This window comes from Equus quagga, chromosome 8 (genome assembly GCF_021613505.1).
Source record: "Equus quagga isolate Etosha38 chromosome 8, UCLA_HA_Equagga_1.0, whole genome shotgun sequence".
Lineage (NCBI taxonomy): Eukaryota > Metazoa > Chordata > Mammalia > Perissodactyla > Equidae > Equus > Equus quagga.
Genome location: NC_060274.1, coordinates 127,615,536 through 127,679,938, shown reverse-complemented (window position 1 = coordinate 127,679,938; position 64,403 = coordinate 127,615,536). Strand labels below are relative to the sequence as shown.

At 41.0% G+C, this 64,403-nt stretch overlaps 1 protein-coding gene across 3 annotated transcripts; it reads left to right on the top strand.

Moving 5' to 3' along the window:
* The first annotated feature begins 4,512 nt into the window (after positions 1-4,512).
* On the top strand, positions 4,513-37,748 carry XRCC2 (X-ray repair cross complementing 2). 3 transcript variants are annotated; one of them, XM_046669936.1, is made up of 4 exons: positions 4,513-4,656; positions 26,037-26,120; positions 26,651-26,732; positions 36,758-37,748. In XM_046669936.1, exons 1-4 carry the CDS (start codon positions 4,618-4,620, stop codon positions 37,486-37,488), a joined length of 936 nt encoding a protein of 311 aa, XP_046525892.1. In that variant the 5' UTR covers positions 4,513-4,617; the 3' UTR covers positions 37,489-37,748. The 3 variants fall into 3 exon arrangements, 2 of the variants coding, with proteins under 2 accessions (XP_046525892.1, XP_046525893.1); XM_046669937.1 differs by lacking the exon at positions 26,037-26,120; XR_006889794.1 differs by lacking the exons at positions 26,037-26,120; positions 26,651-26,732 and having other exon boundaries at positions 4,524-4,656; positions 36,758-36,891.
* The last annotated feature ends 26,655 nt before the right edge of the window (positions 37,749-64,403 follow it).

Below are 64,403 nucleotides of genomic sequence, written 5' to 3'. Positions count from 1 at the left end.
CAAGCAGTCCTTGGCTGTGGCTCTGGTTTTGCTTGTTTCTCTAGATTCTTTTAAACTTAATAAATGCGTAGTTTTGTTAGATATTGCTAAATTCCCCTCTGAAAAGACTGTACGTGTTTGCATTTCTATCAGCAATTTATGAGCACCTCAAAGATTCTTTTAAAAGAGAAGTGATACCTCTAGAGCATTAAAACTGAAGTAATTTCAAAACCACGTTGTGCACGATGGCCCCCACAAACAGGTGTGCACTTAATGGAGTAAACTAGCTTAGCTGACATGTCATCTTCATTAGGAACAGTGTGAGGACCAAGAAACTCATTTAGTGCAGAGCAGCTATTCAGTCGTAAAGACTTCTCAAATATTGATTTCCTTGCGTGTGAGGAAAGGCTTACTTTGTACAGAAGTGAGTGGAATGGAAAAGGGGGGTGACCTAGATATATGGCTCCGCATGCATGCGTACCCTCATTATGGAGGGTATACTGAGACAGTGGCTGCCTCCCTCACACGCAGTCCTGCGTCTCCCCCTAACTACTCTGATTTTGTTGTTGTTGTTATCGTTTACTGTTATCCAGACCTTTCCACAGAGCCTTTATACTTTGAAGGAATATACCTCCACCCCTGGATCTGGGGGTGGGGCTTGTGGCTCAGGCCTCAGCTAACCAGCCCAGTCTTATTCCCTGACTGTGTTAGTGTTTCAGGTGTGGACACACAGCCCTATAAGGGCCAAGAGAACAGGAATCTGACAAGAAAAAGAAAAAAAAAGAAACCTAGATATTTATTGGCCTAGTTGAGCCCCTCAATTAAACTAACCTTGAAATCTGTCTTATCTCTGGACTTCCAACTGCATGACCCCCCAATAAATCCCATTTATTATTTAAATCAATAAGAGTTGGGTGTTCTGTGACTTGCAACCAAAAACATTCTAATTTACACAGTGAGCAACTTCAGTATTACCAATGAGAAATATCTCATAAGCACATGCTATTCCATAGGCTTTTTAAAGAATAAATGGGGGGCTAGCCTGGTGGCACATCGGTTAAATGCCCACATTCTTCTGCTTCTCAGTGGCCCGGGGTTTGCCGGTTCAAATCCCGGGGGCAGACATGGCACCACTTGTCAAGCCATGCTGTGGTAGGCGTCCCAGGTATAAAGTAGAGGAAGATGGGCATGGATGTGAGCTCAGGGCCAGTCTTCCTCAGCAAAAAGAGGAGGATTGGCAGCAGTTAGCTCAGGGCTAATCTTCCTCAAAAAAAACAAAACAAACAAAAAAACCCAAAAAGAATAAATGGGTGAAAAATATGTATCTTTGCATGAAACTTTTTCATTCCACAAAACAGTTTATTTTTGATATTAGTGGCCAATTCTACTAGTCCCAAATTCTTGCCTCTTAGAACCCCAAATTGGACATTACTGTTACCAGACATAAATTTCTAGTTCCTCAAATCCTAAAAGTTTAGATCCAAACCTTTATCGAGAAAGCTTAAGAAGGCATAAAAAGTTTTCAGGTCAGAATGAAAGACATTCTTCTATTTTGGCTGCACTTTGCCACCATTTCGAAATACAGTTTTCCTGCAATTACAATACAACCCTATTCCTGCTTCTCTGAGCTTCTGCTTTGCTCACTCAAAGCCTTTCATTTATCCTGTTACAGATTGTCTGGTGTGGGTTGTTAAGAACTGTAAAGAACCTGAGCTTTTATGCTTCCTGCAAGCTGAGTTGGCCTACAGCAATTTCATGGACGCTGACAGAGGACACAAAAGTGCAAGTCAGAGACAAAGGACTTTATTACTCACAGCAACAGGAGCAGCCAGAATATCAGGACCTTCTTGTACTGGTTACCGGAACTCCAGTAACCGCAGGGAATGCAAAGAGGGTAAGGTACACCTACACACGGAGTGGATTGCAGTACAGGAGAGGAAACTTCAGCTTGGGGAACCCACTTCTATTATAGTGGGCAGTAAGCATGACTTAGCTCCTGAGGGAGACACTATATCTATCTTCCACAGCTGCTCACTATACAAATGTCTTTGACATCTTCTAGAATTAAAAAAAAGATAGACTTTACATTTCTAAGAGAGGAAATCCAGGACCCCAGTTCCAAACGGGTTATAGCTCAAGTCATCACTCATCAATACCATCAGAATTGGGTTAAGATTTATCGACTTGCCTGGGGGAGCAAATAAGTTGGCACATCTTCTAAAGGATACATTTTAAATATTTGTCTATTTTTAGAGATCAGGTTCCTGCTTCTATGAACGGGAGGGGGTGAGAAGAAGGTGGAGTGGGTGAATGTTGGTGGTGGGAATGCACCAGCTTGCTCACCTCACCTTCGATCCCTGTCCACTAAACCTACACATGGGCACCAGCTGTCACTCAAGCATGTCTTTGCTGGTGTCTCTTTCACCCTCTTCGCAAGTGCCTTTTCTTCCTAACCACATACAGTGTTCTCCTTGAAAAGAGTTGCAATAAAAATAGTTTTTTCCATCTCATATTCTCGTGATCTTTTAGTACATGGAGAGGTTTTAGCACCCTTTATAGGGTGCCACTCTCGACAACTGCTAGACAGGCTCGTCTCTTAACCTGGCCATCGTGGTGAACAGGAGCTATATACTGACTATTGGCTGTACCCTTGGCACTATGTTAAGTGATGATCTAAGAAAGACTGGGAGGTAGGAAGGAAATCAATATTTTCTGCTAGGTGCTGTGCTAGCTGTTTTAAGTACATTATGTCATTTAGTCATCATAATACCATGATAACTAAGGTCCAGAGTGGTAATTAATGTGCATCGTGGTAATAAGTGACAGAAACAGGTTCAAAATTCTAGGTGTATGATATTAAAATCCATGGCGAGTTCAGAAAATTCATCTCGGAATTCAAGAAAACTGTAACTCAGGGAGAAAAGCTCTGTGCAATTAAAGAATAGTACTAACATCTGTTGAGTATTAAACGTGATTATTGACATTAAGTGCTAGAGGAAACTTCCTCTAGTTAAAATAATTACTGCCATACTCTATAATCTTAGGGGACTTCAGTTCTATCACCCACTGCTCCGTGTACTAGAAGGGACCACGAATGGTTTTGTGAGAAAGGTTTTAGCAGAGCCTGTAGCTGGGTAACACACGTTTAGGTACTTGACTTGGGTGCTCTCTTTAATTTTCACAAGAGGAATTAACTCGTCTTGGATTTCTACCACCTTGCTTTCTACTTCAAAGAAAAAGCATAAGCCCTCAGACTAGAACTTCCTCAACCTCTTTGAGGCCTCCCACCCCCAAATTTATCTGCATCTGCCCCCATTCTTGTCTCATCTCTGTTCACAGTGGAAGAGACGCCCTCCCCCATCTAAAGGTGACCTCTACCCTCTTCCTCTCCAGGTCCGACTCCATCACATATTTCTCTCAGATCGTGTCTTTACCCATTAAGGCCCTATGGCTCTTTCCTATCAGCATAAAACATGCCCCAGACTTTGCCTTCTTAAAAGACTCTTCCTTGATCCTACATATTTTTTCTAGGTACCGTTATTTCCTTCCTTCACAGCCAAGTTTCTTTGAAGAGCTGCATGTATTTATGGTCTTTGCTTCCTACTTCCCATTAATGTGTCAACCCATTACAATGTGGTCAATGAAGTAATGTGGGCCAAAACTGTGCCTCAGTTTCTTCATCTGTAAAAATGGGGGTAATAACAGTTCCCCCCTCATAGGACTGTAAAGATTAAATGGATTATTATATGTAAGGCACTTAGGACAGTGCCTGGCCCATACTAAGCACTAAAAGTGTTAACTATCATTACTATTATTATAATAATTACTTCTTAATTGCACAGCTGCAACTGTAAGGATAAGAAAAAAGAGAACCTGGAGACAGCCAACCTCACAGTTTTGCCCAATTAAACAACAGATAGAGCTGTCGGAAAGTGAGTTTTTAAAAAACACATTCCAGTAAATGACTTAATGGGTTGTAAACTCCACTCAGGCATGTCTCTTATCCTTTGTTGTGTGCCCAGAACTTGGCACAGGGTCTGGCATGTAGTAAATTCTCAGTATCCATCTATCTTGCTGTCATCTATGGATCTATCTATCTCAATGGATGGACACTTCATAACCAACAGTAAGAGAATTCTTCTACCGCCGAAAAGAAATTGATAAGTCTGCAGGCTCGGTAAAATTCTTTTAAATTTAGTGTACTTTTTTCCTTTCTTCAGAATTAACCATGCACAGCAGCTAAAGACTTTTAACCCAAGAACGTACAAAAAGGCCTGCTTGCTCAGTAAATGTTTTGTTAATAGTTAAAAAAAAAAAAGAAGTAGGTACATGCTGCCACTTTTACCTAATAAAAATAAATGCAAGTTTATGAGAGAGAAGAAAATAAAATCCCCAGCCGTCTCCCGGTCTCCTAGGAGACGGGGTCTGACGTCACCTGAGCGGGAGGGGGCTGGGGTGGGCGCGCACGCCCTACTGCGCATGCCCGCCGCCTCCCGGCCGAGGGCGGACGCAGTGCGCACGCTCGCGCCCGGGTCAGCGGGTCAGCGCGTCTGAGTGGCTGTGGGGTCGGCGCCGCCCGCGGTTAACGGCGCTGGTGGCGGGAAGCTTGAGTTCCTGGTGCGCCGAGCCGCCGCGGCGATGTGTAGTGCGTTCCATAGGGCTGAGTCTGGGACGGAGGTGAGAGCCGCCGGGGTGGGAGCGAGGGAGATGAGGGGAGGCGGGGCGCCCCGCCATGGGGCAGACGCCCTGCGCCCGGGGCCGTTCCCGCTGACCCGGGGCCCTCCGAGGTGGGCGGCCTAACGCGCGCTCTCCGAGCGCAGACGGAGAACGTTGTTCCCGTAGGTGCAGGACCTGCCGCGAGCACAGGCGGGGCCGAAATGCTGGCGTTGTGGTCCCGCCTGTCGCAAGCTCGCTGCCGTTAGAGGTGGTAAGCCGTGTCAGAGAAGCTGGGAACGGGGAGGGCTCGCCCCCTGGAGCGCTTGTGGACGCTTTTTAGGACGGGGGTCTTTGAGTAGGTTGCCTCCCCTTCTCCCGCTAGTCCACACGTCGCTGCCTGTGGCATCAAGCCCTCGATCCCACTTTACCATTCCGGCCTAAATACCTCCAGAGCCACACAGGCCGTTTCATGTCCTGTAAGAGTTTATTTGGGAACTGAACCAACAGGTCACTAGTTAAGGAATAGGAGTAAGAAACAACTTCTGCCGTTAAAGAACGAGGAAGGGAGGCTGACTTAAAACTTAGAATAGTGTATGTAATAAATCATGCTCTCCAATAGAGGGACAGGCGTCCTGGAAAACTAACTGGGAGGAGACGATGACCGAACTGAAGTTTTTAAGGGCCGTTTGCCGTTGGTTTGGCAAGGAGGGGATGGCACTCAAAGCAGAGAGAGAGCCTGGCAAATAAATTCTGCGTTTAGTGGAGAGCATGGCTCATTTAGGGGAGCTGCAAGAAGTTGTGTACAGTTGGAACAAAGCTAGTGGGAGAACGGGGTGGAGAAGTTAGCCCTGAGAAATAGGCCGGGGTGGGTTATGAAGGGTCTTTCATGCAGGTGAGGAGAGAAGCAATACTCCAGGAGTCAGCAGACTGTTCCTGTAAAGATCCACATAGTCAGTTTTGAGGCTTTGCAGGCCGTTTGGTCTCTGTTGCAACTCCGTACTCAACTGCAGTCCTGGTGTGAAGGCAGCCATAGATATGTAAACAAACGAGCGTGGGTGTGTTCCAGTAAAGCTTTCATTTTTCAAGCTTTTGGATTTGGCCCGCTGGCCATAGTTTGCCAAGCCCTGCTCCTTAAAGGTAGAGCCACTGCTTGGTACAAGAACTACTTCAGTTACAACATTACTTATTTAAATGATCATTTGAAACCCACCTTCAACTTGGATGACTTTTGCAGTTAGAACAAGCCTAGCATCCAAAAAATGGGATCCCAGCACAATCAAATCGTTGAACAAAGATTTTAGCATCAGGGCCAGCCTGGTGGCGTAGTGGTTAAGTTCGCCTGCTTTGGTGGCCTCGGGCCTTGTGGGTTCTGATCCTGGATGTGGACGTGGTACTGCTTGGCGAGGCCATGCTGTGGCAGGTATCCCACATATAAAGTAGAGGAATATGGGCATGGATGTTAGCTCGAGGCCAGGCTTCCTCAGCAAAAAGGATTGCAGCAGATGTTTGCTCAGGGCTAATCTTCCTGAAGAAAAAAAAAAAAGATTTTAGCATCATCCTTTGCCTGCCATGCCTGTCTGGAGATCCTAAGCCAGATTGCCTCGCTCAGGTTACTTCAGAGTGCAGTGGGTGGAGGGGGAAGAGTAGCGAGCTGGGCAACTGGTGCTTCTTTATCCTTTTCCTTTTTGTTCAAAACCGGCTAAGCAAGCCTCTCTGCCCTTAAGTGCTGGGCACTGTATGACCATTGCTTAATTTGTTTGGATGGTGTTTTCTTTGTTCACACATTAGTCTACTTTGTGGGTTCTACTTCGAGGTATTGTGTTGAGGAGGATACCTGAAGTCACAAGCTATCCCCGGAAACTGAAATAAGCTGCTTTAAAATTGTAATTCACTAGAATTCCCACCATATAAAATAGCTGAGCTTTCCCACGTCTTGTGAGTGGGGAGAAGTCATTTTATACAGGTTCTTCCGAGAAAACCAAGTTGCAAAGAATATTGTAACAGATTGAAGGGCTGCAGTTTGTGGTAGGTGAGAGCAAGGGGAAACTTGTATAGTAAGCCCTTGGTTTAGAGAAGACAAGCATTTGAATACAATTGACGAGAGGATAATCTGATTTTTACCTTGGTTTTGCACAGTAGCAATGGCATTTTTACTTTTATATCCCTCTGAAGATTAGAAAAGATTGAAGTGATTTTTTTTTTTAAAGGTTTGATTTTTTTTTTTTCCTTTTTCTCCCCGTTACCCCCCAGTACATAGTTGTATATCTTAGTTGTGGGTCCTTCTAGTTGTGGCATGTGGCACGCCGCCTCAGCGTGCCCTGACGAGTGGTGCCGTGTCCGCGCCCAGGATCCAAACCTGTGAAACCCTGGGCTGCGGAAGTAGAGTTCTCGAACTTAACCACTCAGCCACGGGGCGGCCCCTAGATTCAAGTGATTTTGGCAATATTTTGGTATCATCCACAAAATGGCTTCGTTTGCATATAGTTGTTAAATACTAGTTTATTATACTTTTTCTCAAAAATGCTGGTATGCCTTGAGTTTTAAAATAATGAATGGATAAAAAATAGAAAGTGTCTTGTTCAGTTTGGGTTGCCAGGTAGAACATACTGTTTGCTTTTTTCTTTAATTAATTAGTCCTATTTATTATTAAAGTAGTACATGCTGGTGATCGAAAATTCCAGAAGTGCTGAAGTAAAAAGTAGGAACCCCTCCCCCATTATCATTTCCCAAGGTGAATTTTTTTTGTACGTTCTTCCAGAAGTTCTCTAATGTCATAATTTTGGAGGCTGAGATGGAGAATGCTGGGTGAGAAGTTTGAAGACCTTGGTTCTAGTCTTGGCTCTGCCAAGAACAAGCTTTGTGATTTTGGATAAGTTCTTACAACGTGGCTTCTACCTTTGTAAAAGGAGGGTGTAGACTCTGATTTCTCAGTTTCCCTTCAGCTCTGCCTCTAGGAGGGGGTCTGAGAGACTCCTTTCACTAAGCTCTGTAGTCGCTGCATAGTCAACACTTGATAAGTATTTATAGATAATGATGACTGGTTTTCTTTTCTTTGAAGAAAAGAGTAGAGTGGCCTTTTTGCCAGAGGCTAATATTAAATGAGACAAATATTTAATATTTATTGAATAATAATATTTTGGTTTTGTGTAATCGCAGACTTTTAGAACAACACTTATCCCCTCCATCTTTGCTTCGCTTCTTACCCAGAATGGAATCAGCGCTCCATCATTACCATTCCTCCATTATAGATACCATCAGCTTCCTTGCCTCTTCACACCTCTGACCTGCTCTCCTAATCGTGCTTCAGCCAGCTGTCTGCTTTTGCTGTCTCTACCCACTCGGCTGAATATTGCTGGGGAAAATCACCACTAGGCTGACGTTTCATTTTAAATTTCTAACCATCAACCTTGGATGGACTCCCAGGCCAACTAGATCTGCCTAGTAATTAGTTCCCTTTCTCACTGCAAAACATCTGTCATCAAATCCGACCTTACTCCTAAGCTCCATACACGTTTGTTCCATTATCTCCTTGACATATCCACATGGATGTTTACTAGGCATCTCAAACTTAACATGCTCATTGTTGGTTGAATCCCAGATCCGGGGAAAATATAAGAAAGAGTATGTATTAAAGAAGCGTATTGTATTTATCAATCTTAAGTTTATGAGTGTGATAATTGTAGTAATGTATTTGTGCAGGAGGATACCTTTTTTCTTAGGAGATATAAAATATTTGAGAGGAAGTGGCTCAGCAAAAGAAAAATTTGGCCAAGTGTTAGCAATAGATGAATCTAGGCAAAGGTTTACTGGTGTTCACTCACTATTCTCTTTTGTTTGCATTTACCACATTTTATTTATCCATTCATCAGTTGGGGGACATTTGGGTTGTTTCCTCTAGTCTATTGCTTTAAAAAAATTTTTTTTAATTACTATTTCATTAAGGTCATATTGGCTTATAACATTGTGTAAATTTCAGATGTGTGTTATTAAATTTCAGTTTCTGTATAGACTGCGTGTTCTCCACCAATAGTCTAGTTTTTATCCATCGCTATACATACTCCTTTACCCCTTTTGGCCTCCTCCCACCCCCTTCTCTGGTAGCCACTAATCTGTTCTCTGTGTGTTTATCTTCCACATATGAGTGAAATCATACAGTATTTGTCTCTCTCAGTCTGACTTACTTCGCTTAGCATAATACCCTCAAGGGCCATCCATTTTATTGGAAATAGTGCGATTTTGTCTTTTTTATGGCTGAGTAATATTCCATTGTGTGTATATACCACATGTTCTTTATCCACTCATCTGTTGATGGGCAATTGGCTTCCTTCCACGTCTTGACTATTATGAATATGAAACTGAAGTCTTGATTTACCACCACACGTGCACACCCATACCCCAACCTTCCTCCCAGGTCTTCCCTATCTTGTTAAATGGCGACTTTGTTCTACTTGTTCCCAAGCCAAAAACCTTGGAGTCATTCTTGAATCCTCTTTTTCTCTCCTGTCAACCCACATTCAATTCATTAGCAAATTCTGTCTGCTGTGCCCTCAGTATATATCAGGAATTTGCCCACATTTCACTGTCTTTATCGCAGCCATTCTTGTTCCTAGTTGCTGTCACCTCCTTTATTGCAATAGCCTCCTAACCGATCTCTGCTCCCACCCTTTCCATGCATATTTACCCTGGTGTATGTTCCACATGGTATCCAGGCTGATCCATTTCAAACATAAGGAGAGGGGCCAGCCCAGTGGCTAGTGCTTAAGTTCACATGTTCTGCTTTGGCAGCTTGGGGTTCGCTGGTTCAGATCCCAGGTACGGACCTACACACGACTTAGCAAGCCATGCTGTGGCAGGTGTCCCACATATAAAGTAGAGGAAGATGGGCACAGATGTTAGCCCAGAGCCAGGCTTCCTCAGCAAAAAGAGGATTGGCAGCAGATGTTAGCTCAGGGCTAATCTTCAATAAATAAATAAATAAATAAGGAGACCATACTGCTGAAAGCTTTCCAGAGGCTCTTGTATCATTTATAATAAAATCTAGAGTTCTTATTTCCTGCAATGATGCATGATTTGCACTTCTACATGATTTGCCCTTCAGCCCCACCCATACTCTGGTCTCCTCTCCTACTCTCCCTCACTTACTCTTCTTCAGTCTCACAGACTTTTGTATTTCCTGTACACTCTGCCTGCATTGCTGTGCCCTCAGAAATTCACAGGGCTCACTTCCTCGCTTGCTGCAGGTTTCTGCTCACAGGTCAACTTGGAAGCTTTTCCTGATCACCCAGTCTAAGGCAGTCCTTCCTACTGTTAATTCTCTCCTTTAGTCTGTTTATTCTTCTTCTTAACACTTATCACACCTGACATTTTATATTGTTTATGTGTTGTCTTCCTCCCCGCCTCCCACTCTGCCATTTAAGGGGTCAAGAGAGCAGACTTTGTTGTCTTTTGGGTTTTCTCCTTTAGTCCCAGTGCCTAGAACAAGATTTAGCCCACAGTAGGCACTCATTAATTGTTTAGTGGATGAATTTCATACCTTCCTCCTCTTTTCTCCTCTCTTTCCACTTTGCCTCATATGTCATTGAGAAAAGAAATTGTTTTTCTGCTTTTTCTCTCCAAGTCCCCCCAGTATATAGTTGTATATTTTAGTTGTGGGTCCTTCTAGTTGTGGCACGTGGGACGCTGCCTCAACATGGCCTGATGAGTGGTGCCATGTCCACGCCCAGGATCTGAACTGGTGAAACCCTGGGCCACTGAAGCAGAGAGCACGGGCTTAACTACTTGGCCACGGGGCCAGCCCCAAGAAATATGACAAGAACTCCCTCATTTTTTCCTGTTGTCTTTCTGTTATGGTTTCTAGTTTGTTTCCATTATTGTCAGAGATCATACTCTGATTTCAGTTCTTTTAAATGTGTTGAGGTTTGTTTTATGGCCCAGGATGTGATCTTTTTTTTTTGGTAAAGATTTTATTTTTTTTTCTTTTTCTCCTCAAAGCCCCCTGGTACATAGTTGTGTATTTTTATTTATGGGTCCTTCCAGTTGTGGCATGTGGGACGCCGCCTCAGCATGGCTTGATGAGCAGTGCCATGTCTACACCCAGGAATCAAACTGGCAAAACCCTGGGCTGCTGAAGCAGAGCACATGAACTTCACCACTCAGCCACTGGGCTGGCCCCATGATCTGTCTTGATAAATGTTCCATAGGCACTTTTAAAAAATGTATATTCTGCTATTGTTGGGTGGAATGTTCCATATGTGTCAATTAGATCCTGTAGGTTGTGTTGTTCACCTCTTCTGTATCCTTATGATTTTCTGTCTAGTGTATCAGTTGCTGAGAGGTGGGTGTTAAAGTCCCAGCTATGGGTTGGATTTGTCTGTTTCTCCTTTCAGCTGTGTTAGTTTTGCTTCATGTATTTTGAGGCTCTGTTTGATGTGTACACGTTTAGAATCATATGTCTTCGTGTTGGATTGATCCTTTTATCCTTATGTAATGTCTCTTTTTGTCTCTAGTAATTTTCTTTGCTCTGAAGTCTACTTTCTTTCTTTCTTTTTTTTTTTTTTTGAGGAAGATTAGCCCTGAGCTAACTACTGCCAATCCTCCTCTTTTTGCTGGGGAAGACTGGCCCTGAGCTAACATCCATGCCCATCTTCCTCTACGTTATACGTGGGATGCCTACCACAGCATGACTTTTACCAAGTGGTGCCATGTCCGCACCCAGGATCCGAACCGGCAAACCCCAGGCCGCCAAGAAGCGGAATGTGCGCACTTAACTTCTGTGCCACTGGGCTGGCCCCTGAAGTCTACTTTCTTAAAGATTGGCACCTGAGCTAACATCTGTTGCCAATCTTTATTTTTTTTTCCTACTTCTCCTCGAAGCCCCCCAGTACATAGTTGTATATTCTAGTTGTAGGTCCTTCTAGTTGTGGCATGTGAGACGCCACCTCAGCATTGCCTGATGAGCAGTGCCATGTCCATGCCCAGGATCTGAACCGACAAAATCCCAGGCCGCCAAAGTGGAGTGCACAAACTAAACCACTCGGCTGCGGGGCCAGCCCCTGAAGTCTACTTTAATTGAATATTAATATAGCAACTCCTGCTTTTTCATTGTCTGTACTGATAATAATATATGTACTGATTTTCTCTGAATTCCCTCCTGTAAAATAGAATAAATATTTTTGCTTCTAAGGAAGGGCAACTTCTTGTGATGTGGATTCCGTCCATCCCATTCCTCTTCCTTAGGGACGTCACTCCTGCAGATATTCACACTCCTGTGGTCATTTTTCTCTCTTTTGTGCATCTTCAGTCTTTTCTACCAATCATTTCCCTCAGTACCCCAGCATAAAACACTAAAAACAAAACAAATACAAACCCTTAATCAGCCCCATTCGCTTACTCCTTAGCAGAGAAAAGAGGTGTTTGTACACTGTGCCTGTCCTTCCTTGTCTCCCATTCACTCTTTAGGCCGCTGCAGTCTGACATCTGTCTCCACTGTTCCACGAAAAGTGTTCTCGTCAAGGTTATCAGTGAACTTTATGTTGCCAAAGGCTCATTTCTAAATGCTGCTTGTACTAAAGTCTCGGAACCCAGCAGAATGTGTGCTTCCTGCAGGCAAGCTGTCAGCAGAGAGGAAGGGGCTGATCAGTGCGTGTGTAGTTCCCTCTCTCAAAATAACCTGTTGGAAAAATCTCTCCTTCCCTGGGGAAGAGAGCACGAGAGGATGCGAGAATACACCAGAAGTGTTTCTCCTCACACACGAGGGGGGAATGAGCATTCCGCCAACATTAAGCCCCTGCGGTTTAGGTTCTGTGCTTTACTGTCTTTCTGGGAGCTTGCATATACATAGTCGATTTTTCTGTCTAAATGAAATTTTGAAGCACAGTGATATAACTTCCTAATGAAATCTTAATTATGCATTTAATGGAATTACTAATTTGTTGGGTTTTATAATTTAAAATTTAGTCCTTACGAATTCTGCTAGAAATTAATGCTGCTTAAATAGTCACATATATATAGGAGTTTTTGCTTGACTTTATATATTTATCTATTTTTCCTTTCCTCTTATAGGATTATTGCTTTAAAAAGCATTATAAAAGCAGCAACTCCTCAGGGAATATACTTGGAAACAATGGAATTTAACCATATAACATTTGGGTAACAGTTGACTTTTCTGTATAATTTAGACAAAGCTTTATGGAAGAGCCAGGCCTGGCACTCCGCCCTGAAAGGCTACTGAATTTTCACAGTGGCAGAGGAGCCTAATGTCAGATGTGAAGAACTTCTCTAACTTGAGGGACTGCCATGAGAAGGGCCAGATTTTGTGTTGGCCCTAACACAGCTGCTGCAGTCTCTTGCCATTCTGCTCGTTCCAGCGTTGTAGTTACACACGTTTTTGCCTGGAGTGAATGTTCTCTGTCTATCAGTAGGAAAACTACTAAGCAGTGTACGTTTGTGAGTGGAAATCCAGCCTGTTAGAGGACAGGGGCAATATTTGGCTTAGAACGTTGGCTGCTCTAGGTAGCCTTTTGTACTTACCGGTTTGAAACTTTGCTGTTGGGTCCATCTGTAGACAGATTTACTCACAGAAATCAGGGGAAATCAGCCTTTATCCAAATGAGTCTTACGTCCATGTTTGCCTTAATATCATTCATTGCTGATGAATTTGGTTTTTAAGCACTCCTTCCTGCTCTAGTGTGAACTCTTATAACTTACTAAATCAGTGTTTAAAAACATCGATAGCATATGTATTCTACTTAACAGCTATTGAAGGTATATGATTGCCTCTAACAAAATGAACTTTTGTTAGTGAGTGTTAAGAACTTAGGGGGCTGGCCCCGTGGCCGAGTGGCTAAATTCGGCACTCCACCACCTCGACCTAGGGTTTCGCCAGTTCAGATCCTGGGCGCGGTCATGGCACCGCTCATCAGGCCACGTGGAGGCAGCGTCCCACATGCCACAACTAGAAGGACTCACAACTAAAATATACAACTATGTACTGGGGGGCTTTGGGGAGAAGGAAAAATAAAAAATAAATAAAATCTTTAAAAAAAAAAACTTTGATGATAGCCATAAGAATACTCATGGGCTTTTGTTTAGTAGAAGTTTGCATAGATTGTCCAAACATATGAAAATCTAAATAGTTTGAGGTTTTTTCTACTCTCCTTCTTTCCCCCGATTCTACCTACCTATGCTGTTTACCTTCAATTGAACAGGCAGCTGCCAAGTTCCTGCCAAATGTAAAGATTTTGGAATTGGTGGCAAGCTAGGATAGATCCCTTTCCGTTTAATCTTGAACATCGACATGCGGGAGACAGGCTGGTACTGTGTTCTTATGGATAGTAATAGCTTCATGAAAGGAAGTGACCCTGAAGAATGTGTAGAATTTTCCTTCGTTCAATAATCTAGGCCTTAGGGATTTTGATTACGAGAATAGGGAAAGGGCGTGCCAGGTAAAAAGGAAAAAAGCATTGCTCTATCAGTGCACATTCTGTATGTATCTGAGAAGACTATGTGCTAGGTCTCTCATTCAAAATTAAATACGCCTGTCACACGGATTAGAATCGACCATCCACATTTTATGCCTTCACAGCGCCCCGTGTGTATTTGTATTATAGCCCCTACAGTACTTTATTGCACTTTTTAAACCTTGTGACTCCCCCTCATTAAATTCTTAGAGGACAGGAACTTTGTCTGCTACATATGTATATCCCTAGCACCTCACTCAGTTCCTGGAACACGCTTGACTTGCCTGAAATGTTGATTAACGAATATCTGTGTGAGTATTATCTGTATACTTGGTCCAGTAAAGATGCTGCTATTGAAAACATTTGGGGCTGCTTGTTGCTGTTAGAGGGAATACTAAAAGAAATGGTTGAAAAAGGCCAGATTGGTTTGATCTTTAGCTTAGTAGATCCAAAAACTCTATTTCCTCCTTTCACTCAGATTTTATCAGACTCAGTGATACTGAGTCTACTAGTCTTTTCATCTTAAAAAGTAGAATAATAACAGAGTTAATGTAACAATTAAAAGAAATAATGTATATAAGTTATGTACTGCTGATACCACAGTAGGCACAAATAGTAGCTACTTTTATGATCATAAAATCTAGCAGGGGCCGGCCCTGTGGCCAAGTGATTAAGTTCGCATGCTCTGCTTCAGCGGCCCAGGGTTTCGCCAGTTCGGATCCTGGGCGCAGACTTGGCACCGCTCGTCAAGCCATGCTGAGGCGACATCCCACGTGGCGCAACTAGAAGGACCCACAATTAGAATATACGACTATGTACTAGGGGGCTTTGGGGAGAAGAGGGGAAAAAAAAGAAAATTGGCAACAGATGTTAGCTCAGGTGCCAGTCTTTAAAGAAAAAATCTAGTGGGTACTGATTTACAAGCCAAATGCCAAATCTGTTAATTTACAGTATTAGTGAAGCTGTCAAATAGACTAAAATTATGTTGCCCACTGTGTCTTCTTTCCCAGTTAGGAAATTCAGTCTCAGAAAGGTTGCTTAGAGAATCAAGAGAAACAGTTGAATTATCTCAATGGTTACCATCACCAAACTCTGATTGCCTCATATGTGAATCTTCACTAAAACGATGAAATGGTCATGTCAAGCAGAAGTTATTTGGGTTCCCTTTACCCTGAACACTTAAACTCTTCTTTGCCCTTCTGAAACTCCAGATTGACTGTTCCTTGCTTCTCTCAGCTCATTCCTCAAATCTAGAAACATCATTTATTTTAATTTCTATAAGAGTCAATCACATTTGTCAGATTTTTAGGGTATTTTCTACTTGGGTTGTGAAGAGATCTTGTCCCATAAAGTGACTTCTGTAAGATGTTGATATTATCCGTGATTTTGTAAGGTTACGTCCAAGGGTAAATCTATTTCCAAGTTCTGGGTGGTACTTTCAATCGCTCTGTACTCAGTACACTCTGCTTCTGGCCTTACGAAACATTATTTTGAATATTCTCAATGTGGGAAGTTTTTGTCCATTGAAAAAGAATTTGATTTTTTTTTTATTAAGATTATGATAGATTACAACCTTGTGAGATTTCAGTTGTACATTATTGTTAGTCATGTTGTGGGTACACCACTTCCCCCTTTGTGCCCTCCCCCACCCCCCCTTTTCCCTAGTAACCACCGATCAGTTCTCCTTGTCTATATGTTAACTTCCACCTATAAGTGGAATCATATAGAGTTCGTCTTTCTTTGTCTGGCTTATTTCGCTTAACGTAATACCCTCAAGGTCCATCCATGTTGATGCGAATGGAACAATTTTGTCCTTTTTTATGGCTGAGTAGTATTCCATTGTGTATATATACCATATCTTCTTTATCCAATCATCAGTCTCTGGCATTTAGGTTGGTTCCACGTCTTAGCTATTGTAAATAATGCTGCAATGAACATAGGGGTGCATGGGACTCTTGGGATTGCTGATTTCAGGTTCTTAGGATAGATACCCAGTAGTGGGATGGCTGGGTCATAGGGTATTTCTATTTTTAACTTTTTGAGAAATCTCCATACTGTTTTCCATAGTGGCTGCACCAGTTTGCATTCCCACCAACAGTGTATGAGGGTTCCTTTTTCTCCACAACCTCTCCAACATTTGTCACTCTTGGTTTTGGATATTTTTGCCAATCTAACGGGTGTAAGGTGATATCTTAGTGTAGTTTTGATTTGCATTTCCCTGATGGTTAGTAATGATGAACATCTTTTCATGTGTCTATTGGCCACATTCATATCTTCTTTGGAGAAATGTCTGTTCATGTCCTCTGCCCATTTTTTGATCGGGTTGTTTGTTTTTTTGTTGTTAAGCTGTGTGAGTTCTTTGTATATTATGGAGATTAACCCTTTGTCAGATAAGTAGCTTGTAAATATTTTTTCCCAGTTAGTGGGCTGTTTTTTTGTTTCAATCCTGTTTTCCCTTGCCTTGAAGAAGCTCTTTAGTCTGATGAAGTCCCATTTGTTTATTCTTTCTATTGTTTCCCTCATCTGAGGAGTTATAGTGTCCGAAAAGATTCTTTTGAAACTGATGTCAAAGAATGTACTGCCTATATTCTCTTCTAGAAGACTTATTGTTTCAGGCCTAATCTTTAGGTCTTTGATCCATTTTGAGTTTATTTTTGTGAATGGTGAAAAAGAATGGTCAATTTTCATTCTTTTACATGTGGCTGTCCAGTTTTCCCAGCACCATTTATTGAAGAGACTTTCTTTTCTCCATTGTATGCCCTCAGTTCCTTTGTCAAAGATTAGCTGTCCATAGATGTGTGGTTTTATCTCTGGGCTTTCAATTCTGTTCCATTTATCTTTGCACCTGTTTTTGTACCAGTACCATGCTGTTTTGATCACTGTAGCTTTGTAGTATGTTTTGAAATCAGGGATTGTGATGCCTCGGCTTTGCTTTTCTTACTCAGGATTGCTTTAGCAATTTGCGGTCTTGTGTTGCCCCATATGAATTTTAGGATTCTTTGTTCAATTTCTGTAAAGAATGTCCTTGGGATTCTGATTGGGATAGCGTTGCATCTGTAGATTGCTTTAGGTAGTATGGACATTTTAACTGTTTATTCTTCCAATCCATGTGCATGGAATGTCTTTCCATCTCTTTATGTCGTCGTCAATTTCTTTCAAGAAAGTCTTGTAGTTTTCATTGTATAAATCTTTCACTTCCTTGGTTAAATTTATCCCAAGGTATTTTATTCTTTTCGTTGCGATTGTGAATGGGATTGAGTTCTTGAGTTCTTTTTCTGTTAGTTCATTGTTAGCATATAGAAATGCTACTGATTTATGTATGTTGATTTTATACCCTGCAACTTTGCTGTAGCTGTTGATTGTTTCTAATAGTTTTCCTATGGATTCTTTGGGGTTTTCTATATATAAGATCATGTCGTCTGCAAACAGCGAGAGTTTTACTTATTCATTGCCTATTTGGATTGCTTTTATTTCTTTTTCCTGCCGAATTGCTCTGGCCAACACCTCCAGTACTATGTTGAATAGGAGTGGTGAAAATGGGCACCCTTGTCTTGTTCCTGTCCTCAGAGGGATGGCTTTCAGTTTTTGTCTGTTGAGTATGATGTTGGCTGTGGGTTTGTCATATATGGCCTTTATTATGTTGAGGTACTTTCCTTCTATACCCATTTTATTGAGGGTTTTTATCATAAATGGATGTTGGATCTTGTTGAATGCTTTCTCTGCATCTATTGAGATGATCATGTGGTTTTTGTTTCTCATTTTGTTAATGTAGTGTATCACGTTGATTGACTTGTGGATGTTGAACCATCCCTGTGTCCCTGGTATAAATCCCACTTGATCATGGTGTATAATCTTTTTTGATGTATTGCTGTATTCAGTTTGCCAGAATTTTGTTGAGGATTTTTGCATCTATGTTCATCAGTGATATCGGCCTGTAGTTCTCCTTCTTTATATTGTCCTTGTCAGGTTTGGGGATCAGAGTGATGTTGGCTTCATAGAATGTGTTAGGGAGTACTCCATCTTCCTCAGTTTTCTGGAATAGTTTGAGAAGGATAGGTACTAAATCTTCATTGAATGTTTGGTAGAATTCTCCAGAGAAGCCGTCTGGTCCTGGACTCTTATTTCTGGGGAGGTTTTTGATCACTGTTTCTATTTCTTTACTTGTGATTGGCCTATTCAGATTCTCCATTTCTTCCAGATTCAGTTTGGGGAGGTTGTAAGAGTCCAGGAATTTGTCCATTTCTTCTAGGTTGTAAGATTTGTTGGCATATAGTTTTTCATAGTATTCTCTTATGATCCCTTGTGTTTCTTTGGTATCTGTTGTGATTTCTCCTCTCTCATTCCTAATTTTATTTATTTGAGATTTCTCTCTTCTTTTCTTGGTGAGTCTGGCTAAGGGTTTGTTGATTTTGTTAAGTTTTTCGAAGAACCAACTCTTTGTTTCATTGATCCTTTCTACTGTCTTTTTTGTTTCAATATCGTTTATTTCTGCTCTTTTTTTTATTTCCCTCCTTCTACTGACTCTGGGCTTTGTTCTTCTTTTTCTAATTCTGTTAGGTGTCGTTTGAGGTTGCTTATGTGAGCTTTTTCCTGTTTAGTGAGGTGAGCCTGTATTGCAATGAATTTCCCTCTTAGGACTGCTTTTGCTGCATCCCAAATGATTTGGTATGACATGTTCTCATTTTCATTTGTCTCCAGATAATATTTGATTTCTTCTTTAATTTCTTCAATAATCCATTGTTTGTTCAGTAGCGTGTTGTTTAGTCTCCACATTTTTGCACCTTTCTCTGCTTTATTCTTGTAGTTGATTTCTTGTTTCATAGTATTATGATCAGAAAAGATGCTTGATATTATTTCAACTCTCTTGTATTTATTGATGTTTGCTTTGTTTCCCAAAATATGGTCTATCCTTGGGAATGTTCCATGCGCACTTGAGAAGAATGTGTAACCTGCTGTTTTTGTATGAAGTGTTCTATATATATCTATTAAGTCCATCTGGTGTAATTTTTCATTTAATTCTATAATTTCCTTGTTGATTTTCTGTGTGGATGTTCTATCCATTGGTGTTAATGGGGTGTTGAGGTCCCCTACTATTATTGTATTATTGTTGATGTCTTCTTTTAGTTCTGTTAAGAGTTGCTTTACAAATTTTGGTGCTCCTGTGTTGGGTGCGTATATATTCATAAGTGTTATGTCTTCTTGGTGGAGAGTCCCTTTTATCATTATATGCTGTCCCTCTTTGTCTTTCTTTATCTGTTTTGCTTTGAAGTCTACTTTGTCTGATATTAGTATAGCGACACCTGCTTTCTTTTGTTCATTATTAGCTTGGAGTATTATCTTCCATCCCTTCACTCTGAGTCTGTGTTTGTCTTTGGAGCTGAGATGTGTTTCCTGGAGGCAGCATATTGTTGGGTCTTGTTCTTTGATCCATCCTGCCACTCTGTGTCTTTTGATTGGAGAGTTCAATCCATTTACATTTAGAGTGATTATTGAAATGTGGGGGCCTACTGCTGCCATTTTATGTCTTGTGTTCCGGTTCTTTTCAATTTCCTTTGTTTCTCATCCCATGGTTTAATCTCTTCTGATGGAGAGCTGCTACTCTCTGTTGTTGTCCTTCTACTTATCTCCTTTGCTCTTGGTTTTGTAGCCCCTTTCCTTTTTTTGATTTTTCAGGAATGAGGGTTTTCCTGAGCATTTCTTGAAGAGGAGGTTTTGTGGCAATGAACTCCCTTAATTTTTGTTTATCTGGGAAAGTTTTTATTTCTCCATCGTATTTGAAGGATATTTTCGCTGGGTAGAGAATTCTCGGCTGCAGGTTTTTGTCCTTCAGATTTTTGAATATATCATTCCACTCTCGTCTAGCCTGTAAAGTTTCTGCTGAGAAATCTGCTGATAGCCTGATGGTGGTTCCTTTGTAGGTTAATTTCTTCTGCCTGGCTGCCCTTAGTATTTTCTCCTTGTTGTTGACTTTTGCTAGCTTCACTACTATATGCCTTGGGGTTGGTCTTCTTGCATTGATAAAGTTTGGAGATCTATTGGCTTCTGTCACCTGAAGATCCATCTCTCTCACCAGGTTTGGTAGGTTCTCAGCCATTATTTCTTTGAATAGGCTTTCTGCCCCCTTCTCCCTCACTTCTCCCTCTGGTATACCTGTAATCCTTACGTTGCATCTCCTAATCGCGTCAGATAATTCTCAGAGAGTTTCTTCATTTCTTTTTAGTCTTAGCTCTCTCTCCTCCTCTGCCTGCAGCATTTCTATATTCCTATCTTCCAAATTGCTAATTCTTTCCTCCATGTTATCGGCCCTACTGTTCAGTGCGTCTAGATATTTCTTAATCTCCTCTATTGTGTTCTTCCTTTCCAGTATTTCTGTTTGGTTCTTCTTTATAGTATCGAACTCTTTTGTGACATAGCTCCTGAAATCGTTGAGTTGTCTATCTGAATTCTCTTTTAGCTCACTGAGTTTTTTAATGATGGCTGTTTTGAAGTCGTCATCATTTAGGTTCTATATTTCATTGTCTTTGGGATTGTTTTCTGTGTATTTGTCATTTTCCTTCTGTTCTGGAGATTTAATATATTTTTTAATATTGCTTGATGGTGTAGATTTGTGCTTCCACATAGAGATAGAGTTCACTTACTGCTTCCACTTGTTTCTACTGGTGTGGCGGGGGAACAAGGGTTTATACTTCACCAACCAGGAACCCTATCAGCTGTTGCTAACTGGGCCTGGGCCCCTCCTCGTAGTCACAGTGGCCCTGTGGGTTCCCTCTTCAGCTGTGGGGGCCATCACGGGGGTGCTTCAGGCTGCTGATGCCTACTGTTGCAGACCACCTAGACGTGCTCCCTCCTTAGGGTCTGCAGCAATGTTATGGGCTTTCCCATCGGCCAGGGGCAGGATCACTTATATTTGCAGCTCCGTCACTGTCGGCACCCACAAAATCTCATTTGTCCACTATGGGTCACAGCAGAGCTATTGGCATCTTCTACAGTCTGTGGTTAGCTCACCTAGCTATGCTGCTTTTGTCCCAGGGTCTTCCAGCCTTGTGGTTGCTGGGTGGGTGCTCTCTACTAGTGCTGTGCAGAGGCTTTCGCTGAGGCTGCTGTGAGACTGTAGAGTTTCCCCCTGGGCCATGGAGCCGGGTCGCTGGAACTGCACCCAGCCCCAGTCCTCTCCCCCAGGATCTCGGGGAGCCTCTTGCCCTGTCTGGGGGATAGCCGGAGACCTTGAGTTCAGTGGCAGCTGGCTGACTGCTGCCCTGCCTGGGATTCTCCTCTTCAGGACCCTCCTGGCGTTGTGGGTGATGGGCGGGGCCTCTCTGCTATTTGCGGGTAGAGGCTATGCCTGCTGCCAGGACGGAAGCCCAGAGTTTCCCCCTGGGCCACGGTGCCGGCTGCCAGAACTCCACCCAGCCCCAGACCTCTCCCAGGAGATCTCCAGGAGCCCCGTGCCCAGACCAGGCGATAGCTGCAGTCAGTGGGGCCAGCGGCGGCAGCTGGCAGGCTGCTGCCCCGTTTGGGATTCTCTCCGGGAGCCTCCCAGCTTGTGGATGCTGGGAGGGCCCTCTCCGCTAATGGCAGGTAGAGACTTTGCCTGCTGCCCAGACGGAACTCTGGAGTTTCACCCCTAGGCCGCGGAGCCAGCCGCTGGAGCTCCACCCAGCCCCAGTCCTCTCCCAGGAGATCTCCAGTAGTCCCGAGTCTGGATCGGGCGACAGCTGCAGTCTGTGAGACCGACAGTGACAGCTGGCGGGTGCTGCCCCTTTGGGGATTCTCTCTGGGAGCCTCCCGGTGTTGTGGATGCTGGGCGGAGCCTCTCCGCTAATGGCGGGTAGGACTTTTCCCCACCACCTCCGGTGTGTAACTCTGGAGCCTCCCTCTGGCCTTAGGTGTAATTGCGGGGGGCTTAGGTAGGGCTCTGGTCACCTGTTTCCACTGTCGCTCCTCTGGTGTGTGCTCCCTCCTGCCTGTGGTGTGTGGCGATGTTCTGGGGGCATCTGCTGGAAGAAAGCTGCTTGCAGGTACTAGGCTGTTCGCGGGTCGGGGTCAGAGAGTTTTCACCTATCTCCACCTCCTCCCGGAGGGAAGTCCGTCCGCCTTCCGATGTATAGCAGCGTGGGTCTCTTAGGCGTCCTGAGATGCTATATGGATATCCTTTGTTAAGCGATGAATGTCCAATTAGTTGTAGATTCGAAGGGGGAGAGACAAAGAAGACTACTCACGCCACCATCTTGGATCTCCTCCCAAGAATTTGATTTTTTAAGAACAATGGAAAGTCAGGTGCAACTTGGCTAAGTCAGCCAGTTTGGTACGAGGAGTAATACCATCTTTGTCCAAGAGTCATGTCAATAAAATGATAATACTTTCTTGTATACTGTCTTACAAGGAAGTCTCAGAGGGAGGGTTCTAAAATATTTTGAGCAATGACAGAGTAAACAATTGGAGTAACTTCCCAAGTTAGTCATTCTGATGAGGACGTTAGTCATTTGTGTACATGCTTTTGAAAACATTTTATAGTCATTTCATATGTTCCATCTTGGCTATGGAAGTCTCTGTCTTCTCCTTTAAGCTGGACTTTCAATCTTGTAACTCAGTAGTTCTCATTCTTTTTGGTCTTAGGACTGCATTACGTATGTAAAAATTATTGAGGATTCCAGAGAGCTTTTTTTAATTAAGGTATAATTGATATAACATTATATTAGCTTCAGATGTGCAACATAATGATTTGATATTTGTATATATTGTAAAATTATCACCACAATAAATCTAATTAACATCCATCACCAAAAGAGCTTTTGTTTATATGAGTTATATCCGTCAATGAAACTGAGAAATGTAAAATTTAAAATATTTACATTAATGTACAAGTGACAGTAGTAAACTTGTTGAATATTATCACAAATAACTTTTTTGAAAAATAGCTGTATTTTCCTAAACAAAAAATGTAGTAGTGAGGAGTGACACTGTTTTACATATTTGCAAATCTCTCTCTTTTTTGTGTGTGAAGAAGATTGGCCCTGAGCTAACGTCTGTTGCCAGTCTTCTTCAAAGAGAGATTCCTCAAGCAATCTTCCTCTTTTTGCTTGAGAAAGATTGTTGCTGAGCTAACATCTGTGCTAATCTTCCTCTGTTTTGTATGGGGGACACCACCACAGCATGGCTTGATGAGTGGTGTGTAGGTCCACACCCAGGATCCAAACCTGTGAAACCCTGGGCTGCCAAAGCAGAGCACGTGAACTTAATCGCTACACCACCAGGCCAGCCCATGCAAATCTCTCAAATGTCTGGCTGAAGAGAAGTTAACTGGGTTTCCTTCTTTTCTGTGTCCAGTCTATTACTGTATGTTGTTCTGGTTAAAGTGTATGAAGAATATCTGGCCTCTTATATAGTTGGAAAAGGAAAGATTTTTTTAAGATCTTTTGAGATAATTGTGGATAGTCTTCTTTGATGTTATACCAAAACTTGACTAGTAGTAGTTTTCCTAAAAGTTAATTGTAATGTAGAGTATAGAATTGCATCAGTGAACTTTTCTGTCTTAGACTTAGAGAGAATCTTTTACCCAGGAATGATTTAACATCATGCCTTGGTCATTTGCAAATATTGGTCTGCTGAGTTATGTAGATCTTCCAAGTATTGACAGGTTTCCTTAAATAACTATCCCCACAAAAATCACATTCTTTAAAATCACCAGTGAGTTCACCAAAAAGGACCTAAAGTTTTGGGAAGCTATCAAGCTCACAGTGGTGGATAAAAGTTTTCCAAAATTCAAATACTATCATTGGCAACAAATACTGTCAGTTATTTTCTTTGTTTTCAATAAAATGTCTGCCAGATACCAAAGTCTGGATAATCATAGTTTGTGTATCAGTAGTTCTTTCAAATAAAAGGATATTTCATGAATAAAAGCATCCAACTCAAATAATCACACAAGTGCTTTTCCTAGGGAAAAACCTTTGTACTTCAGTTTGGATCCTTATGTGTGTGTGGAGTTATGGAGAAGTCCCCAAGACTGTCTTCATTTGTGTCACCAACTGGAGAGTTCCAGGTCTCCAGGACCACCTTCAGGTGTAATAATTTCCTAGGACTCACAGAACTCGCTGAATGCTGTCAGATTCATGGTTATGGTTTACTACCATGAGAGGATGCGGATTAAAATCAGCCAGGGGAAGAGATGTAGTCAGACGAAGTCCAGGAGAATCCAAATGCAGAGCCTCCAGCTGTCCTCTCCCAGTGGAACTGTGGACAGTGCTGACTTCTCCCAGCAGCACTGTGGCGCTGTACCCACCAGGGAAACTCACCTCAACGTGGACGTCCACAGTCTCTGTGGGGCTCTCATTTAGACACGGTCACCTGCCCAGACAGCTACCTCATTCTCCAGCCCCTCTGGTCCCAGAGGTCAAGCTTCACAGAGTCCCCACCGTAAGTCACATTGTTAGACTGTCTGGTGTGGCTCAAGGCCCCAGGTGCATGAAGATGCTTTCATCAGGCAGGATATTCCAAGAGGTTTCCAGATGATCCCCCAGGAGCGAGGGCAAAGGCAATACTTCTTCTTGGTCAACATGGAATTCTTTCCCACTAGTACGCTTTCCAGATCACCAAGAGTATTTTAAAAAGTACTCGAGTCATAATTTCATAGAACTAATACTTTTTACTCCCTCATCAGAGGCATTCTTCTGTAAACTAGTTTTGCTTGTTTGGGTGTCTTTCTGCCGGTGGTGAGGAGTCCCACGTGTGCTAACACAGCTTGATGCCGCTGCCTGATGGGCCGGGGCCAGCACTCTTACCCACCGTGGCAGCATCAGTGCAGGTGTCAACTTAGTGGAAAAGGCAAATAGTATCTTCATATATGTGAAAATAGTCTTGACCTTACATTCGCCTTCAGAATCGCTGCTCTCGCACTTTCTTGTGTCATTAGCAGTCTTTACCTTGTTTTGTAATAAAATCTCATCTCCCGGAAGACCTAGACTGCTAGTTCTTTGAGGGCAGGTTGTCTTCCTCATCTTTGTAGTCTCCATTTTACCTGCCATAGTGTTTGTGGACGTAATAGAAATTCAGTACACGTTTGCTAAACTAATGTATAGAAGCTTTTCATCGCTTCAGGAAGTCTTTTCAAAACTTTGGCCTCAATAAAAAAACACGAAAGGTGACTGCTTTTCTTCCCATTTCTGATATGGTTTTTTTTCTTTTGTTGTATAGAAGGGTTGTCAAATCTGTGCTGATTTCCTTAGAGACTTGAGAATCAGCTTTGATTATGATTCCCTCATTGACATTTAAATCAGTACCCGAATTCTTGCTGTCCTCCTAACTAAAGACTGGCGGGCACTCCTCCAGGCTGGGTGAGACTCCAGCCTTGGCTGTGGTTCTGGTCATACTCAAATCCATCCCCTACCAGCCACCAAGGTGATCTGTCTGAAATTCGGGTGATAATAGCTCAGCCTTACATAGTACTTGCTCTGTGCTAAGCACTCTTTTTTTTAAGATTTTATTTTTCCTTTTCTCCCCAAAACCCCCCGGTACATAGTTGTGTATTTTTAGTTGTGGGTCCTTCTAGTTGTGACATGGGACGCTGCCTCAGCACGGCTTGTCAATCCGTGCCATGTCCACACCCAGGATTTGAACCTGCAGAAACCCTGGGCCCTGAAGCAGAGCATGCGAACCCAACCACTCGTCCATGGGGCCAGCCCCTGTGCTAAGCACTCTTAACATATCAAATTCTCAGTGCCCTGTGAAGGACATACTGTTAGTTATCCTCACCTTACTGATGAGCCTCAGGCCCAGAGAAGTGAGCTGGCAGGTCTAGTTCTGGAGTCCCACTGTCTACTCTTAACTGTTCCAGACCGCTTCTCACTGTGTAGCTAAAACCCCTTGATCTTGTCTACAAGCCAAAGAGCAAGCTCCTAAACATGGCATCTAAGGCCTTCTGTGATCTGACTTCTGATCTTTTAGGTCTTCACTGTCTCCTGCCTGTTTCGTGCTACAAGCTCCAGCAATTCAGCTCTGCTTATCGTTTGCCTACACACAGTGCTGTTGGTAACCTCCGCCCCTTGGCTGTGTGGTCCCCTCTACCTGGTGTGCCTGCCCCATTCACCTAACACATTCAGCTGGGAGTTCCTCAGGGAAGTTTTTCTCCACCTTTCTTTTTTGTCCCCTCCTCCCTACTAGATAAGGACAATATAATGGGCAGACAGATTAAAAGCTAATACCCGTATAACAAGTGTGGTAAGTATTGTGAGAAAGATAATTACGACACATAAGGAAGGTAAAAACTGCACTTAGCAGTTTGGTCCTGTATCTCAAACTACACTATCAATTCCGTTGAGGCCAGGGACTCATTTTGTACCGTCAGTATTTGGTACATAAACAAAAAATGAAATATTTTCTGAATAAGTGAACACAATTTTTTTTCCTAAATTATATTTTCTATTTCATAATTTCCTCCAAATCCTCAAAATTTTGAAAAGCTTTTTTATTGACTTTTGGAAAATTGTATAAATGTAGATTTCTAGGATTTTGTATTTTTCGGTAATGATTTTTCCTTCTCTCTTTTTTTCTTTTGCAAGCTCCTTGCCCGACTTGAAGGTAGAAGTTCCTTGAAAGAAATAGAACCCTATCTGTTTGCTAATGAAGATTCACCTGTGCTTGGTAAAAAACGATCTCAGATCAAAATATAGTGTCATAAGTTCTATAAAACATGTTTTTTTATATACATATATTCCTAGCAAGAGACTATATAGGTTAAACTGTGAAATTAAAAACTGAGAAACAGATTGTAACAAAACCCTTGTAAGCCGTCCTTCTCTGTGTCAGATGGGGTAGAGTTTGGCTTGTCTGGTAAATCTTCAGAACAAACATTGACCCCTCTTATCCCAACACGATATTTGTGGGAGTCTTGTTATTATAATTTATGTTTCATGCTTCAGAAGTTAGAGAATCACAGGAAAGTCCTTAGCTGCCCTGTTGTTCTGTTGATGTTTCTACAGTAGAGAAAATACACGTCTCCTTGTTCTATTAGCACTTCCACACTCGGGAAACCTTACAAAGCAGGTAGTGGGCTTAGGTGGTTTTTTCTTTTTTACTGTAACAGCTTTATAGAGATATAATTCACCCATTTAGGTGTACAATTCAATGATATTTAGTGTTCACACAGTTATGCAAACATCACCATAATCGATTTTAGAATATTTCCATCACCTCAAAAAGGCATGGCTATTAGTAGTCTCTCCCCATTTCCTCCCACATCTCTCAGCCCGAGGCAACTGCTAGTCTACTCTCTACTCTAGACTTGCCTTTGCTGGACTTTTCATATAATTGGAATCCTACAGGAAGTGGTCTTCTGTGACAACTGGCTTCTTTCGCTTTGTATAATCTTTTCAAGGTTCATCATATTGCAGTGTGCCTCAGTAGGTCATTCCTTTTTTACGGTTGAATAATATTCTATTGCATGGGTAGGTAGACCACATTTTGTTTATCTGTTCATCAGTTGATGGACAAATGGGTTGTTTCTACTTTTTGGCTGTTACAAGTAATGCTGCTATGATTATTTGTGTGCAGGTTTTTCTGTGGATATGTGTTTTCAGTTCTCTTGGGTAATACCTACAAAAAGGACTGCTAGGTTTATGGTAACTGTGTTTAACCTGTTGTGGTACTGCCTATTTTCTAAAGCAGCTGCACATTTTACTGCTACTAGCAGTGAAGCATATGATGGTTCCAATTTCCCCACATCCTGCAAACAAATGAGTATGAAGTGATTTCTCACTGTGGTTTTGGTTTACATTTCCCTTATGGCTAATGATGTTAAGCATTTTTGCATGTGCTTATTGGCAAGTTGTATATGTAATTTGGAGAAATGTCAGATCTATTGCCCGTTTTCAAAACTGGCTTGTCTTTTTTATTATTGAGTTGAAAGAGTCCTTTATATAGTCTAGATACAAGTCCTTTATCAAATAGATGATGCGCGGATACCCATTCATTCTGTGGCTTGTCATTTCACTATGTTATCCATTGAAGTGCAAAGTCATTAATTTTTTTTAATCCAAGACTTTATGTAATTATGACCCTGCACCAAGCCAAGGATGAGATGCATGTGGGAAAGTGAACCCCAGGATCCTCGGTCTCCATGCCCAGAACTGAGCCTTCTCTTCACTTCGCTGTCTCCTGCCCATCCCTCAGCCCTCACTATCACCTACACTCATCAGCTGCAGTCCCCACAAAGTTATTAATTTTGATGAAGTCCAATTTATCTTTTGTTGTTCCTGCTTTTGGTATCATAGCTAAGAAGCCGTTACCTAATCCAAAGGCAAGAAGATTTATGGCTTTTTGTGGTGTTATTGACTTCTGTTTCCATTCTTTTCTGATCAGAGAACATACTTCTGTGATTTCAGTCTTTTTTTTTTTTTTTCTTTTTTTGGTGAGGAAGATTGGCCCTCAGCTAATATGTGTTGCCAGTCTTCCTCCATTTTGTATGTGGGATGGCTCCACAGCATGGCCTGACAATTGGTGTGTAGGTCCATGGACGTGATCCGACCCCATGAACCCAAGGCCACCAAAGTGAAGCACATGAACTTAGCCACTGCACCACTGGGGCCAGCCCCTGTGAGAGAGTCTTTTAAAATTTATTGGGACTTGTTTTATGGCCACATATGTGATCCATCCTGAAGAATGTTCCATGTGCACTTGAGAAGAGTGTGTATTCTGCTGTAGTTGGGACTAGTGTTTTCCTAATGTCTCTTAGTTGTAGTTGGTTTTCAGTGTTGTTCAAGTCTTCTGTTTCCTTGCTGATCTTCTGTCTAGTTGTTCTGTCCACTGTTGAAAGTGCAGTATTAAAGACTCCAACTATTACTGTCGAATTATTTCTCTCTCCCTTTTGTTCTGTCAGTTTTTGCTTCAGGTATTTTGGGGCTTCCTGTATTGTGGGGCACAAATAAGTTTATTATTATTACATCTGATTGATGGGTTGACTCACAATCATTATAAAATGTCCTTTCTCACCTCATACCCATTAGGATGGCCACTGTCGAAATAACCAGAAAAGAGCAAGTGTTGGTAAGAATGTGGAGAAATTAGAACCCTTGTGCCCTGTTGATGGGATTGTAGCATGCTAAAGCAACCCTGGAAAACAGTATGGAGGGTCCTAAAAAGATTAAAAATAGAACTCAATGCCACAACCAGAAGGACACACAACTAAATATACAACTACATACTGGAGGGGTTTGGGGAGAAAAAGAAGAAAAAAAGAATATTGGCAACAGTTGTTAGCTCAGGTGCCAATCTTTAAAAAGAAAAAAACAACTACTATACGATCTAACAATTCCGGGTACATAGCCAAAAAAATTGAAAGCAGGTTATTGAAGAGATATTTGCACACTCATGTTCACAGCAGCACTACTCACAATACCTAAGAGATGGAAGCAACCCAAGCGTTCATCAACAAATGAATGGATAAACAAAATGTGCTTTATTTATTTATTTATTTTTTTGAGGAAGATTAGCCCTGAGCTAACATCTGCTGCCAATCCTCCTCTTTTTGCAGAGGAAGACTGGCTCTGAGCTAACATCCATGCCCATCTTCCTCTACTTTATATGTGGGCTGCCTGCCACAGCGTGGCTTGACAAGCGGTCTGTAGGTGTGCACCCAGGATCCAAACTGGTGTGCCCCTGGCCGCCAAAGTGGAACGTGTGAACTTAACTGCTGCACCAGCCCCCAAAATGTGGTTTATATATATAATGGACTGTTATTCAGCCTTAAAAAGGAAGGAAATCCTGTCACATGCTGCAAGATGGATGAACCTTGAGGACATGCTGAGTGAAACAAGCCAGTCACAACAAGAAAAGTATTAGTATGAGTCCACTTAAGTGAGGAATCTAGAGTAGGCAAACTCATAGAAGCAGAAAGTAGAATGGTGGCTGCCAGCAGCTGGGGGGCAGGGAAAGGGGACGGGAGCTGTTGTTTAATAGGGACAGAGTTCAGTTTTCAGATGAAAAATTCTGGAGATCTGTTTTACAACAATATGTGTGTGTGTATATATATATTTAAGACTGCTGAACTGTACACTTAAAAATGGTTAAGATGGTAAATTTTATGTTATGTGTCCTTTATCGCAATTTTTGTCTGAAAGTCTGTTTTGTCTGATACTAGTATGGCCATTTCAGCTCTCTTTTTAGTTACTGTTTGCGGAGTGTGTCTTTTTCTGTCAACCTATTTATGACTTGGAATGTCAAGCGTGCCCATTGCAGACAGCCTGTAGTTGGATCATGTTTTTTATTCCGTCCTGCCTATCTGCCCTTTGTTTAGACTGTTTAATCCATTTACAGTTAGTGAGTTACTGATAAGACAGGATTTATGGCTGCCATTTTGCTGTCTGTATTATATATGTCTTACGTCTTTTTTCTTTGTTCCTCCTTTACTATCTTCTTTTGTATTAAATAGAAATTTTCTAGTATACCATTTTAATTTCTTGTCATTATTTTTACTTTATTTTTCATGAATTTTTTTCCTGTTGGTTGCTCTGAGGATTACAATTAACATCTTAATTTATAACGATCTAGTTTGGATTAATACCATCTTAATTTGAATACTTTGTAAAAACTTTACTGCTGTATATCTCCATTTTTCCCCTTTGTGCTTTTACAAATTGCGTATTTATACATTGTATGCCCATAAACACTTTTAAAATTATAACAATTAAAATTATGACTTAATGCAGTTCTTTCTTCTTTTTTTTTTTAAAGATTTTATTTTTCCTTTTTCTCCCAAAGCCCCCTGGTACCTAGCTGTGTATTTTTAGTTGTAGATCCTTCCAGTTATGGCATGTGGGACGCCCCCCAGCATGGCCTGACGAGTGGTGCCATATCTGCGCCCAGGACTCGAACCTGCGAAACCCTGGGCAGCAGAAACAGAGCGCACAAACCCAACCACTCGGCCCCAGGGCTGGCCCCCTAATGCAGTTATTTCTTAAATCAGATAATGAAAAAAGTTACAAGTATAAAACACATTTATACTGTCTCTTACATTTACCTATGTAGTTATATTTACCTGTTCTTTATGAATTCATTTGTATTCAAGTTGCTGTCTATTGTCCTTTCATTCAGCCTGAAGGACTCCCTTTAATATTTCTTATAGAGAAGATCTGTTGGCAAAAAAAGTTCTAAACTATCAATAATAAAAGACAAATTTTGGGGGCTGCCCTGGTGGCACAGCGATTAAGTTTGCACGTTCCACTTCAGTGGCCTGGGGTTTGCCAGTTCGGATCCCGGGTGCAGACATGGCACCACTTGGCAAAAAAGCCATGCTGTGGTAGGCGTCCCACATATAAAGTAGAGGAAGACAGGCGTGGATGTTAGCTCAGGGCCAGTCTTCCTCAGCAAAAAGAGGAGGGTTGGCAGCAGTTAGCTCAGGGCTAATCTTCCATGATAGACAAAAGATTGAACTTTCTGGTCTTTCTGTCAGAAGGGATATTATTAAATTTAACTTTATGAAACTGACATTAAAACTTGGATTTGCAGCACAACTTATGTATTTGAATAGTACGTTTATAGAAACTTTAAAAACACCGTCGTGTTCAGTTAGTACCAAAGTTTACTTGAAACTATCCTAGATCTTATAGCTGTAAAGCTAGTTAGATGAATACTCGTTGGAGCAATAGCAGACGTAAGACTGGGATTATAAGGATCGTTTATCAACAACAGTTTATTAGAATTGTTATAGGGAAGCTCAGGTTGAAGCAGTAAGAAATTTAGGGGTTATAGGAGTCTCTAATGCTGTTGTAAACCTTTTTAATGCTTTTTTGCATAGTAGTTATTCAGTGCCATATACCAATTCATTGCCTCTTCAGTACTATAATGATTATAGTCTGTAAATTCAACATATTTGTGACACAATTACTGGGTTGGTACCAAGATGGTGTATCTTTTGGCTTTTCTTTCTTGTCCTTATTTTGAAGGATCTTTAGATTCATAAACTTACTCTGACAATCTGTTACCCAGACCCCTTGCAGCATCCTAATTGTGAGAGTAACAATCAAGGCCAAACTTTCCAGATTTTTCTGATTTAGTTTAATTTGTCAAGTGCCAAACTTTAGAGGTTTTTTTGTTATTTTATTTATTTATTTTTTTTACCACAAGTTGTCACTCTCAATCCTTTGGACTAGGCTGTGATTTTTTGTAACAACCCACAGAAACATATGAGATAGTGACTTCAGACAGTTAAAGGACTGTCTCCTCTGTAGAACACAATGTTGTTGTTTTAAAGGTTTTATTTTTCCTTTTTTTCCCAAAGCCCCCCGATACATAGTTGTGTATTTTCAGTTGTGGGTCCTTCCAGTTGTGGCACATGAGACACCGCCTCAGCGTGGCCTGATGAGTGGTGCCATGTCTGCACCCAGGATCTGAAGCGGCGAAACCCTGGGCCGCCAAAGCAGAGCACGGGAACTTAACCACTCAGCCACGGGGCGGGCTCCAGAACATAATGTTTGAATATTATTTTTGATCTTATGATTAGACAATAAATGTTTATAACATCAGTGAAACTGATTTCATTTCATCATTAAACATATTTCTAGGGAATCTAGTTCAAGCACCTTAGTGAAAATGTTCATGTGTAATTTGCAAGTTTGCCGATTTTACTTGCCCATTTGTTATAAGTGACCTTTTAACCTGCCTTGCTATTAATCTGTGAGAGGGGCAGAGTGTTTTTATCTACCAGATCATCTCTTAACCAGGGATTTGATCTTAAACTTGGCCCCAGTTTCTTTCTGTAGCCATGTAGTACATCAGCTGTTTCTTAGTGCTGCATGAATTTAGAAGGCCTTGGGAGACTGTAGGAAAGTGCCCTCAAAGACATATTCCTTTGAGTCCTGCTGGAAGATGTTTATGAGTACCACCTTTCTCTCCAAGAACATACTTGGCTGAGTTTTCATTTTTTCCCTATTCTGAGAATTCCCGAAATATCCAGAGATGTTTCAGTTGCCCTCTGACCAGTATCATGTATTTTTATCTCTCTGTGGAGTGCCTTCCCTTTTACCTCAGAATATGTTACATTTCTCTTACCTCAAATTATCTCCGTTTGACTCTCCAGCCTCATGAAACTGCTACTGAACTTTTTACTTACTAAATGAGCACAATCCGTTGTATCTTTCTTCCATTTCCTCACGTGCTCGCCACCTTCCTTCGGTGTGGTCTCCGTCCTCGCTGTTTCTCCAGAAGCGGTGACTGCTCCCGGTGGTGCCCTTTCAGGCTATCATCTGAGCGTCTCAGTTGTTGGCGTTTGGTTCATAAAATAGTATTTATATTAAATGTGCTTTTGTACGTTACTCATTTACTGCTGTAAGGTCACTATCCAGGACAATTCAATGATCTGTTCCCTACCTCTCCCCCAGCATGTTTTCATTTTTAGAACTTTTCTGCTGTACTTAGTATTAGTACTATTTCATTTTCTTGAAACCTTCTTTTGTGCTCTGTGTCATTTTTCCTCTTGATCTTTCTATTAAATTTCTGTATCTTTGTGCTGACTTCTCTAACTCTGGATGTATCCCAAGAACTGAATTTTGGGCCTGTTATTCTTCATTCTAGATCCCCTCCCACCCGCCAAAGAGAGTTTTCTGTTCTCTCTTTCTGTGTTGCTTACTCCCAGATTGCTATATCCAGCCTCTCAGTACTGTCTTGACTCTTAAATCCTAGTGGCTGTAGGACATTTTTATTTTGTAACACCTAGAGATACATCTTTTTTTTTTTTTTTAAAGATTTTATTTTTCCTTTTTCTCCCCAAATCGTCCCAGTACACAGTTGTATATTCAAGTTGTGGGTCCCTCTAGTTGTGGCATGTGGGACATCACCTCAGTGTGGCCTGATGAGCGGTGCCATGTCCGCGCCCAGGATCCGAACCAGCGAAACCCTGGGCCGCCGAAGCAGAGCGTGCGCACTTACCACTGAGCCACAGGGCCAGCCCCGTAGAGATAGATCTTAACATACCATTTTGAAAGCTAAATTCTTTTTAGGATATTTACGTGAATTAAAAATCCCTGCTTTGCTCACGTATTTGATTTGTATGGGTACTTCTAAGCCTAACTCTTAGAACTTTTAAATCACTGCCTCAGGTTTACTCTTACCTTTGGAATCAGTGAAGGGGGCTGAAGACCTAACAGGAATTAAGTGTCAGAACTGCTTGGGCCGGGGCAGCAAGTAGGGCCTGGGCTAGCACTGGACAGTTTGTTCTTGTTCTTGCTTCTTTCCTGTCTCGGTCCCTTGCTCCAGGCCTTGGTCTCAGGCCAAAGACCTGCTGGACTCTGCTAACTGAAGCCCCCTACCTTTGACTCTCTACCAGACCTGCTCCCTTTCAAAATGCCATTTTCCAGAATTGACTTTTGGGCCTTTAACTCTCACCAAATCAGGACTTAGGTGTTTATTCTTTACATGTCTCTCAGGAAGTTCTTAGGAAGAAAGTAATCTGATGAAGTGTGTTCAGAAGATCCTGTGTGTTTGCTGGGGATGGATGGACTATTCAAGTCTCAACCTTAAAGTAGCTCCAGGAAATGTAATCGAGTAAATAGTCAAAATTATATGGCATGATAAATGTGATGATGGAAGTTGATAAAGTTTGCTTTTCCTACCTCCAAGTCTTATTGTTGGGCTCAAATGAGGTATTATAAAGCAGTCCCTTTTCACTTGTAAAGTACTATGGAAAGGCTAATGCTGCTCCTCAGCCTCTTCTGCTTGCTGGTCTGGGGAGAGGGGAGGGAGGGTTCGGTGCAGTCTCTCATCGCTTCCCGTGATGTTTCCGCATGGTCCGTGTGCCCACAGACCCCTTTCAGATTAATCCTGCTAACTGTTTTCAGCTTTCCTCCGCTCCCGTTCATGTTGGTTCTGTGTTAATGTCTCTTCATCTAGAGCGTGCAGTTTATTCTTTCTACAATACAGGGCGGTAAAAGACATGTATTTGGGGGCAAGGGGAAGCTTTCAGCTTAGCTCCTTAGTAATATAGTAGAAGAGAGTAAACTGAACATCTGGGTTTAATATAGTTTTAGTCATTATGTTGACTTTTAATAAGAGCATCCGTGAACAATTATTAGTGTGAAAATAGTTTCATTCCTTGAGGCTGGAATCTTTGGGGGCGGAAGGGGAATCTTTTTAATGTCAGTTTTGGACTGCAAATTATATATAAGATGGTAGTAGACATTGGCTGAAGTTTTATACTACCTTAAATATAGTATGTGGCAGTTTGCTAGCTTAATTCTTCTCCATTATTTCTGAATGTTCCAGCATACAGTGGTTGGTTAGTAATAACAAGAAATAAAGTAACTGGATTCTCAGATAGACTATGTAATTTGTTTGGGGCCTAAGAACAGGCATTTTTAACACAGTGTTTCCAGTTATGTGGTTCAGCCATAAATTAAATGGCAAACAAACTAGCAAGAATTGGAAGGCCACTGTTTAAAGTAGATTTTGAAAAGCTCTGGAGGCAGGACAATTTCCGCAGGTGTTTTATTTAATTTGTGTTATCCTCAATGAAAGAGTTATTGAAACCTAAACAGAAGAGATTTAACGTCTTTAAAGTTCAGAGTAGTTGACTTCGATTTATAATGCTAGGAATATGATTCACATTGCAGGTGTCTTTCCAGCTGGACGCAGTTTGAGAGAGTTTCATATAGCAAAGGATAACTGAAGGTGGTTTGGAAACATGTGGGGCTGTTTTCAGTTGAGGGATGCTGTTGGAATTTAGTGCCCGAGAGCTGTGGGCTCCACCCTGTGTGTGTGAAACTGCACAGTCAAGAATTGCTCTACCCATAATGCCAGTAACATTGAGAAACACCAGGGATTGTTTCAACTGCGAGTGGCAGAAGTCCAACCTAGTGGCTTGCCAGATCGTGGCTTATTTTCCTCACATCACAAGTGATATAGAGACAGGCTGTGCATAGCTGGTCTAGGGTTCCATATTTTGATCAAAGTCCTGGTTACTTCCTCTCTTCCTGCTCCACCATCCTTCGAGTCCACCTTCCTTAGGGTGTCCACCTTTCATCCCACTATTTCAAGTTGGCAGTTTCACCTCCAGAGAACGGACCGGCAGAGTAGAACTGGTACCTGTATCTGGAAAGCAAAAGTTAGAAATCCCAACAGATGTCCCCTTGTGTCTCACTGGCTACAGCTATGATGCCTCGTGACTCCTCTTTGTAGGGAAGACTGAGAAAAATAGTTTTTAAGCTGGGCACATTCCCTTCCCCAGTTGAGGTGTTATGCTTAAAGGAAAAAGAGAGAATGGATTTGGGATAATCAATTACCAGACAGTGTGTGTACCATAGTATTCAACAGTTTTGAAAGGCCCTAGACGTGTGGCACTTTATTCTTAACTCTCTAATATCACCAATTTAAGTGTGAGTGCATGTGGACTCAAGCCCAGGACATTGTTTTGGACCCCTTTCAACCTGGTTGTTCTGTTTTGGAAATTTTCTTCATGCTAATTAATAGCCAACTTCTTTCTCAGAGGTGAAACTTAATGATTTACTTTTAATTTCCTTATTTATTTGTATTTGCTTAACAGATCCATTTTGGCAAATGGATTTAGATCTTCTTTCACATTCTGTTGAATGTCTTTTTAAACATTTTTGCAGACTTTTCATTTTGTAGCCTGCTATTATTGTGCTGCTGCATTTTGATTGACATTTTTGAATTTTGCACAGGTGATATTCTTGAATTTCATGGTCCAGAAGGAACAGGAAAAACAGAAATGCTTTATCATTTAACAGCACGTTGTATACTTCCAAAATCAGAAGGTGGACTGGAAGTAGAAGTCTTGTTTATTGATACAGATTACCACTTTGATATGCTTCGGCTCGTTACAATTCTTGAGCATAGACTCTCCCAAAGTTGTGAAGAAGTAGTCAAACGTTGCCTTGGAAGATTTTTTTTGGTATATTGCAGTAGCAGCATCCAGTTACTTCTCACACTTCACTCACTAGAAGCTATGTTCTGTGGTCACCCCTCTCTCCGTCTTTTGATCGTGGATAGCCTGTCGGCTTTTTACTGGATAGACCGGGTCAATGGAGGCGAAAGTGTTAACTTACAGGAGTCCACTCTGAAGAAGTGTTCGCAGTTCTTAGAGAAACTTGTAAAGGAGTACCGCTTGGTTCTTTTTGCAACAACACAAAGTATAATGCGGAAAACCTCGCACTTAAGAGAAGGGCCTTCCTCTGCCTTCAGTCATCTGAGCGACGCGGGTGTGGACTACAGACCTTACCTCTGTAAGGCCTGGCAACAAGTGGTAAAGCACCGGATTTTCTTCTCCAAAGATGATTCTAAAACCAGCAACCAATTTTCTTTAGTTTCACGTCATTTAAAAAGTAACAATTTAAAAAAACATTTTTTTATTATTGGAGAAAGTGGGGTTGAGTTTTGTTCATATGTATCATAAAATGGTCTTTTTGCAGGATGGTGTGCAAGTTTTAAAAAGTCTTTAATAGGCTGAAGTGATTCCATTCTGAAGTTTTAAACCCCAGGGGAATTAGCATAACAGTGTTTCTACACAGAATGGATTTCTTAATCTAGCACAGTAAAACTTCAGACTATTCTGTACCTAGGTTATTGAAGATTAGTCAAAATTATATTGACAATTAAATTGTATGTTAAGCTTGTTTTTAAACTAAATAAATAATATACACATTTCAGCCTAAATAAAATGGACTTTTATAACTCTGTGTCACATTTCTGGAATTCACTTAAGCACTTATTTGTTTAGGAAGTTTAAATGCATTTCTAATTTCTCATGTATAACTCCTTTAGGAAGCTGTGACTTTGGAAAATGTTTCTGCAGAGCTATTATTTCTGTAAAGGGGATGAAAACGAGCTTACGCGTCTGCCTTTCACACCAAAAACTATGGAAAATCAGAGCATTTTGATCTGTGACACTAAGTTCCAAGATGGAATTGCATTATGGTTGGGTTTCTATATAATTTTTTTTTTAAGATTTTATTTTTCTTTTTTCTCCCCAAAGCCCCCCAGTACATAGTTGTGTATTTTAGGTTGTGGGTCTTCTAGTTGTGTCATGTGGGATGCCGCCTCAGCGTGGCCTGATGAGTGGTGCCATATCCGCTCCCAGGATCTGAACCACCAAAACCCTGGGCCACTGAAGCAGAGCGTGCAAACTTAACCACTGAGCCACGGAGCCGGCCCCTCTGTATAATTTTTGAAACACAGGGAAATAAGATACGCATTCAAGGAGTTCTGTGAAGAATCTTATGAGATTTTTATCTCATCTTTGTTAAGTTATAGACAAATGCTAAAACTATATTAGAACTGTACGTTACTAGTATTACCCATTTAGAATAGTCCAGACATACCCTGAAATGAATCAAATCTTTCCCAGCTGAGAGTGGACAAGGCTCTGTGTACTTTGGTTCGGTGAGGGCCAGGATGGGGAGCACACGCCTCAAGGGATACACATGGTAATGTATTGTGGTGGAAGAAGAAAATTTTAGGACTTCTGTTTTTATATTTTAATCCAAGAAAAGATTAATTATATCAACATTTTGATAATTCAGATCGACCCTGGTACTCATTTAGTCTCTATGTAAGATTTTCTTATGTCACATACATATTTGAGGTATCCTGTAGGAAATGTGGAAAGAATTGACAGAGGTGTTCTCATTGGTATGTTTATTTATATGTTACCTATTTAGTTAAAACTATCTAATTGTAAATTCACTTATCTAACAAAGATTCTTTTTAAACTCTTAAAAAGAATCCTGCAAAGAAGCCAAGATTGAAGATAATATTCTTCATAATGCAAGCATAGCAGATGTAACATATGCTGTCTGTGCTCCGCCCATGTACCCTGGGCCTCCACTGGCTCACCATCAGTTTCCAAAACCCGAGGACTTCTCAAGGTGTCTTCTGGATGCCAGGGCCTGCCGGGCTGCATGTGGGCTAGGCCGGGCAGTCCTAAACCAGTGAGGGTCGGGATTTGGTACATAAATACTCCAGCTTCCTCACCCCTCGGTGAGAGGACGCTAAGGTGTTTCTCAGAGTGGCCCAGTAGGATTGATTCCCAGTTGCTCACAGCAATAATTTATTCATTAACACACTGTTTATTGTCTTCCATCCTCCCTTTTACTTTCCCACTCTCATGGGGCCTCCTGGGATTGTCTCCCTAATGAATGACAAATCCTTGTCTAGGAACTACTTTAGTTTCAGGGTGAGGGAGAATGGAACTGTCAGCAGACAATAAAAAGTCTTCAGGCTGACAGCCCTTCCAGGCCCAATATTTGCTCTTCAGCCACATTATGAAATTAAAAATGACAGCAGTCTAATTGGCAATCAAGTTAAATTACATTGGATCACATTACAGTTTTACATCCACACACCTGTATGCCCTCAATAATGTTATTTTGCCATTAATTTAAAATATTATTTTAAAATATTGCATATTTTATCTATAGTTAATCCTTTTTCAATTTATATTTTTTGTGTATTACACACAGTGCATGTTACACATAAATGATTTATAAATATTTGTATTTTGGGAGGATATGCATGTTTTCCCCCCTGATAAGAGTATGTGATCATTATGATTGAGCATGTCCTGCTTTATTCTAGAGCACTCCTTTTAGCTGTTAAGAAAAGACAGCAGTTCAGTTACCTTCCCTGCCAAGCTCTGCAGTGTGGTCATGTCCGCCTTAGACGTGTATATGAAAAGCTTAGCAACTCTTAGAATTCTAGCCTTGACTGTGATAGGATTCTTCATTTCTCCTCTGTATAAATGAAGTGTTAATTTAATGGACTGTTATTCACAGATTTATAACTTATTCTTTGGGAACATGATTAAAAAATAATGAACTTTTATATTAACTTAAATTATCAATTTTATATTAATGTGTCAGACCAAAGACTTAGTTATCTTAAAAAGATTTGTTATCTGACATGTTGGAAGGAATTAAGATTCTTGGTTATTAAAAAATTCTTTTAAACTAAAAGTTATACCAATGGGATTTCTTAAACACTATAGAAATTTTAATACTTGTCAAAAGGATCAGACTTAAAGAGAGAGAAGTGGCACATCTTCAGTTAGATGGGCAGCAGATACCGGGGACGCTGCATGAAACCAGGAGAACGAGAGTGAGTGATTACACATCTTAGAATATCCCATTTGCCTGTAAAAAAAAGGGGGGATTGTAAAATACTTCTTTTACAGGTGAACTTCTTAGGATTATTGTGAGAATCTAGTAAAACATGCGTATGAAAGATAGTTCAGACAATCATCTGATACATGCTATACTAAATTAAGATAATGCTTACTTTATCACTTCCTTTATATGTATAAAGTTTTCAGCTTTCAACTATCAAATGCTATATTATTAATATAGTTCAAAAATTTTGATGTAGACCACTCTGCTATATGGATTATCTAAGAATGAGGGTGAAATAAAGACATTCTCAGGGGCTGGCCCCGTGGCTGAGTGGTTAAGTTTGTGCACTCTGCTTCAACAGCCCAGGGTTTTGCCAGTTCGATTCCTGGGCACAGACATGGCACTGCTCATCAAGCCGTGCTGAGGTGGTGTCCCACATGCCACAACTAGAAGGATCCACAACTGAAAATACACAACTCTGTCCAGGGGGCTTTGGGGAGGAAAAAGGAAAAAAATTAAATCTTTAAAAAAACCCAACATTTTCAGATCAACAAAACTGAGCATTTATCACCAAAATTGTCTCAATAAAGGAAGTTTTTTTTTTTTTTTGGCTGAGGAAGATTCACCCAGAGCTAACATCTGTTGCCAGTCTTCCTCTTTTTTGTACGTGAGCTGCTGCCACAGCATGGCTACTGAGGAGTGGTGTAGATCTGTGCTCAGGAACCAAACCCAGGCTGCCAAAGTGGAGTGCACTGAACTTAACCACTAGGCCACCAGGGCTGGCTCCAGAACTTCTAAAAGATATACTTCAAGGTGGAGGAAAATTATCCCAGAAAGTCTGAGATGTAGGAAGTAGTAGTGAGTACAGAAAATAGTACGCACTTGAGTAAATCTAAAGAAATGCTGGTAGTATAAAATAATAATACCTGATTTGTAGGAGGAAAAACAGTACAAAGTAAAAATTCTAGGTAACCTTTAGCCTCTAAGACTAGGGCATGTAAGGTTGGTAATTGCAGTTATATCACTCTAAAGATCTTGTATTATTCTGAGGGGCAATAAAGATACGGACCAACTTTCAACTTGATTAAGTATGAACCTGCCAATTTGAAGAGCTGCCTCTAAAAGAAACAAATTAATATATGTTCCAGTAGTGTATGTTAAGGAGGCAAAAGAGAAATGAGAAAAACAAAAAATGAACAGATAAAGACACTGGAGAAAAAGTGGATAGAACAAAAAGCACTCAATCCTAGGTACAGATAAATCCCATTGTCAATGGATGCACTCCTCTGTGAACATCTTGGGTCGTTAGACTAGATTTTTAACAATCCACTATAGACATGCTTTTTTCTTTTTAAGATTGGCACCTGACCTAATAACTGTTGCTGATCTTTTTTTTTTCTGCTTTTTCTCCCCAAATCCCCCCGGTACATAGTTGTATTTTTTTTTTTATTAAGATTATGATAGTTTACAACCTTGTGAAATTTCAGTTGTACATTATTGTTACTCATGTTGTGGGTACACCACTTCCCCCTTTGTGCCCTTCCCCTCCGCCCCCTTTCCCCTGGTAACCACCAATCAGTTCTCTTTGTCTATATGTTAACTTCTACCTATGAGTGGAGTCATACAGAGTTTGTCTTTCTCTGTCTGGCTTATTTCGCTCAACATAATACCCTCAGGGTCCATCCATGTTGTTGTGAATGGGAGGATTTTGTCCTTTTTTATGGCTGAGTACTATTCCATTGTGTATATATACCATATCTTCTTTATCCAGCCATCAGTCGATGGGCACTTAGGTTGGTTCCACATCTTGGCTATTGTAAATAATGCTGCAATGAACATAGGGGTGCATGGGACCCATAGTTGTATATTTTGGTTGTGGGTCCTTCTAGTTGTGGCATGTGAGACGCCACCTCAAGGTGGCCTGATGAGCAGTGCCATGTCCTCGCCCAGGATTTGAACCAGTGAAACCCTGGGGCGACGAGGCACAACATGTGAACTTAACCGCTCGGCCACAGGGCTGGCCCCTGTACATGCTTTTTGAAGAAATGCATCTAAAACAAAAATACAGAAATGTTGAGAGCCAAAAGATACCAGAGAAATATCAAAAGGAAGCTCTTGTAGCTGTCTAAGTCGACTTTTTTTTACTGTTGTAACATTTTCTGTTTTAACAGACATCACTACGTAATGATAGAAGGTTTGATTAATCATTTAATTTTTTTTAATTTATTTTTTTGAGGAAGATTAGCCCTGAGCTGACATCTGCTGTCAATCCTCCTCTTTTTGCTGCGGAAGACTGGCCCTGAGCTAACATCCGTGCTTATCTTCCTCTACTTTATGCGGGATGTCTGCCACAGCATGGCTTGACAAGCAGTGCGTCAGTCCACACCCGGGATCCGAACTGGTGAACCCCAGGCTGCCGAACCGGAACATGTGAACTTAACTGCTGTGCCACTGGGCCAGCCCCCATCGTTTAAATTTATATGTCCTCAATAAGATAACTTCAAAAAATACAAAGCAGATATCTAAAGAACTACACAGAGAAATTGACAAAGTCACCATTGTGGTAGTTGTTTTAATATGCCTGGGAGATCAAGTAGTTAAAAAAATCAGTTAAAGACCTAGAATCTGAACGTAAAATCAAGCTTGAGCTAATGACCATGTGTAGAACTCTGCATACACAATGAGAATGCATATTCTAAATACAAAAGCAAAACTGATCACATGCTATGAGAAGACATAAGCAAATTTCAAAGAATCAGCAGCATGGAGACCATTTTTCTTGACTGTAATGCAATTGTCAGAAGTCAACAGCAAAAAGGATAACTAGAAAGTTTCCAAATTTAGGAAAAGATGTTTAAATTTTAAATAATAGTTCAAATAAGAAATCATTCTCAATTATGAGATACTAGCATGCAACTTAACTAGAAAAATAGAATAAACTCAAAAGGACATAGGAGAAAAACAGTAGAAATTAGTGAAATAGAGAGCAAAATAGGAATAACAAAGCCAAATGATCAAGAAGAGAAAGAGTTCAAATAAACAGTTACAGGAATCACCAAGAGGACATAACTATAAATAGAGCAGAGATTTTGCAGAATATTAATAATTTTATGTCAAAAAATTAGAAAAGTGAGACGGAAACATCTTACCAAAATCTCAAAACTACATATAAAGAGAAAAACTGAGAAATACTATAATTACTAGACTTGAATCCGTAATTTGAACCGTCCCATAGTCATTTAGAGGGACTTCCAGTAATAGCAGAATATGTAATTAGACAAACCCCTGCTAAAGGTGGAAAAAAACTGGGTAAAATATGAACACATTTATAGTTAAAGCGTCAAAGAGTGAACGGGTTAGTGAAGGATCGCTAGGTCAAGACCCAGAAGAGGACGGGGACCCAGATGTCCTTGAAGCAGCTGAGGTAAGCTGTGCGTTTGTTGGTGGCACTGTGTTGGGGAACCTTAGTAAACTACACACCCCTTCACTAGGACCCTGCATGGTGGGACCCCAGGATCAGGGTGCAATTGAAGTAAACCAGCCCTTGCACACACTGCACTTAACCTCTCATCGTCCAGGTGGCTCGAAAAAATCACAAACCTTAAAAAATAATTTTTAAAAGTGTATTTAGGGGCTGGCTCTGTGGCCGAGTGGTTAAGTTCATGCGCTCTGCTTCAGCAGCCCAGGGTTTCCCCAGTTCGGATCCTGGGCGCAGACATGGCACCGCTCATCAAGCCATGCTGAGGCGGCATCCCACATGCCACAACTAGAAGGACCCACAAGTAAAAATACACAACTACATACCAGGGGGCTCTGGGGAGAAAAAGGAAAAATAAAATCTTAAGAAATGGGCCGGCCCTGTGGCCAGGTGGTTAAGTTCGCACGCTCTGCTTCGGCGGCCCAGGGTTTCTCCGGTTTGGATCCTGGGCATGGACATGGCACCACTCGTCAAGCCACGCTGAGGCGTCATCCCACATGCCACGACTAGAAGGACCCACAACTAACATATACAACTGTACTGGCGGGCTTTGGGGAGAAAAGGGAAAAATAAAATCTTTAAAAAAAAGTATTTAAAAAAATTTTTAAGTGGAAGGTATAGATGAAACAATAATAGTATTAAGTAAGGTGGTCTCAGACTTTTAGTGCCCCCATGTCCCTAGGAAAACAAGAATCGTCTCTGTAGGATGATATCATCATCCTAGGCCTCAAATTATTTCTAAAAGTGAATTTTTTTTTTTTTTAAGATTGGCACCTGGGCTAACATGCCCCCCCAGTAGATAGTACATTCCAGTTGAAGACCCTTCTGGCTTTGCTATGTGGGACACCGCCTCAGCATGGCCTGATGAGCGGTGCTGTGTCCGTGCCATGATCAGAACTGGTGAAACATGATTAGAACTGGTGAAACCCTGGGCCACCAAAGCAGAGTGGGCAAACTTAACCACTTGACCATGGGGCTGGCCCCTAAAAGGGAATTTTTAAATGCAATGTCCAAAATACAATCCATGATAACATGACACAAAAAGAGACGCCTCTCTGAGTGAGAAACCACAGAAACAAATGACCCCCGAAGAGGCACACAGAAATGCACACAACTCACACAGACTTAGAATACATGGGAAGAACAACTTATGAGTTGAGAGTGCGGGTAAATGGACTTATTCGTGTTCTAAGTTCCTTACATTGAGAGAAGGAAAGGTACTAATTAACACTAGACACTGAAAAAGAGGTTGGATCTTACAATTTCTAGAATAACTACTCAAGAATAGAAAAAAAGGATATAATGAAAATGAATGCAGGAAAACGGATAATTTAAAAAAATGTAAAGAGGGAAAAGGAACATAGTACAGCAGGACAAATTGAAAGGACGTAAGGTGGTATATTTAAAACCATGTATGCCGGTAATTACATCATATCTAAATGGACTAAACAGTACTCCCTTTAAAACAATTTCAGAGTGGATTTTAAAAATAGGTATTCGCTATTTTAAAGAGACATGTAGAAGTAACAATACAGGAAACTTGACAGTAAGGAATGGAAAAAGATCCTCCACTGAACATGAATCGAGAAAGCTGATAGACGTGTAGTAAGACAGACGACAGATATTCAAGTGAGAAGCTGGAGGGTATCTTTACTAGAGATAAAGATAAAAAGCAAAGTTGATAAAACTTTGAATTCACTAGGATAGTATAAAGTTCACAGAAATATATAAGGGGAAGAGGTAAATTCAGAATCATGGTTGGAGATTCTAACACCTGAGTAACTGGTAGAAGTAAACAAGGGCACTGAGGATTGAACAGCACCGTCAACAAACACCACCCAGCAAGTGCAGAATACATTGTTTTCCAGCATGTTGAATTTTGTTTTTAAGATCGACTCTGAGCTAAAATCTGTTGCCAACCCTCCTCTTTTGTTTTTTTCTCCCCAAAGCCCCAGTGCATAGTGGTCTGTCCTAGCTGTCAGTCCTTCTAGTTCTAAAGATCTCACAATGGGAAATATAAAATATTTTGAACTCACTAATGAAATTCATATCAAATTTGAGGAGTTTGGTTAAAACAGTGCTTAAGGAGAAATTTATAGCCTTAAACCCTTACATTAGATAAGAAGAAAGGCTAAAAAAATGAACTAGATAAGCATTTACTTAAAGAAGAGAATGAATAGCAAATTAAATCTCCTTCCCCAAATAGAAGAAATGTAATAGAAGCAGAATTTAATAAAATAGAAAACAAATGAAAAAGAAAGTCAACAAAGCCAGTCATTGGTTCTTTGAAACGACCGATAAAACTGATAACCCCCTGGATAGATCAATGAAGACAAAAGAGATAAAAGGCACAAATAACCAATATCGGAAATGAAAAAGCGGACACCACTAGAGTCTACTCACCTTCAAAAGATAAGTTATTAGGAATAATCTTATGCTGAAATTTTTTGAAAAATATTTAAATGGGCAAATTAATAGAAAAATATGGCTTATTAAAACCAGCAGAAGAAATTTTAAAAGCCTGAATGTCTATAACTATTACAGAACTAAGATCAGAAATTTAAGACCTAAGAAAATTCCAGGCTGTGATGGCTTTGCCAGTGAGTTCTAGCAAACATTTAAAGAAGAATGGTATCAATTCATTTTATCAGGCTACCAGCACTTTGATGCCAAAACTGGACAGAGACATTATAAGAAGGGAAAATAACCCATTCTTACTGATGAGCGTATTGTTACCAGCTCTTAGTTAATATCAGCCCTCATATTGGTTCCCCTACACTGAACCCAGCATATATGAGTTAAAACTAAAAGCACACATTTCCAGTTCCTTCATTCTTTACTTACACTCTATGTAAATGCTTGTTTCTTTAACCTCTGACGCCCTGAGCTATGGAGCCAAATAGAAGTTACAAATTGTTAAAGTCCAGAGGGCCTCAAACTGGGCTCCCACTAAAGTTGTAGCTAATCCCAGGACCTCTGAGTTCTTTTACAGAGAAACTAACGTCCGGAGAATATCAAGAAACTGAAGCTTCCTAGGCCCAACTTGGCTCCCTGACGTCAGAGTCTACCTTCCACCATGGAGATAAACAGCCAAGGACACTTGTCTGAGAAATCCTTTGTCTCCTCCGCTGGAAGCAGCCCCAGACACAGGCCGATGCGAAAATGCTGACCAAGAAGTCCACAGCCCCCTGCCCTAATTAAAAGCCCATATAAAAACCCCTCCCCATTTCTTAATGGGGAGGAAACAACTTTTGGGGCACTGGCCTTTGCTTTGCTCCCTCTGCCTGGCAAAGTAAAGCCTTTCCTTTTTCTCCCAAGACTGTTCTCCTTATTTAGATTGGCATCGGGATCAGAGACTGAACTTTCGGTAACAATATATGCAAAAGTACTAAACATGATCAACAAACAATTCAACAAAATATAAATAGGTACTACCTCACGACCAGGGTGGACTTATTCCAGGAACACAAGGTTAGTTTAGCATTAGAAAATAAATCGATATAATTTAATTTGCCACATAAGCTAAAGTAAAGGGGAAACAGTTAAGATCATATCAAACAATGCAGAAAAAGTAAAAAAAAAAAAGAAAAAAAGAAAACAACAAAGTATTTTTGTTTTGCTTCACTTCACTTTGGAACCTAACAATCCGATTCTTAAATTTAGTAGAGCAAGGAACCAAGAATAGCCAAGACCTTTCTATCAGTTCAGATCTTCCAGGAGGCAGATGTCAAAATGTGGTTAGAAATCCAAGGTGTAAAAGATAAAGAGAAGAGGGAGCAGGATTAGGCAGGGAAAGCCTTCAGACTGTGATGCAGATCTGACACCTGTAGACAGAGGGAGGAGGGGGGAAGGATCGGCAAGAAGAATGCCGACTGGCAGCACAGCTCTGAGAAAAGCTTGGCCTGAACAACCGGTAGCTCCCGTGCAAAGATTGTCTGCAGAGGAGCCCCAGCCTGGGCAGCAATGGCCGGCCTCAGTGCCCCTGCCTCGCTTGGGCGTTGGTTAGCTGCCTGGGAAGAGCGTTACCTCGGCGCAAATGCCGCAGCAGATCCAGGCGACGGTTCGCTGGAGGCTGCCGACTGACTCCACCCGTTGTGGCCGTTTCGCTCCTCGAAGGGAGATCTGAGCAGTGCGCCTCCAGGGACGCCCTGTCTTCTCAAAGGACACTGAGGTAGGGAGGCTTACCCTATTACATGGAAAGGTATGGAGCTCAAGTAATGAAGACAGCGTCTTGCTAGTACAAGGATAAACAAACAGAACAGAAGATTCCAGAAACCCAGGCATGTATGGAACTTAATATACGTCAGAAGTAGCAAATCATTGTGGAAAGGATGAACTCCTCAAATCATTTTAACAAGGAAGGATGTTGCAAATGGAAAAATAAAACTGAATCTTTACATAATGTATATATATATTTCAAAATCCCTTCCATTGGTTGAAGACATAAATGTAAAAGCAAAACAGTAGAGGCTACAGTAGCCAGTAATGAGGATACATTTGTGATCTTGTAGTAGGGAAGTGCTTTCTCAGATACAAAAAGCAATAATCATAATGGAAAAGAGATAAATTTGGCCACATTAAAACTGAATTTTTATTCCTCAAAATATACTGTAAACAAAAAGATAAGTTACAAACCAAAACTATATTTGCAAACCATGTGAACAAATGTTTAATATCCAAAACAATTTCTCTTTATATATAGCGTCCATGTGTATATTCATGCGTGTGTGTATGTGTGTATATATGTATGTGAGGTACACACAAATCAGTAAGGAAAAATTAATGAATGGAAAAGTGGGCAAAACATTTGGAAGCCTCTTACAGAAGAAACAAGAGTGATCAAAAAACATGAAGTGAGGTTCAGTCTCATTGCAGTTGGAAATACAAATTAAGACTTCAATAAGATGTCATTTCACACACACTTGGATGACAGAAGCTTAGAGGCTGGCGATACCAGGTACTGAAGGGGATGTGCAACAAAGAGCCGCGCTTCAGTGCCGGCAGCAGCGTAAACCCACCGTGGGCAGCACTCGGGAAACTAATCCGGCGTTATCGCATGAAGTTAAACACACGTGTACCCTTTAATCTGATATGTATCCTTGAGAAATTCTTATATGCATATAAATATATTTATGTTAGCATGTTTGTCACAGCAAAAGCCAGAATCAACTAAAATATCCAGGGGCCGGCCCGGTGGTGCAGCAGTTAAATGAGCACGTTCCGCTTCGGCGGCCCGGGGTTCGCCGGTTCGGATCCCCGGTGTGGACATGGCACCGCTTGGTACACCATGCTGCGGTGGGCATCCCACATATAAAGTAGAGGAAGATGGGCGTGGATGTTAGCTCCGGGTCAGTCTTCCTCAGAGAAAAGAGGAGGATTTGCAGCAGCTAGCTCAGGGCTAATGTTGCTCAAAAAAGAAAAAGAAAAAAACAACTAAAACATCTATTCCTAAGAATGGATAAACAAATGGCGGTATGTTCACACTCTGAGGCACTCAACAGCATTAAAAACGAATGCACTACTGCTTGATGCATAAACATTAGATACGTCTTAGAAACATCATGTTGAATTCTCAAAAGATATTGTCAAAGAATACATTCAACACATTACCTTTTTTTGATAGCTTTATTGAGGTATAATTCACATTCCATAAAATTCACCCATTTGAAATATACTCTTTGGTGGTTTTAGTATATTCAGAGTTGTGCAACTATTTAATTTTAGAAGATTTTCATCACCCCCAAAAGGAAGCCTGTACCCATTAGCTGTCACTCCCCTACCCCACTCTCCCCAGCCCCTGGCAACCACTAATCTACTTTCTGTCTCTATGCGTTTGCCTGTTCTGGGCATTTTGTGTAAATGGAAGCATGCAATGTGTGGCATTTTGTGAGGCGTCTTTCACTTAGCATACGTTTTCAAGATTCATCCATGTTGCAACGTGTGTCCATACTTCATTTTTATTGCCATATAATATTCTGTTGTGGGAAGACACCACTTTTTAAAAATCCATTCATTAGTTGATAGACATTTGGGTTATTTCCAATTTGGGGCTATCATGAATAATGCTGCTAGGAACATTCACCTATAATTTTTTATGTGGAGATTTTTTTTAAACAAGGTTCAAAACCAAGCAAAACAAAACATTAGATGCTAAAATTAGAAAAGCAAGGGGAAGCAGAATGACATTTGGGAATGTCCTCATTAGGTCATTAAGGTTCACTTTTAATATGACTCATAATTCGTTATCATATGTTACAGTAATCGCAACATATACACACAAACACATGTGGATAACGTGCTCTGGCCTCAACATTTTATAAAAATTCCATGATTGGACGTGGGAGGAACACTAATCTCCAAACACTGCAATCAAACATTGTGTTGCTATTGTCTCCTCTCCCCCTTTCTTTGTCTTTATGGGTTTGTACTTTTCCCCCTTGTCTGTAGTCTTAGTCAGGTTTCAGGAGGAACCAGAGATGAAAGGGCATGCTCAACTGCCATGGTGATCCAGGAATTTCACAGTTTATCCTGGGTCAGGCTTTTCTATTGCTTGCAGCTAAAAGCATCCTGATCTGACATGTTATCAACAGTATTTTCTCAGAGAAATATTCTACAATGTGCTATTCAATGGCTATGTAGTATTGCATCCTATGGAGACGTAATTATGTAAGCAATCATTCTTGAGTATTTAAGTAGTTTCCAATTTCCACAATTGCTTTTTAAAAATAGAATTGTAGAAGTAGATTTGCTGCAAGTTTTTCCTGTTATCAAATGTTATCAAAAGAAGGTTTATGGCAACTTACACTCCTGCCCTCAGTGGAGGAGAATATCAGTATCTTCGCACGTGTAACAACAGACAGTACTTACTTTACACTTATACTTTATTTCCTAATTATATTTATTTGAAAAAACTCTAGGAAAGTAAAAAAGGAAGCCAGCCATACTCCCGCCATCCGGAGATCTCTACCATTAACATCTGCAGCACAGCCGGTCCCCAACTTAGGATGGTTCAACTTATGGTATTTTGATTTTGCGATGGTGCAAAAGTGATATGCATTCGGTAGAAACCATACTTTGAATTTTGAATTTTGCTCATTTCCTGGGCTAGTGATATGCGATATGATCCTCCCTCGTGATGGTGGGCAGGGCAGCAGCCGCAGCCCCCGGTCAGCCCCTCTATCACAAGGATAAACACCCGATGCACTTACAACCGTTCTGCACCCACACAACCATTTTGTTTTCACTTTCAGTGCAGAATTCAATAAATCACATGAGTCATTCAGCACTTTATTACAAAATAGGCTTTGTGTGAGATGATTTTGCTCAACAGCAGGCTAATGGAAGTGTTCTGGGCAGGTTTAAGGTAAGCTGTGCTAAGCTAGGATGCTCGGGAGGTTAGGTGTATGAGATGCATTTTTGACTTACCATATTTTCAACCTATGATGGGTTTATCAGGATGTAACCCCATTGTAAGTCAAGGAAGATCACTGTGTTAGAATATTCTAGACTATTCTCTATACACCCATTCACATTGTTTTTTTGTTTTAAGATTTTATTTTTCCTTTTTTTCCCCAAAGCCCCCTGGTGCATAGTTGTATATTTTTAGCTGTGGGTCCTTCTAGTTGTGGCATGTGGGATGCCACCTCAGCATGGCCTGATGAGCGGTGTCATGTCTGCACCCAGGATCCGAACCCGAGAGACCCTGGGCCACCGAAGCGGCGCACTTGAACTTAACCACTCGGCCCCGGGGCCAGCCCCGACTTTGTTTTTGGTATAGTGTTTTGCCTCTTTGTTTCGGGTTTTTCCTTACTGTACATACTATCTTGTACTTGTTTTGTTTACTTAACACTGTGCCGTGGACACCTTTCGACATCAATGTATACTGATTTTTCAAAGCTTTGTACACCATAGTTTGCTTACACCGCCCCTATTTATGGACATTGAGATTATTTATATTTTTTTCTAAATCCTTATACATATAGCTTTATAGGAGTCCAACTCTTTCCTTTAGATAAATCAAAAGATATTGCTTGGTGAAGGATATTTATTTTTTTGAGTTTTTGGTACGTTAATACGTACCACTGAAGATTGTAGAAAAAAGCAGAGACAATGTAAAGGTTGGGCATTGGCAGTATCATTTGATCTGATAACTCAAGTTCTGGACTTTTAACCTGTGTGAACTAATGAATTTACATCTGGCAGAATTTGTAATTTGTAATTTCAAACTCTTCCTAAACTAAAGAGAGAGGCACTTGACCAATACCTATATCAGTATTTCAGTAACATAAGGTTCAGATTTCAGCCGCAATGGGAACTGCAAAATGGTATGATTCATGTGAGTGCCAACAAATCATTCAAAATTTAGGAAGTGCACATCTGTTTTAAGCAGATATATCTAAATTAAGAATATGGGTTACTATTTAGAGTATTCTCACCCTGATGTATTATATTACATTGCATTTGAACTCTTAAATCGACATGAATTAACCTATACATCTTTAAATATTTGCAAAATTATATTTTATATGAGCCTGTAATAAATGACCATATTACAATTCAGAAGCTGAAAAGTGTAGTGAGAGTTGCCATGGGAACCTTAATGTGATATTCCCTTGCTTTCATTTAAATTTCATTTTTAATATTGCATTAACATTTTTGCATTTAATGGATAGATATTTGAATTAATATTGAAGTGTTCTCTCCAATATAAATAAAATATAAGAAATGAAAATGTGATTTTTCTTCCAGTGGACAAATGAACATATAATCCTAGATCTTGTAGAAATAACAGCACTTGAGTTTTAAATTATTGGATCCCATTCATTTATTTTGAAGTTTCCTAAAGGATCCCATTTAAAAGATTAAGGAATATTTATGGATAGTCACATAATTCATGTCTTTAACATTTCAAATGTGATCCAGAATTTTCAGAAGGCTATTTGGAGGCAATTTACTTCATGGTGCCTTAGTTTCTCCTTCTGCTTTTTTCTGACTAGATGACGTCTGAGGCCTCTCCTGCCGCTGTAAGTCCATATTACTGTGCTAGTCATTTATAGGGTGATGCACTCAATCTTCCTTAAAACAAGATACTAACCATATTGCCAAATACAGGTTTGTCTATTTAAGTTCATTGTATAAAAATCTAACTTTTGCCAGAGATATAGGGTATTTTTTATGACAAAGGGTTCTTGACTTTACAAGGTATTCACACATAAGATTATATGTGAATAGTGTGTTTAAAATTGAAATAAATGTATAAAATTTGTGGACAACAAAACCTGTGATTGGAAGGACGCTTAGGTGTCAGGAGCCTTAGATTCTTTCTGATGCTCTACAGTCAACTAGGACTGTTGTGTAAGCAAATCATTTAATCTCTGATGTATAAAACAGAAGACAGAAGCAGGATCCCTGGGCTTCTTTTCTACTCAGATACTCCCTAAACGAAATTTGGAAAGTTATGTATCGCCTTACATCTTTTGAATTGACATTCAGAACTTTAATTCATAAGTTTAGATAGTGGCTAAAGGTTTGATTTCTGATATATTAACATTTTAAAACATTGGTTAAGTATATCCAGTGAAATCTACGTATGATAGCAATTTGATGCCCACTACCCATTTCTTAAAATGCAAAAGTAAAGCTGTATTAATCATGTATGATTCCACCTGTGGGGCTGAGTAGAGTAGTCCAACTCACAGAGACGGAAAGTAGCAGGGTGGTGGCCAGGGGCTGGCGGGAGGCGGAGAGGGGAATTGTTTTACGGGTACAGAGTTTCAGTTTTACAAGACGAAAAGTTCTGGAGATCGGTTGCATAGCAGTGTGAATGTACTTAGCGTTACTGAACAGTACACCTAAAAAACGTTAAGATGGGGGGTTGGTCCAGCCCCGTGGCCTGGTGGTTAAGTTCGGCACGCTCCACTTTGGCGGCCCAGGTTCAGTTCCTGGGTGTGGACCTACACCATTCATCGATGACCACGCTGTGGCAGCATCCCACACACAAAATAGACGAAGACTGGCACAGATGTTAGCTCAGGGTGAATCTTCTCAAGCAAAAAGAGGAAGACTGGCACAGATGTTAGCTCAGGGCAGGTATTCCTCAGCAAAAGAGAAAAAAAGGTTAAGATGGTAAATTTTATGTTATGCATATTTTACCACAATTTTTAAAAAATTAAAAATAGATTTTAAAAGGTAAAGCTTGTATTTAATAGTCAAAATTTTTACGTTATTACTAGTTTCCTGAATTTGTGTTTCCCTTCTCTTCCCCTACAGAATTTTAATCTAATATAGTATACTTTTTATATTTGAAAGTCCTTTTACTGACTTTGTTGGCTTCCCCAGTAACTGCCTAGACAGGCCAGGTAACACAACCTGGAAATTTAGAGGTCTCATGCCCTTGAGCTGGCTTTGACTAATGAAAGTTCAGGAAAGGAAGGGAACCAGCATATAAGTTATTTTCTCTTCCTCCCCCTGAAGGGTCTGCTCCTACATGTAGTCCTTTATTGAACGCACTGAAGACATCATGTGAGGCCAAGCCGAAGCTGTTAGCATGCCCCCCCCCCCCCCCCACCCCGTGCATGCTCTCCCGACGTCCCTTCTTCCCTCTCCCCTCACCGGTAAACTATCGGCATGCCATCTTTGCTTCACGTTCTCTTGCTGCGGAGCATGGGCTAAGACGGTGCTTGTACTGATGTTTTTCTGTATAACTATGATTAATTCTTTACACTAAATTCCTAGAAGTGTTATTGTTATTTAAAATAAGACCACTTTTTCAATTTGCAAATAATTGTGTGTTTGATATTCTGATTTTAAAGTAATATTTGTTTGTTGCAGACATTTTACAGAATAAAGAAAATTGAAAGTTATATTAACTCTATTGGTATATATCCTTTCAGATTTTCTTAAGCATTATAATAGTTTAAAAAATTATGTCACTAGTTGATTCCAGAGTTCCTCATAAGGAAAAAGAAAAATGTATTGGCTTAGAATTAAATCAATGTTAAATATGGGAGATGAGACCTAAAAGGCATAATCTGGAAAGAAACAGGAAAACAAAGACCCTTTTTTTCCTCTGTTTTTAGAATCAAAACTGGGATCATACTGACTGACAGACTTTTGTAACTTTTTTTTTTTTGAGGAAGATTAGCTCTGAGCTAACATCTGTCGCCAATCCTCCTCTTTTTTTGCTGAGGAAGACTGGCCCTGAGCTAACATCTGTGCCCATCTTCCTCTACTTTATATGTGGGATGCCTGCCACACCATGGCTTGACAACCAGTGCATAAGTCTGTACCTGGGATCCAAACCAGTGAACCCTGGGCCACCAAAGTGGAGCATGCAAACTTAACTGCTGCACCATCAGGCCAGCCCCCATAACATATTTTTTTGTCACTTAATATTTTGGGGTTTTTTTCACACCATTAAACTTTATGTGATTACAACTTTGTGTGTGCGTGTGAGGAAGATTGGCCCTGAGCTAATATCTGTGCCAATCTTCCTCCGTTTAATGTAGGATGCCTCCACAGCATGGCTTGATGAGTGGTGCTAGGTCCATGCCCGGGATCTGAAGCTGTGAACCCCAGGCAGCCAAAGTGGAGCATGTGAACTTAACCACTATGCCACCACTCTGGCCTCTGACTATGATTTTTAATGCCACATGATATTCATGGATCCATAATTTACCCAACCACTTCTCAATTGTTGAATATTTCTTTCCTTTTTCCTTTTAAAAATTGTTTTGAGTGTTTTGATGACATTCACATAGATAGAATCTTTGCACTACTGTCTAATTATTTTCATAGGATAAATTCTTCACAAAGGAAATGAATTTCTAAAGGAAAAATTGTACAGTTTAAATTCCTGGCAACTGTGTATGAGAGCATTAGTTTCTTTATGCACTTGCTAACCATGAGAAATTATCCCTCTCTTTGATCTTTGTCAGCCTGCTCTGTGCAAAGTGGATCTCATTTTACTTTGCATTTCTTTGGTTATTAGCAAGATCAAATACAATTTTGGATGTTCATTGGCCATTTCTATTTCTTTTGTGAATTTTCCACAATGTGGGTCTATTTCTCTTAATATTTTTATCTCAATTTGTCACTTGTCTTTGTTTATAGTATCACATATATTTTTCTACATAATTGCAGCCATTCTGAGAAAAAATGTAACAACTTTTCACTTATTCACAGTCATTCCTTTTAGAGAATTCTCTAGTCAAATGAATATTGAATCCTTCAAGGCCCAACTCAAGTGCTCCTTTCTCCAGGAAGCCTTCCCTGACTTCCTCTGACTCACGTCTGAGTCACGCATTCTTTCCTCCGTGTTCCCACATGTACAGAGCTTCATTCAGACTTTCTTATGTTAACTGTGTTGTCAAAGACATCGCCCCTCTTTAAGTTTTTGAAAGCAGGAACAATACCTTATTCCTGTTAGTACAACTCAGGGCCCAGTAAGGTATCCTGCACATAGTAGATATTCAATCCAAGGAGTTGAACTGATTTGTTAGTTTTTTAAATACCAATGCTTTTATATTTTCAAATATTTTTCAGAGCAGTATTTTTTCTTCTTCTTCTTCTTCTCCCCAAAGCCCCCCAGTACATAGTTGTATATTTAGTTATAGGTCCTTCTAGTTGTGGCACGTGGGACACCACCTCAACGTGGCTTGACGAGCAGTGCCCAACCAGTGAAACCCTGGGCCGGCAGGGCAGAGCACGTGAACTTAACCACTCGGCACGGGGCCCGCCCCAAGAGCAGCATTTTTGAATGAAATATTTGCATACTTTCTTGAGCAGTTCACTGAAGAACAACTTAGGATTTTTGATAACTTACACTTATGTAAAGATGATTTATAGGACTTCACTATAAGACACTGGCGCCTTCAGAGGTTCGTAATGCTGTACCCTATTACTAAGTGTTTATTCCTGGGCGCTGATGGATTATGTGTTCCTCTCTAATGGCATCTCTCTGCTGCCGGACAACTATGCCCAGCATTGTCCAGATGAGCCAATCTGTTAGAATTAAATTGAAACTTAGACTGAAAAACCTTTAAACTTATATGTAGGTTGGCTCCCACCTGGGTTCCTGGTCACTGAGGTCGCCATGCAGATAACCTCTGTGCTCATTACTATTCACTGGAACATGTTTTGTGCCCTGCTTCTCTGAGTCTTGTCATTACATAAATCAAATCGTGTTTCCTCAGACTGTACGGAATGCACACCTGCTCTAACAGTGTTCTTTATAATTGGTACAATGTCACCTGCATTATGAAGATCTACATCCTCTTCTAGCCTCTTCTGAGTGTCAGGAAAATTATTCCAAACTTGGAATAGACACCAGAGATTCCTGGGTGCTCTTCCAGGGTGCTGCCGGGCTTGCACCTTTGCTGGACCATCTATTGACTGGGTGGCGTGATGGCTTTGTAGGAACAGAGATTAACTTGAAGATCCTTGTCCGGCTGGAGATGTAAATAGTTTCTGTCCAGTGGGAAACCCAGAGTTGTGGTTTGTGGCCCTGTTTTAACTAGTTTTATATCTTACCTGTAATCTTATCCTAACATTCCTTTATTAAATTATTATAAATACCAGCTCCTCAAATTCCCATTTGAGCCCCGTCTTTACCATTTCCCTCATTAGCTAATGAATTGAATAAAATCTTTGACCATGTGTTCTTTTTATATTTGTATGAGATCATGTTTGTAACCTTCCGAAAATTATTCTTTGGCATAATGTTAGAGACCACTTATTTTTACTTTAGCCTCTGAGTAGATTAGGTTGATTGGTAAAGAAAAAAATATTCTACTACTAATAAAAATAAGCCAAGTGGTAATGAAATCCAGCCTTCTTTTTTTCCTCCTTCTTTCACTGTTGAGTACTTTCTCTGCTTGTAACCTAGAAAAGATGGGCTAGAGAGCTTTGCCAGGATCATTCTTTTAGTTAATCCATCTGGCAGCAACATTTATTAAGCCCCTTGTGTGAAGAGTATGGCCCTGGAGGCCACAGTGAACACACAATGGAAAGGGGGATGTTGCTGCATAGTTTCATGTGATTGTTTTCAACTAGAATTCTGCTGGGCCGAAGCAGGAGGGAAAATCCACAAGGATAATGAAATAAAGCTAATACATTAGCATTTTGCCAGATACATAGACAAAGCTCCATGCAGCATTAGCTGGGTTATCATCCCAAAATGATCCTTTTCTTTACTGGATGGTTAATACCCTAGTAAGACTAATACATTTGGACCTTAGGATCAGATCTCTGACATGAGAGAATCCCAAGAAAATGTTTCTTTTGGGAAAAGCACAGTGAGAACTACGGCTGAGGGAGAATATTTCACTCAGGACAACTATTCATTCTATCATTTTGTTAAACTTAGATTGAGCTCTAATGCCCAGCTCCAATCCCACATGCTCTGCGCAGCTTCCCTCATCATCCAAGGCCAAGGGGAGCTCCTGCACACCTGTTTGCATCCCTCCTTTGAAACTTCTATGCTATCTTGACTATTATTTTTGTGTGTGTCTACTTTTTCTCCTGGACCAGACTGTAAATTCCTGGAGAACAAGTTTGTGTCCTATGCTTTTATATCGTTCATGGTGTTTGTTACATTGTAGCCACTCAAAAATCAATGGCCGTTGGTTGGTTCATTGGAGAGATTTCTCGTGACCAATATAGACAGAAAGGGCACTATAGCCTGACTTTTTTAAAGACAATCAAATTCATTGGCAAATGATACAGTTATCCCTCTGGATGATCCTGAAGTGAGAGCACAGTCTTCTGTGCGGCATTTTCTCAGCTAAAAACCCATTATTGTTGTTTCCTTTGGATAGCACTATGCGTAAAGTTCTAGTTGTATTTCTTTAGCAGAGAGCTTCTGAAACTACTCTTGAATTTTCAATATAGTATCTAAATTTGATTCATCTAATGAAGAGCAATATGAGCACAGGGAAAGAACGAATCGAATTCCGTATAATTACATGCATTTTACATTTGGTTGAGTGAAACGTTTATTGAGGCAACATGCCTATTTCTCATGGCAGCTTGCTGGAGCCTGAAAAGGTCTCCCACATCAGAGTATTGGGGTAGAGTCTACCAGGATGATATCAGAATTAGTTCCTATTGTAAAGACAGCCTGTCTCCCCGTCACAAAAATTAAGGTTTTGTATAAGGGCTATATATCCTCCATAACACATGTCTTGGGACCTTGCTCACAGGAGCTTATGAAATATTCCTTGACTGAGCCGTTAGGTAAGCTGAGTACTAACACAGGGACAGCATCTGGGACCACGTTACCCCATGTGATCATGAACCCTCTCCCAAGTGCTTCCTCAGTCCAGGAACACTTTAGGGTGACTCTGTTGTAAAAGTCCTGAATAAGGCAAGATCATTATGGCATAAAAGGATAAAACTCTTGATGTTTTCACCAGTGCTTCTCAAACTTTAATGCATATACAAATTCCCAGGGCATTTTGTCAAAATGCGGGTTTTGCTTCCGTGTCTGGGGGCGGCCTGCAGTTCTGTGTCTGACGAGCTCCCAGGTGGTGCCGCTGGTGCTGGTCTGGGTTTGCAGTCGAATCGTCACTGCCTCAGAGCATCTGAGACTTTCAGACGTCCCGGAGCTGCCCTACGATCTCCCCTCTTCCTGGAACTCTTTTTCTCTTTCTCTTCTTTGTGTTCTAGCCCATAGGGCCATTGTGCCTTCTCCCTACCAGGTGTCCCTGTTATGTCACCCACGCAAAATAGGACTCAGCCCCCTTCCTCTCCAATAGTAAGACACGTGTGATGGAAAAATGGGGCAAGACTAGGAAGTGAAGTATCCGATGCTCCCCAGACAGGAACTCATTGCATTTGAGATCATGCACATGAAACAATGCTGGATCTTTCCCATCACAGGCAAGGCTTTACCTAAACCCATGGCGGAGTCTGACCGCAGCTGTCGGGCTGGAAGACCCAGCTGAAGCTGCGTCCCACAGGGTGGCTGCGTCCATTTGGAAGGTTGGAATTCTCAGAGGATGGCAACCAGAGGACTGTTTGTATGCTGATTTTCACTTGGAAAAGAACTCCCAACCACACTACAAAACATACAAATGGAGAAACTCCTTCATGCTTTTTAAAATTCTGGCTCCAAATATAAATTTCAAATATGTTTTAATGTGAGATAATGAAGAAAAACAAAAAGAATGAAAGAACAACACTAAATAGCCTTCCGCTAAGTAAGTACTTTCTAGCACAGATCCCGGGTTAATTTTAGGCCTCTGATGAGCGCCCCTGGTTACCTAAGACTGAGAAAGCTTTGTGAGGAGTTTGCACTGTGATCTTTATTTTGTCTTTATTAAGGAAAAAAATAAAAAGCTAAGAGCACTCCTGCACTGACATAAGGAACAACGCATCTGAATAAGAACTGGGAATCTCCCCGAGAAAATTCTCCTCAGCTGGCCTCATACTTCTTTGCTTTCCACAAGTCCTGAGGAACAGCCTCAGGTGATACTGCCATACTGAATGAGTACCCAGAGAATATGAGTAGGCAGAATGAAAGCCTTCTACGTTACCACTTCAGAACACAGTGGCAGTCTAGGAAAGAGAACTTGGACTTGGACTAAAGTAGGCTTGATGCGGACTTGCCACAGGTGGCAGACACGTCACACACCGTCAATGTCTTTACTTCTAGGTCTTAACAAGGCTGGGAGTGAGCATGGTTGTGCCTGTGGGCGCAGCAAATTCCGTGCCCCCTTCATCTCACCTGCCTCTTACAACCGCAACCACTCACATCCTTTTCTCCCTTTCAAACATTCATTGTCCAAGCTAAAGCTTCTCCTGGTTACCACTTTCCCTCGAGTTACCACTAAGCGTGGTGAAGGAAGAGGTATGACATAAAGGTGTAGGAGATACTTTAGACGCATTTTTTATAGTCCCTCCCAACCCGCCCAGCAACCTTCTGCCAACAGTATCCTCTTTTAATAGTGACAATCTGACATCCAGAGATTAAGTAATTTACCCAAGAACAATAACTAATAAGTTGAGTTAAATCAAACATAGATCTGTTTAAGTGTGAGCCCTACCAGAAGAATGTGGCTGTCCACTTCTGACAGGATACAAACCCCTGGGCTAGATAGAAACATTTTTTCCCGACACGGTGCCTGTGTTGGCCCTCGCCAAGATGCTGTTCTGAGTCCTGTCACTGAGACGCTTTCCAGAAGCACACACTCAAAGACGTCACGTTCATATTCCTGCTGGTGTCAGCGCAAGGCTTCAGGGCGAGCGGATTCTGTTCCCATGGCCCCTCTCAGCCTCACCTCGCACCTGTTCCTCGAGTGAGGGGGACGCAAATTCCGTTTACCTCGAGGCTTTTGAAGGGCTCCATAAAGCGACGTCTGTTGGAGAGCAGAGCTCCCCAAAGTCCAGCTCTGAGTATGATGTCCGCTGTCTCTCCTAATTTGTCTCCTGCAGTTTGAGCAAATATATTTTTTAGAAGAGATTAATCTAATTATCCAGCTATATTAATCTATTCGTCCATCTATTTACTTTCTATCTATCTGTACTGAAAATAATAGTCTCATACACTGAATTATTCAGATCACATTTAGGTTTTTGCATTTAATTTAGGCCAATTTTATGAGACATTAAAAAAAGTGACTAGGATGTTTAGAGGTTCAGAAACTTCCTCATTTAAAGAAATATTAAAAGTTAATTACTTTTAAAAGAAAAGAGAAGGGCCAGTGCCGATAGCCTAATGGTTAAGTTTGCTGCACTCCACTTCAGTGGCCCAGGTTCACTTCCTGGCACAGACCTACACCACTTGTCAGTGGCCATGCTGTGGTGGTGGCTCACGCACAAAAAAGAGGAATATTGGCAATAGATGTTAGCTCAAGGTGAATCTTCCTCAGCAAAAAAAAGAAAAGAGTAGAGGGAGATTAGATGCCTGGTCTCAAATATTTGAAGGACTGTTTAATAAAAGAATCAGTTTATATGCTTTCAAAACTGTTACCAATTGCAGACATATTACAGGTCAAAATGAACTTCTATTAATTTAAGCTGCCCAGCATCAAACCAGTTGCCTGTGTAGGAAGTCATGAATTATTTGTCATCAAGGAGAGATTAAAGGACTATGATTCAAGCATGTTTATGTATGTCATTAATTGAGAGGTTGACCTTACTGACGTCAGAGGTCCCTTCCAAATCATAAGATACAATTTGTCCTAAATAGAACATGAGGTTTAAAAATAAATCTAATCTGAGGCCGCCCCATGGCTGAGTGGTTAAGTTTGTGCACTCCGCTTAGGCGGCCCAGGGTTTCGCTGGTTTAGATCCTGGCCGTGGACATGGCACTGCTCATCAAGCCATGCTGAGGCGGCGTGCCACATAGCATAACCAGAAGGACCTACAACTAGAATATACAACTATGTACTGGGGGGCTTTGGGGAAAAGAAGAAAAAAAAAAAGATTGGCAACAGATGTTAGCTCAGGTGCCAATCTTAAAAACACACACACACACACAATAAATAAATCTAATCCATTGTGTTTTCTGGAATAGTGGCATGAGGAGCTCTGCAAACCCTCACCCTAGTGAAACAACTATAGCTGATAGAAATTACTTTGAAAAAACCAACTCTAGGGGCCGACCCCGTGGCTGAGTGGTTAGGTTCGTGTGCTGCACTTAGGCAGCCCAGGGTTTTGCTGGTTCGGATCCTGGGTGTGGACATGGCAACACTCCTCAAGCCACGCTGAGGCGGCGTTCCACATGCCACAACCAGAAGGACGCACAACTAGAATATACAACTATGTACCACGGTGCTTTGGGGAGAAAAAGGAAAAGGAAAATCTTTTTAAAAAACCCAACTCTTTAAAGTCTCTGAAAATGTGTTAAGGGCATACAGTAAATGAAGAAACATTGATTTAAGAAAATCTACATCTCGTAAGAGAATAGGGAGAATCTGTGTCATTTGAGGCACAACCTGCTGGCCTCCCCCTCTCTCCTCCCCAGCCCAGCTCAGTATGATGAAGCTCCACCCTGGGCAGATCCAGGCAAGAACATAGGGCTCTCTCCCTGGGTCCCAGCTGTGGGCTGTGGTATCTTCCCAGGAAGGACAAGCCACCAGCATCTCTCATTTTCTCCCAAATGCATGGTGAAGAATTTTGATTCCTGGCAAAAGCAGCTGAGAGATCTGGGTCTTTCTTCCTCCACTGAGTCCCCTCTCATCCGGTGGAAGCTCTACCCCCAGGTACAACAGCCCAAGAACACTGGGGCCCCAACAGCCCTTCCCTAGCTCATTCATAGTGCAGAGGATTCACGCCAGGAGAGAAAAGCCACGAAGGTCAGAGGCATGGCCCCCTCCCAGCACCCTGTTTATAAAGCAGGGGTGTCACTCCAAGAGAAGTAGGCACTGTCACTCTAAGAAAACTTCCAAAGCAGTGGCAGAGAAGCTATAAAAAGAGAGAGGGATCTGACTTTATTTGGAACAGAACGTGAGGAAGTCCAAGGCTAAGGGCACTCCCCAGAATAATGCGGCTTTTGGGGGTAAGCACTTAAAAGGAGGCTCGTGGATTCGGCAGGGAAGCAAGCCGAATTGAAAACCAGGCAGAAGTTCACCAGAGGGAACCAGGGAACGAGACAGCTGAAAAGAGCCCTTCTGGGGTCAGAACAAAATCCAAAGACCAGCCTCAAAGACTACTCCTGCAAAGGGGCCTGAATTTAATTGGATTACATTCTGGCAAAATGTACACCCCAAGGCATTACTGAAAACAATAGAGCAATTTGCAAGCAATTATTGAAGACTAGCAGGTAGGTGTGATACCAAAATGGGCAGACAGCTTAACAGAGATATCAGAAAGAGAGGCAACTGCATATGCCTAAGGCTTTGCCCCCTGATGAGCATCTTCAGAGGCTGCGCATAGGGAAGGAAAATAGATTTTAGTAAAATAGTCCAGCCAAGTTATGAAAAAAATAAGCAGATAGCTGTGGCAGACATCCCACATATAAAGTAGAGGAAGATGGGCACAGATGTTAGCTCAGGGCCAGTCTTCCTCTGCAAAAAGAGGAGGATTGGCAGCAGATGTTAGCTCAGGGCTAATCTTCCTCAAAAAACAAAACAAAACAAAACAAAACAGTTCTACCAAACATTTAAAGAATTAATACCAGTCCTTCTCAACTTATCCAAAAAATAGAAGAGGAGAGAACACTTCCATATTCATTTTATGAGACCAGCATTGCCTGATAACAAAACCAGACAAAGACATTACAAGAAAAGAAATTACAGGCCAAAATCCCTGATGAACACAGACGAAAAATCTTCAACAAAATATCAGCATACCAAATTCAACAACACATTAAAAGGATCATACACCATGATCTAGTGGGACTTATTTCAGGAATGCAAGGATGGTTCAACATGCCCAAATCAATCAGTGTGATACACCACATTAACAAATTGAAGGATAAAAATCACATGATCATCTCAGTAGATGCAGATAAAGCTTTTGATAAAATTCACCATCAACTCATGATAAAAACTCTCAACAGAGTGGGTACAGAAGGAACACACATCAATGTAATAAAGGCCATTTATGACAAGCCCACAGCTAACATCAGACTCAACTGTGAAAAGCTGAAAACATTTCTTCTAAGATCAGAAACGAGAGCGGATGCCCAGTCTTAACGCTTTTATTCAACATAGTACTAGAAGTCCTAGCCAAAGCAATTAGACAAGGAAAAGAAATAAAAGGCATCCAATTGGAAAGGAAGAA

Excerpts from the sequence above, each read along its gene's own strand:
- XRCC2 (XM_046669936.1), top strand. The coding sequence starts at position 4,618 with ATGTGTAGTGCGTTCCATAGGGCTGAGTCTGGGACGGAG. Across the intron at positions 26,121-26,650 it reads GCCTACACACAGTGCTGTTG|CTCCTTGCCCGACTTGAAGG; the intron begins GTAACCTCCGCC and ends TTCTTTTGCAAG. Across the intron at positions 26,733-36,757 it reads TGAAGATTCACCTGTGCTTG|GTGATATTCTTGAATTTCAT; the intron begins GTAAAAAACGAT and ends AATTTTGCACAG.